Consider the following 64,464-nt stretch of genomic DNA (forward strand, 5'->3'; position numbering starts at 1 on the left):
TTAACCAAGAGCTAGAAAGTCTAAAGAACAAACAGAAAGAGATAAACAATACAATAACTGGAATGAAAAATACACTAGAAGAAATCAATAGCAGAATAAATCAGGCAGAAGAACAGATGAGTGAGCTGGAAGACAGAATGGTGGAAATCACTGCTACAGAACAGACTAAAGAAAAAAGAAAGGAAAGAAATGAGGACAGTCTAAGAGGCTTCTGTGATAACATTAAATAAAACAACATCCACATTAATAGGGGTTCCAGAAGGAGAAGAGAAAGAAAGGGATTGAGAAAACACTTGAAGAGATAATAAGCAAAAACTTCCCTAACATGGGAAAGGAAACAGTCACACGAGTCCAGGAAGTGCAGAGAGCCCCATACCGGATAAAGTCAAGGAGGAACTTGCCAAGACATTTATTAATCAAAAATTAAAGACAAAGAGAAAATATTAAAAGCAGCAAGGGAAAAGCAACAAATAACATACAGGGGAACTCCCATAAGATTATCAGCTGATTTTTCAGTAGAAACTGTGCAGTACAGAAGGGAGTGGCATGATACATTTAAAGTGATGAAAGGGAAAAAACTACAACCAGGAAGATTCTACCCAGCAAGGCTCTCATTCAGATTTGATGGAGAAATCAAAAACATTGCACGCAAGCAAGGCTAAGAGAATTCAGCATACCTAAACAGCTTTGCAACAAATGCTAAAGGAACTTCTCTAGGCAGAAAAAGTAAAGCCCACAACTAGAAACAAGAAAATTACAAATGGGAAAGCTCACTGAAAAAGGCAAAAATACACTAAATGTAGGAAATCATCCACACACAAATATGATATTGAAACCAGAAATCATGAGAAAAGGAGAGTACAAATGCAGGATGTTAGAAATGTATCTGAAATTAAAAGACCATCAACTTAAAAAAATATTGTTTATATATAGACTGCTATATCAAAACCTCATGGTTACTTGTAAACCAAAAATTTACAATAAATACACACACAAAAAAAGAAAAGGGAATCCAAACACAACCCTAAAGTTAGTCATCAAATCACAAGAGAAGAGAACAAAAGAGGAAGGGAAGAAAAAGGACTTACAAAAACAAATCCAAATCAATTAACAAAATTGCAATAAGGACATACATATCAATAATTACCTTAAAATTAAATAGATTACATATTCTAACCAAAAGACATAGACTGGTTGAATGAATACAATAACAAGACACATATAAATGCTGTCTACAAGAGACCCACTTCAGACCTAGGCACACATACAGACTGAAAGTGAAGGGAAAAGGATATTCCATGCAAATGGAAATCAAAAGAAAGCTGGAGTAGCAATTTTCATATCAGACAAAATAGACTTTAAAATAAAGACTATTATAAGAGACAAAGAAGGACCCTACATAATGATCAAGAGATCAGTCCAACAACCCTCAGAATGGGAGAAAATATTTGCAAATGAAGCAACTGACAAAGGATTAATCTCCAAAATTTACAAGCAGCTCATGCAGCTCAATATCAAAAAACCAAACAACCCAATACAAAAATGGGCAGAAGACCTAAATAGACATTTCTCCAAAGAAGATACACAGATTGCCAACAAACACATGAAAGAATGCTCAACATCATTAATCATTAGAGAAATGCAAATCAAAACTACAATGAGATATCCTCTCACACCAGTCAGAATGGCCATCATCAAAAAATCTACAAACAGGGCTTCCCTCGTGGTGCAGTGGTTGAGAGTCCGCCTGCCGATGCAGGGGACACAGGTTCATGCCCCAGTCCAGGAAGATCCCACATGCCGCGGAGCGGCTGGGCCCGTGAGTCGTGGCTGCTGAGCCTGCACGTCCAGAGCCTGTGCTCCGCAGTGGGAGAGGCCACAACAGTGAGAGGTCCGTGTACCGCAAAAAAGAGAAAAAAAAAATCTACAAACAATAAATGCTGGAGAGGGTGTGGAGAAAAGGGAACTCTCTTGCACTGTTGGTGGGAATGTAAATTGATACCGCCACTATGGAGAACAGTATGGAGGTTCCTTAAAAAACTACAAATAGGACTACCATACAATCCAGCAATCCCACTACTGGGCATATACCCTGAGAAGACCATAATTCAAAAAGAGTCATGTTCCAAAATGTTCTTTGCAGCTCTATTTACAACAGCCAGGACATGGAACCAACCTAAGTGTCCATCAACAGATGAATGGATAAAGAAGATGTGGCACATATATACAATGAAATATTACTCAGCCATAAAAAGAAATGAAATTGAGTTATTTGTAGTGAGGTGGATGGACCTAGAGACTGTCATACAGAGTGAAGTAAGTCAGAAAGAGAAAAACAAATACCATATGCTAACACATATATATGGAATCTAAAAATAAAAAGGTCATGAAGAACCTAGGGGTAAGATGGAAATAAAGACGCAGACCTACTAGAGAATAGACTTGAGGACACGGGGAGGGGGAAGGGTAAGCTGGGACAAAGTGAGAGAGTGGCATGGACATATATACACTACCAAATGTAAAATAGATAGCTAGTGGGAAGCAGCCGCATAGCACAGGGAGATCAGCTCTGTGCTTTGTGACCACCTAGAGGGGTGGGATAGGGAGGGTGGGAGGGAGGGAGACACAAGAGGGAAGAGATATGGGGACATATGTATATGTATAACTGATTCACTTTGTTATAAAGCAGAAACTAACACATCATTGTAAAGCAATTATACTCTAATAAAGATGTTAAAAAAATAAATAAAAATTTTAAAAAAATTTAGAAAGAGAGATCCAAGAAGAAGATATAACAATTGTAAATATCTTTGCAGTCAACATAAGAGCACCTCAATATATAAGGCAAATGCTAACAGCTATAAAAGGAGAAATTGACAGTAACACAATAATAGTGGGGGAATTTAACACCTCACTTTCATCAGTAGAGCATCCAGATACAAAATCAATATGGAAACAAATGCCTTAAATGACATATTAGACTACAGATGCACTTAACTGGTATTTAAAGAGCATTACATCTGAAAGCAGCAGAACACACATTCTTTTCAAGTCCACTCAGAACATTCTCCAGGAGAGATCACACGCTGGGACACAAAGCAAGTCTTGGTAAATTTTAAAAAATCAAAATCATATCAAACAACTTTCTGACCAAAATGCTATGAGATTAGAAGTCTAGTACAAGAAAAAAAAAACTGTAAAACACAAGAAGACATGGAGGCTAAGCAATATTCTACTCAAAACCCAATGGATCACTGAAGAAATCAAAGAGGAAATTAAAAAAAATACCTGGAGAGATGAAAACAAAAGCATGACGATCCAAAACCTACAGGACACAGCAAAAGAAGTTCTAAGAGGGAAGTTCATATCAATACAATATTACCTCAAGAAACAAGAAAAATGACAAATAAACAATGTAAGCTTACAATAAAGCAACTAGAGAAAGAAGAACATACAAAACCCAAAGTTAGTGGAAGGAAAGAAATCATAAAGATCAAAGCAGAAATAAAAATGGCATAGAATCCAAGAAATCAATAGAAAAGATCAATGAAACTAAAAGGTGGTTCTTTGAGAAGATAAATAAAATTGATAAACCTTTAGCCAGACTCATCAAGAAAAAATGGGAGAAGGCTCAAATCAATAAAATTAGAAATAAAAAAGGAGACCTTACAACAGATATCACAGAAATACAAAGGATCATAAGAGATTATTACAAGCAACTATATGCCAATAAAATGGACAACCTGGAAGAAATGGGCTAATTCGTAGAAAGGTACAATCTCCCAACACTAAACCAGGAAGATATAGAAAATATGAACAGACCAATCACAAGTACTGAAATTGAAATTGTGATTTAAAAACTCGCAAAAAGTCCAGAACCAGATAGCTTCACAGGTGAATTCTATAACATTTAGTGAAGAGTTAACACCTGTCTTTCTGAAATTCTTCCCAAAAACTGCAGAGGAAGGAATACTCCCAAACTCATTCTATGATGCTAGCATCACCCTGATGCCAAAACCAAAGACACCACAAAAAAAGATTACTGACCAATATTACTGATGAACATAGATGCACAATTCCTCAACAAAATACTGGCAAACCGAATCTAACAATACATTAAAAGGATCATACACCATGATCAAGTGGGGTTTATCCCAGTGATGCAAGGATTCTTCAATATCCACAAATCAATCAGTGTGATACACCACATAAACAAACTGAAGAATAAAAACCATATGATCATCTCAACAGATGCAGAAAAAACTTTTGACAAAATTCAACACCCATTTATAATAAAAACTCTCCAGAAAGTGGGCATAGAGGGAACAAACCTCAACATAATAAAGACCATATATGACAAACCTACAGCTAACATCATACTCAATGGTGAAAAGCTGAAAGCATTTCCTCTAAGATCAGAAATAAGACAAGGATGTTGACTCTCCCCACTTTTACTGAACATAGTTTTGGAAGTTGTAGCCACAGCAATCAGAGGAGAAAAAGAAATAAGAGGAATCCAAATTGAAAAAGAAGTAAAACTGTCAGTGTTTGCAGATGATATACTATACTTAGAAGATTCTAAAGATGCTACCAGAAAACTACTAGAGCTCATCAATGAATCTGGTAAAATTACAGGATACAAAATTTATACAGAGAAATCAGTTGCATTTTTATACACTGATAACAAAAGATCAGAGAGAGAAATTCAAGGAACAATCCCATTTACCATCACAATAAAAAGAAAAAAAATACCTAGGAATAAACCTACCTAAGGAGGCAAAACTCCTGTACTCTGAAAACTATAAGATGCTGATGAAAGAAATCAATGGTGACACAAACAGATGGAAAGATATACCATGTTCTTGGATCGGGAGAATCAATATGGTCAAAATGACCATACTCCCCAGGGAATCTACAGCTTCAGTGCAATTGCTATCAAATTACCAAGGCCATTTTTCTCAGAACTAGAACAAAAAAATCTTAAAATTTATACAGAGACCCAAAAGACCCCAAATAGCAAAAGCAATCTTGAGAAAGAAAAATGGAGTTGGAAGAATCAGGCTCCCTGACTTCAGACTATACTACAAAGCTGCACTAATCAAAACAGTATGGTACTGGCACAAAAACAGACATATATCAATGGAACAGGATAGAAAGCCCAGAAATAAATCCACACACCTATGGTCTATTAATATACGGCAAAGGAGGCAAGAATAATACAATGGAGAAGAGACAGTCTCTTCAAAAAATGGTAGTGGGAAAACTGGACAGCTACATATAAAAGAATGAAATTAGAACATTCTCTAACACCATACACGAAAATAAACTCAAAATTGATTAAAGACCTAAAAGTAAGACAAGACACTATAAAACTCTTAGAGGAAAATATAGGCAGAACACTCTCTGACATAAATCGCAGCAGTACCTTTTTTATCTGTCTCCAAGAATAATGGAAATAAAAACAAAAATAAATGGGACCTAATTAAATTCAAAAGCTTTTGCACAGCAAAGGAAAACACAAACAAAATGAAAAGACAACCCACAGAATGGGAGAAAATATTCACAAACAATGTGACTGACAAGGGATTATTCTCCAAAATTTACAAACAGCACATGCAGCTCAATATCTAAAAAACAAAAGAACCCAATCAAAAAATAGACAGAAGACCTAAATAGACATTTCTCTAAAGAAGACATATAGATGGCCAAGGGACACACACAAAGATGCTCAACATCGCATATTATTAGAGAAATGCAAATCAAAACTACAATGAGATATCACTTCACACTAGTCACAATGTCCATCATCAAAAAGTCTAAAAACAGTAATTGCTGGAGAGGCTGTTGAGAAACATGAACCCTCCTACACTGTTGGTGAAAATATAAATTGGTACAGCCTCTATGCAGAACAGTATGGAGGTTTCTTAAAAAACTAAACATAGAGTTACCATATGATCCAGTAATCCCACTCCTGGCCATATATATGGAGAAAACCATGGTTTAAAAAGATACTTGCACCCCAATGTTTACTGCAGCACTGTTTACAATAGCCAAGACATGGAAGCAACCTAAATGTCCATTAACAGATTAATGGATAAAGATGATGTGGTACATATATAGAAAGGAATATTACTCAGCCATTAAAAAGAATGAAATAATGCCATTTGCAGCAACATGAATGGATGTGTACATTATCATACTAAGTGAAGTAAGGTGGACAGAGAAAGACAAATATCACATGATATCACATATGTGGAATCTAAAAAAATGATACAAATGAACTTATTTACAAAATATAAACAGACTCACAGACTTAGAAAACAAAGTTATGGTTACCAAAGGGGAAAAGAGGGGGGAGGAATAAATTGGGAGTTTGGGATTAACATATACACACTACTATATATAAAATAGATAATCAACACAGACCTACTGTATAGCACAGGGAACTCTACTCAGTATTATGTAATAACCAAAATGGGAAGAGAATTTGTGGAAGAATAGATATATGGATATGTATAACTGTATTACTTTGCTGTATACCTGAAACTAACACAACATTGTAAATCAACTGTATTCCAATATAAAATAAAACATTTAAAAATGCTATACAAATATAAATATATCAAACATTAAATAAAATAAAGTTCTTAGAATGCCTAGCAGATAGCAAGAACGATATAATTGTTATAAATAGGGACAACAACATGTGTGTAATCATAAATAAGGAATAATTCACCATGTGGACAGGGGCCATGATAAAATTGGGTCTTTTGACATTGGAGTTGGTTAAATGAAGAGGAGGGTATTTCTTGAAAATTCTTAACTACAGCTGGTGCTCAGAAAAGTTTGAGGTCTGAATTCATGCCGTGGTTTGTTTGTTTTTTGTCTGAAACCCCTCAAGCAGTATGATATGTGGAATCTAAAAAATCATACAAACGAATGTAAATGTAAAACAGAAACAGGTCACAGATATAGAAGACAAACTAGTGGCTAGCAAAGGGGAGAGGGAAGGTGGGAGTGGCAAATTAGGGATTTGGGATTAAGAGATAAAAAACTACTATGCATAAAATAGATAAGCAACAAGGATATATGGTATAGCACAGGGAATTATAAGCATTATCTTCTAATCACTTTTAATGGAGTATAGTCTGTGAAAATAGTGAATCACTATGCTGCACCCCTAAACTAATATAATATTGTGAATCAGCTATACTCCAATTTTAAAAAGTGGGGCTGACACCCAGGTAACAATTAAAATGAAATAAATATCCTTTCTGTGAAAATAGAAACTTCAACTCAGACCACACGTTGAATTTTATGGCCAGAAAAATTATCTTTTGGGAAATAAAGTCATTTTCAGGCAAACAAAAACATTTCTTTACTGAGAGACGGATACTTAAAGAGAATTCTAAAGGATCCAATTTAGACATGAGAAAATGATCCCTAATGGAAGATTTGAGATGCAAAAAGACATAGTGAGTTCAAGGAGCTTGCCTATATTTTATAAGGTCTCATGTGGAGGTGGGCTGGTATTGCATTTGCCACTTGTACCCAAAATGATATTCAATATTTATGAAGTGTTTTGAGTGCCTTCTATAAAAGATACATATAGATCCCAAGTGTTATGGTTTAATAAAACAATACCAAAATTACTGATAAATATTATCAGAAAAGTCAATATTTGTAGTATATAATTCTATTGTTAGCATTTCATTTCATTGGCATGCATAGGCAATATTGATATAAATAACTTTTAATTGTATACTCTAATAAATAATTGTTTTTTAATTTAATAAGTTATGTGATCTATAGCATGTATAGGGAAAATCACATCATATAAAGTCTCCTGTGTTTTTTCTATATGTTGTAAAACATCATTATGGTCTTATAATAATTTGTATTTTGTTTGTAATTGTACCTTCATAAGTGTAATTGTCCTAAATCAAGTTTCTTCAGCATTCTGTAAGCATCACATAAATAACAGCCATATTACAGTATTTTTAAAAAGAAAGGGCAAGCAATGATATGGTAAATATCTGGGCACACCTAAATAAAAACTGACTGAATAAATAAAATAGTAATAATATCTAATTTAAGGGGGGAAAGGAAAAACTAAATTACTGGATTGAAAGGGCATATAAATTGGGGGTGATGTTGTTTTGAGTTAAAGTGTTTTATGGCCTTCATATTATCTTGAAAGAAGATAAACATACTAATTTTAGAGAGGAGATCAAGATGGCAGAGTAGAAGGACAAGGAGCTCACCTCCTCCCACAAATACATCAAAAATACATCTACACGTGGAACGGTTTTCACAGAATACCTACTGAACGCTGGCGGAAGATATCATACTATCAAAGCTTCAAGAAAGGTCACCGCATAACTGGGTAGGAAGAAAGGAGAAGTGTTAGGATGGGACCTGTGCCCCTGGGAGGGAGCTGTGAAGGAGAAAGTTTCTCTCACCCTGGGAACCCCCTTCCTCTGCTGGGAGATCAGCTGGGACAGACAGGGAGCTTCAGAGACTCGAGAGTGCAGCAGCCAGATTGTGGCAGGCAGAATGGAGAGTGCAGCAGCCAGATTGTGGCAGGCAGAATGGAGAGAGAGCAGCACAGACAATCTGGCCACCTCGCTGCACTGCCCAGCTTGAGACACGCATCTGATGGTGCATGCAGGGGCTGGGTGCTGAAACTCATGCTTCAGCAGACAGATCCAGGAATAGGACTGGGGTCCGTTGCATAGAGACAGCCTGAAGAGACTGTAGTTCAATCTGGGCCACAACCAAGAGTGTATACAGGACGGAGCTCAGGTCTGCCACAGAAGCACCATTGTTAATGGGTGTGTGAGGTGAGGGGCAGGGCTCCACCACTGCAGCCTCATTCTCACCTTGCTCACAGTGGGCACGGCTCCACCTCTATGAGCTCTGGGAGTGTGCAAGGGCTGGTGGGTTGCCCACATGCAGAGGTGGGACTGAAATTTGGGCTGTGTCCCAGAGGCTGTTTGAAGTCAGTGGATTTACACCACTGGCTTTGTAAGCTCAGGGCCTGTGGGACATCCGAGAGGATTACTGGTGCTCCAGTGGCTGGGGTGGGTCCAGTGTTAGCAGCTGTGGGCTTTGCAGGCACATGCACATGGAGGTGGGGCTGGAGTCTGGGCTGATTCCATAGCTCCCACAGATGGGCCCAATGCCTGAGTTCCTCAGATCTGTACTGGTAGATTTGCACTGGTGGTTTGTGTATACAGCACCTGAGGGACATCTGGGCCTATTGCCTGCATTCCCCTGGTTGAGATGGGGCTGAGGTCAGTGCCAACAGTGTATTTTGTGAGCCTGCACATCAGATGACAGGTGACACCACAAAGCATACACACTTCCCTGTGGACAGCTCCTGCAGAGGAATACTCAGTGACTCCTCTCTCAGTGGGAGTACTCCAGTTGGGCCTATCTCACACCACAGCTCAGAAAAGGATCTGGGGGCTTCTACTCCAACTGGGGAGCAGACCCTGCCCCCAGCAGGGCTGTGAAAACCACCTAGCAAAGAGTAGGTGCTGCTTAACATACGGTGCAGGCTCTGGTCACCACAACACCAATCACACCTCCTATCAAGGGGATAACAGCCAGCACACACTGAGGAAACACGTGGCAGGCATCCATATTAAAAACAGCCCTCACGCCAAAAATATTAGACTCGTGCAGGCTACGCAGGGATGCTCCCATATAAAAACAGCCCTTCAAGACCACAGTAGATAACTGTTTCTCCAAAATTCATAGAGCCAGACAAATATAAATAAAACAAAGAAGCAGAAGAACCATTCCCAATTAAGAGAACAAGAGAATCCTCCTGAAAGAACAAACAATGAAACAGACCTATCCAGTCTACTAGATCTCGAGTTGAAAAAGGAGGTAATAAAAATACTGAAGGAATTAAGAGAGGCTATCGATAGAAATACAGATCACTGTAAAAAGGAGCTAGAAACTATAAAGAGGAGCCAATTAAAATTTAAAAACTCATTTGCTGAGACAAAAGCTGACCTAATAGCAAACTAAATAATGCAAAAGAACAAATAAGTGATCTGGGAGACAGAAAAATGAAAATCACCCAATCAAAATAGCAGACAGAAAGACAAAAAAAAAAAAATGAATGCAAGATATGAAACCTATGGGATAATATAAAGCATGCTAATCTATGCGTAATAGGGATCCCAGAAGGAGAAGAAAGAGAAAAGGGATAGAAAATGTATTTGAAGAAATTATAGCTGAAAACTTCCCAAACCTAAAGAAGAAAACAAATGTCTAGGTACAGGAAGAACAGAGGGTCCCAAACAAGGTGAATCCAAACAGACCTACACAAAGACATATTGTAATTGAAATGGTAAAAGTTAAAGAGAGGATTCTAAAGGCAGCAAGAGAAAAACAAAGAGTTAATTATAAGGGAAGCCCTGAAAGGCTATCAGCTGATTCTATACAGAAACGTTGCATTCAAAGACCTGAAAGGGAAAAACCTGCAACCTAGGATACTTTACCCAGCAAGTTTATCATTTAGAATAGAAAGGAAGAGAAAGAATTTCTCAGACAAGCGAAAATTAAAAGAATACAGCAATACTAAACCTATCTTAAAAGAAATATTGAAAGGTCATCTTTAGAAAAGAAACAATCTATAGAAAAGAGAAAATCACAACTGGAAAGTAAATAACTTAAATAAGCCAGTACACAGATTTAAAAACAAACAAACAAAAAACTTGTGAAAGCAATGATAACTACAATGAACAGCAAAAGGATAAACATGAAGATGTAAAAGAGGACATCAAATCATAAAATGTGGGGGAGGTAAGTAAAAATGTAGTTTTCTTTTTCTTTTTTTTTTTTAGAATGTATTTGAGCCTATATGACTACTAGTCTAAAGCAAGTAGATATAGTGATGGGTTGACATACTTGAAAAACAGGGTAACTACAAATCAAAAACATACAATAGATTCACAAAAACCAAAAAGAAGAGAACACAAGCATAATACAAAAGAAAACCATCAAACCACAAAAGGAAAAACAAATAGAAAAAGAAAGAAACCATCTAGAAGAAATACAAATCAACTGGAAAACAAGGTTTAAGATGGCAATAAATACATATCTATCAATAATTACCTTAAATGCCAATGGACTAAATGCTCTAATCCAAAGACATAGAGTGGCAGACTGGATTTAAAAAAATAAGAGCCTATGATATATTGCCTACAAGATACCACTTTGGGCAAAGGACACACATAGATTGAAAGTGAGGGAATGGAAAAAGGTATTTCATGCAAATGGAAATGACAAGAAAGTGGAGGTCACAATACTTGTATCAGACAAAAAAAAAGACTTTACAACCAAGGCCAAAAAGAAAGATAAAGAAAGACACTATATAATGATAGAAAGATCAATACAAGAAGAGGATACTACACTTGTTAACATATATGCACCCAATATAGGAGCACCTAAATATATAAAGCAAATATCAATACGCAAACAGACATAAAGAGAGAAATTGACAGGAACACAATATAGTAGGATTTTAATACCCCACTGACATCAATGGACAAATCTTCCAGGCAGAAAATCAGTAAGGAGACAGAGATCCTAAATGACACAATAGAACAGTTAGAACGGTTATTTTCACGACATTACATCAGAAAAAAACAGAATGCACATTCTTTTCAAGTGCATATGGAACATTCTCTAGGATAGACACAAAACAAACCTCAACAAATTTAAGACGATAGAAATTATTTCAAGCATCTTTTCTGAACACAATAGCATGAAACTAGAAGTAAACCACAGAAAAAGAAATGAGACAAAAATGATTATTTGGAGACTAAATAACATGCTACTAAAAAACCAACGGGTCAACAATGAAATCAAAGAGGATATTAAATAATACCTTGAGACAAATGACAATGAGTACACAACCATACAAATTCTGTGGGATGATCATAGTCTATGGGATGCAGCAAAAGCAGTCCTAAGAGGGAAGTTCACAGCTATACAGGCCTTCCTCAAAAAACAAGAAAAAAATACCAAATAAACAATCTACCACCTAAAAGAATCAGAAAAGGAAGAAAAAACAAAACCTAAATTCAGCACAAGGAAGGAATAATAAAGATCAGAGAGGAAATAAATAAAATAGAGATTAAAATACTAGAAAAATAATCAATAAAACCAAGAGCTGGTTCTTTGAAAGGGTAAACAAAATTGACAAACCTCTGGCAGGGCTCACCAAGAAGAAAAGAGAGAGGACCAAAATAAACAAAATAAGAAATGAAAGAGGAAAAATGAGAACTGATACTCAAAATACAAAAAACCATAAGAGAATACTCTGAGCAATTACATGCCAACAAATTGGGCAACCCGGAAGAAATGGACAAGTTTCTAGAAACATACAGTCCACCAAAACTGAATCAAGAAGAAATAGATAATTTGAACAGCTTATCACTAGAAGTGAAGTAGAATCTGTAATTTAAAAAATTCCCTGCAAACAAAGTCCAGGACCAGATGGCTTCGCTGGGGAATTCTACCAACCATAAAAAGAAGAACTTACATTGATACTTCTCAAAACAAAAACCCCCAAAACCAACCAAACATACAAAAAACCAAAAGAATTTCATCATCAATTTGATGATAGGTTAAAAGGAAGTGAATAAAAAATGATTCTCAGGTTTCTGTCCTTGATGACTGAGGGGTCCCATTGATTAAAAAGGTGACTCGGGAAAAGAAGTATGTTTGAGGGAAAGATGATAAACTCAGTTTTGAATATGTTGTGTTTGATGAGCCTATGAGACAGTGATGAGACATCCAGGAGGCACTTGAAGCTAGAGTGCTGAAGTTCAGGAAAATTATTTGGGCTGAATATATGAGTTAAAGAACCATCAACAAGCTTACACAGAGACAGCCCACTCATAAGAGAAGATGCTCTAGGACAGAGTTTCATATACCAGAAAAATTTAATGAAAAGTGAGAAAGAAAAACTCACAAAGGGTCCCTGCACTCATTCAGCATGGTCAATCATGCACCTATGCCTCTCTGATCTGAAGGGTCCACTAGAGGTCATGAGGCCCAATGCCCTCTGTTTATAGGTGAGGAGACTGGGTCCCAAAGAGGGGGAAGTGACCTATAACTCCTTCCTCTAGCTCCATCACTCACTAACCCACCCATCATCCCTATTTCTCTTTTTCTTCCTAACCTGCTAAGAACCATCATGTCTCAGTTCAAGGGTCATTTCCTCAGGGAAGCCCTCGCTCTCCATCCCGACACAGTAATTTTCTTTTGGTATACTTGTTTCTCTTTTATTATGCTAGTTATAATTGTAAAAGAAAAAACAAAAAAACCTTTTTAGAGTATGTAAGAAAGTTTTTCCCATCCTCCCTCAACCTGTCCCCACTCCCTGCAGACTACCTCTGTCTTATTACCCTTCTTTGTCTTCACAGCACTTACCAGCACCTGCTATTTTAAAATACATTTATTGTCAATTTTCTCTTCTACTGAAATGTAAACTCAAAGATTTTGTCTGTTTTGGTCATTACTCTATCTCTAGCACATAAAAGAGTGCCTAACATGTGAAAAGGGCTCAGTATATATTTACTAAGTGACTGAATGCATTTGTTTCACATCTGTCTGATTTTTGAGTAAGTTCTGTGAAGACAGAGACTATGTCAGTATTTTTCATCATCTCCTCAGAGCTTAGCACAGTGCCTGGCGCTTAGTAAAGGTTTATAGAATAAACGTATGAAAACACCACAAAGCTAGATTTTGCATAAGCTTGTTCTATTTTTAATGCACCACACATAGGAGATCATAAAAATATTTTTGGTTATTGAATAAGTAAAAGAATTAATGAAATAAATAATCATATGATCCATAGGCAACCCCACTGGTAAGACCATAAGTTGCACTGGCAGTGAGATGTTACATACACTCTATGGCCTGTGTCCTCTTTGAAGGAAGGGGCTAGTTTGAGGTCTCTGTGGCTTTCCTGAATGGATGGTAATGGGGCTGTACAGAGTCAGAGGACCTTGACGTGAGCCTCAGCTACTGTGCAGGCAGTCAGACTTTGGGCAAGGAGGAAAATCTGAATCTCTGTTTTCTCATTTGAGTTATCTCCCAAGGTCTACATGACAAACTATATAGAAATAGGCCTTAAAGTCGAGTTTCTGGTCCTAATTCCAACACCAGGTGGTTTAGTTTGGGAACCTTGGATTTGTCAGTTCACTTCAGAGAGGATTGGTTACACTGTTGGAAAAAATAGGGATAACAACATATCCATAATGGAGTAAAACTGATTGGAAAACAAAAGTAATTTGCTAATGTATGAACTCTATTTCTGATGAGAAAAAACTTACGTAGTTCATGATCTTTAACAAGGCAATTGATTCTTCTTGGTTTAGTCTAAACATGCTGCTGGGTACAGGGTAGTCTCCCCAGTTTCTACCTAACATATTTTGTTATTTTAATTGTCTTCTCAATATTTAAAAATTTCCCTCTTTCCATATCCTTCTACAGTATTTAGCCTTTGGGATTCATCATCTGGCACTGAATGACTCTAGAAGCTTTCTGTATCCTGTCTGTATGCAGGTTCTCTCTGCCATGCTTTGGAGCTGCTGCAATTCCTCGGACAAAATTAAAGTGGTGAATGCATGCGTAGCCTAAAATCCTATGCATATACTAGAAATGTATATGGGAGTCCTCCACTCTATTTGCAGATTAAAGCCAGATGATGATACTGTTCTACATCTATTTATATGGAAATTAACTATTTTAAATTGTAATACCCAGTGCTGGCAAGATTTGGTGAGTCTTATATGACCTTATACATTATTGGTATCATTATATTTGGTACAATAATTTTGGCAACATGAAATCTAAGTTCTCTCTTTTTGGAAATTTATCTTAAACAAATGATTCAAAGAAGAGAAAAAACTGTGTATGAAAATATATATTCCAGGGTTATTTTCAAGACAGTGACACAAGGATCAACCTAAAAGATCTAATAACTGGAGAATAGCTACTCTATTTTTGTAGAAACAAATGACAGAATATTATCTAATGATTAAAATGATAATTATAGAGGAGAGACAGAAAGAATATATTCATGATATCTAATAAAAAATCAGAATACATGATTAGTATAAATTCATTAAATTATGTAAAAATATGCACACAATAGGGGCTTATGTGGAATTAACAATGGAAAAATAAACAGCTGAGTTGTTTGGGTAGTAACAGAATGGTCAGTTGTCTTGATTTTACATTTTTTTTAATATGTTTTTTATATTTTCAATGAAAAATATCTTTATGGGAGGTAATATGCAATCCAAGTTCTACCCTTTTGCTTCAAATTCAGCAATTAATTAAGCTCAATTCCAACACAATATATGCACCTCTTCCTCTTCCCATTCTATTTCTACCCTGTATGTTCTCTAACAAGATTGAACTTGGTCTGAGAAGCCATTTCTTCAAGAAGGAGTCTTAAATGCTCAGCTGGAGAATGGAACTGGCTCAAGTAGTTTGATTTTTCTCTTAGTTATTCTGCTTTATTCTTATTTCTGTCCCCTGTCTACTAGCTCTTTAATCCTAAATTTGTGGTCTAGGAAATGTGGCTGGAGGATACGCTCTTGAGGCCACTGGGAAGGTTGAAGGCTATTGAAAGGTTCCTGGTAGAAAAGGAAAGAAAGAAGCTTTTTTTTTTTTTTTTGCGGTACGCGGGCCTCTCACTGTTGTGGCCTCTCCCGTTGCGGAGCACAGGCTCCAGAGGCGCAGGCTCAGGGGCCATGGCTACGGGCCCAGCCACTCCGCGGCATGTGGGATCTTCCTGGACCGGGGTACAAACCCGTGTCCCCTGCATCGGCAGGCGGACTCTCAACCACTACGCCACCAGGGAAGCCCAAGAAAGAACCTTTATAAGGGAAGAGAATGTCTTGAAGTGAAGACAAGAGGAGCTGTGCTCTTGTGTAGTAGGAAGAAAGGGGTATCAAAAATGTCCTTTTGGGCTCTTTGTACTTTTTCACTTGCCATTCTCTCCTCATCTTATTTGAGCTAGCTGAAACTTCTCTTGTCAATACTGTCAACCCCTTTAAAACCAACGTTGCAAAACCCAATGGTAATTTTTCTGCTTTCTTCTTATTTGAATTTTCAGTGGCATCCAACACAGCTGACCTCTCTATCCTCCTTGTAGCATTCTCTTTCCTTGGATTTTGTGACACAAAAATTTCCTGATTTTCTTTCTTATTTAATGGCTGCTGCTCCTGTTTCTTTTGCTGGGTCATTCTCAACTTGAACTAGAAATGCTGGACTGCTCCAGATCTCATTCCCAGGACCTCCTCTTCACTTCATTTTCCTTAGATGTTCTATGTTAATCTTATATCTCTAAATACCACATATACGCCAAATATTAGCCCTGACCTCTCCCCAGAACGTCAAAATAATACGTACAACTTGACATTCCACTTTAATGTCTAACAGTTTAGCCAAAATGCAACTAGCCAAACTAACAAAAAATCAAATCCTTAATTTTCACCTTCTATTGTGCATTTCCCCCAATCATGCTGATTTTAGTAAGTGATGCCATCATTTTTACCCAGTTGCTCAAGTGAAAATCTAAGACGTAGACAAGATACTACAGTGAGGTAGGAGGAACAGGTGGAGAAATCCTTGTGTTTGCTTGTGGTGGAGCTGATGCTCAGAATGGTGGACACAACGCGAGCACAGGAGAAGAAAACGAGGAGGACGCTTCCAAGGCTGTGTGTGTGACATAAGACCAGGCCAGGACAGTGAGATTGGTGGAGCAGGCTAGAGGGAAGAGGGAGGGCAGCTCACAACTGAAATAGGAAACAGTGTGGGTCTCACAGAACTCTAAAGAGCCAGCTCCAAAGATATTGATGTGATCATCCAGAAAGCCCAGGCCCCGCTGGGCCAACAGCAGTCCCACACACAGGTGGTTTCTCATCACCTGACTGAATACCAGAGAATGACAAATGTCAACATAGTGGTCATGGGCCATTGCTAGGAACAGGAAGGATTCAGTGCCCTCAGAGGCAGAAACGAAGGAGATGTGGGCCATGCAACCCGCTACTAAGATTGCTTTCTTTTTAGACAAGAGATTTTCCAGAAACTTGGGCACTGAGACTGAGAAGTAGCAGATATCAAGGAAGGAGAGTTGTCCTAGGAAGAAGTACATAGGTACATGGAAACGGGAATCAGCACTGATCACCAGCAGCATCACCAGATTCTTCATCAGGGTTAGGAAGTAAACCCCAAGGAATAGCACAAAATGCAGAGCCTGGATGTGGGGGTCAGCAGATAGCCTGAGGATGGTGAACTTGGTGATGGTGCTGTGTTTCTCAAAAAGAAGAAACTTTCCCTTGGAATAAAATTAGCATTTCGAACCTCATTTTTTGCCTATTTCCTCTGGGCCTTAAATCCTTTCTCTATACACATTATTTCTTGACTCTGGGATCCAAGTTCAAGTTTTGAACCACCTTCACTAACTCTCTAGACTCAATAGTATCTTTGATTTTCTTATATTCTACACCCTCAACTCTAGATCAAGCTGATGCTGCTCAGTCTTTAATAAAATATTTAGATAGATGATAGATTACGGCATTTGCAGATGCAGAGAGAAGTTGCTAATGTAGGTGGAAGGGCTGAATTTATTGAAAGGGGAATGTCAACAGGAGCCAGAGAATAAGTGGAGGAGTTTACCTTGGGAATAGGGATGCTTGATCCATTGTTAGAGGAAGGAAAGCAAAGAGTGTGGAGAAAGATACAGGCAAGTTTTTGTATCTGGAAGGGAAGGGAGTTTCCTATTTATAGCCTCTATACTGTCAATTAGGTGAAAGGTAAAGTCATCAGTGGGGGTATGCAGGGGGAGACTGGTGTTTGAAATAACTATGTTGGATTAGTTGCAGTGGTGAAGTATAGTCCAGGTTTTTGGTTATAAATTTGAGTCCAGTCGTCACTCTTATGTGATTTTTCTCGTGTTTGGTATATGTGGAGAGTAAGTCAGTCATTGCATTTATGTCAGACATGTGATGTAATAAAAGGAGAGATGGGTTATGGAGTTAAGAAATTTCCTTGGTGATAAAATGAATGAATCTTCCCTGTGTAATGAGAGAAGTAAGGATATGAGTGGTATGAAATGAAAATGTGGTCGACATAAAGGATTAGTGTTCTCAATGCATATGAAAAATGGTTGGTGTAGGAACACTAAATTAAATGAAGCAGACAGAGAGGTGACTGTGGTAGGAGAGTGTTTGAAATTGAGATTTTTGAAGGTGCTGGCTGAATGTGTGAAGGAAAACATCCTTGGATGGAGGGACACAAGGAAACCAGAGACTTGGTACTATTTTAATTAAGATGAGAATTTTTTTGGTTATTTTTTCTTCTTCTCCTAGAAAAGTCACATGATGTTAAAACATTTAAAAATATGTTAAAGTTTTAAAATTTAGAAATTAGAGCACAAGGAAGTTAGTCCAGAGATACCCCAGATGTTCTACTGTGGAAAGGCACCTGTCTCAATTGGTCATGATTACTTATTCCCCTCTACAGATCCATAATTAAGTTCTATTTAAGAGTGTTATATTCAGACCTTGCTACATTCTGTGTTCTCATACCAGATTTAGCTAACATGCTAACCTAGAACTTGCCCAGGTTCACTTGCTCTGACCTGACACTGAGACACAAACTCAGCCTCAAGATCACTATTCAAACTTGTTGGCTCAGTCAGCTGGTTCATTCTGGCCTTCCTGTCTTATGGTTGATGCAATTAATTACTTAAGGGAGACTGAGACTTTTCTCCAATTGTTTCTTCACCCAGCAATTAAGCCCTTGTTAGCTACCAAGTCCCAATTAACCTGTGAACATAATCCAATGAGCCAATCAGTAGACAAGTTGGCAGAATTCATTCAGATTCAGTGACAAAGATGTTTAATTGGCTTGTAAAATATGCTTTGAGAACTGCCAGTAAGGAGCTGGCTCAGTGTATTGTTTATATTTTTAATTTTTTGTATAATGTGATATTTTGACATCTTAAACTTTCTGGCTGTGGAGAGTCTGCCTCTCACCAGGGATAGCTAATTCTTAGAGAGATAGCAAAGGAATTACCATGGAGAATGCCTTTAATATACACACTAACCAATTCACAGCCATATCTCCTCTATGTAGCCCTTACAAGCCAGGAAACAATATTCGTCTGCCTTAACCATCCCAGGGCCAGGTACCAGGCAACTAGGGACCACCCCTATAGCACGGAGCCTCCCAAAATTATTCAACCTAGCCGGTTCCAAACTGTTCCTGCCCTGCCTTGCCTTCTAGTGAAAACCCCAGTAAAGGCTCTAGGCCATGCTCTCTCTCTCTCTCCCCTTCTGCCTCCTCACCAGTGCTGGTGCTTCCCCACATGGCCCTGTGTGGTGTGCCATGCCTACTGTTTCTAGTACCTGTGAGTACAATAGATTTTGTTTTTCTGAACCTCTCCTGTGTCTCTTCCTATGGCCTAAGACATACGTGGGGTCAAGTCATCAAGTCCTAGTTCTGTTTCTTACTAGTTGTATGATCTTTGGAAAGTCTTTAAGCCTTCCTTATCTCAATTTTCTGATCCATAAAATGGCATATAGTAATACCTCTCTTATATGGTTTTAAGAAGTTATTTATATAACTTATGTGCAGTGCTCAGCATACATTGGTTATGACAGACTTATTTGTTATTCGTTGCCTTAGTTTTAATCCCTCAATATTCTCAAGGAGAGGACAAGAGTTAATTTTGAGGGCAGATCAGAGCATGTTAGTAAATAGAGAAATAAAAACCAGATCAAAGAGGGAGAGACGGAGATGGATGGGGGAAGGATGATCTCACTGTAAGAGCAGAGTTGCAGGAAAGCTCAAAGTACAGAGCAAAGGAGACACAGAGAGGAAGAGATAAAGAGCAGAGATAAGTGGCTCAGGAGATATCAAGGCAGACCTAGCTCTCCTCTTCCCCAGTGGAGAGAACCCTCTAGGTGCTATGACCTGTTAACAGAATGTCTCAATAAACCATGCAGGTGGAAAAGAGCAACAACTCTTTTCTCTGAAGAAAAGCTCTTGTCTATCTACATGACAGTATTAGGGGGAAAAAAAAAAGTATATTAGTGTATGTGCCAGGAGTCCCCCTGGCTAAGATTTCAAAATCCTTTTTTAGATTCTTATAAACTTGGGCTGCTCTGAATCCTAAGAAAAGTACATAGAAATACAATTTGGGTGGGTACCTGATCATGCAAGCCCAGGATACAGCTGAGTTGATTCCTTGAATTCCTTGGAGTTCAGCCAGAAGCAAATTTTTGACCTCATTATATTAGAAGTTTCCTTATATGCAAGTATGTGTGTGTTGACAAATATAATCTTAATGACTAAACCTTAAATAGGTTTTTGACTAAACCTTAGTCAGCTTGACTAAACCTTAAATAGGTTTTTCCTGAATATAGGTCCCTGACCTCCCTTTTCTTAGAGCATTTGCTGGCCCTGATCTCCCTTTTCTGAGAACATTTGCTTTAAAAACTTGAAATTGTAAATTCTTTCTCTGCCTCTTTAAAATGAATGTAAATCTTCTCTCAGCTTCTTGCCTGTCTTTCTCGAGGTCCTGAGAACTATCTCTTTGAAATGTAAACATTGAAGAAGATAGTACTCCTAGCTCTCAGTCTATGTAGAAGGACAGGAGACTAATTTACATAAACAACTAGTAAATATGGATGGCCTAATCACAGAGAAAAACATTTGCAAACTCAGGAATAACTCAGTGAGCTTGACATCCCATTGATTGACCATAAGGAACACACACACATACATGCTCTACTGAGTTGTAAGTAGCTACCACTCCCCCTGAATTAGGCTTATTTATGCATCCCACCATAGACAGCACAGGTTAACATACATGTCTCAACAGGGTGAACTTGCTCCACTAATTTTATCACATGGCCAAAGGAATAAACTAGCGTGTACCTTCTCTATGGACAAATGGGAAAGAGGAGAAAGGTGGGGTTGAGCAGTGCTTCTTCTCCCTAACTCACCAATTGGGTAACAACTTGCCCTCTGGTGGGGTTGGAAAGATTGACTGAGGGTTAGATAGTGTCTTAGGTTGGGATCCTGAGAACCAGAAACTGAGAGGGGTGTTCATATGTATATAATTTAAAGGAGAAAACTCTTAGGAGAAATCAGTAAGGAAGTGAGGGGAATCCATTATATCCAGAATAGGGTAGGATTTGTACAAGACTGTGGTTTCAGGTAAAGTCTAGCAGCTGTATCCTAAGATGAAATCCAGTGGAATTTCTGAACTTTAGAAGCTGATTTAATCTCTCATAGGCTCCACTGTTGAATACTGTAAAGAATTAATAAAACCCATAAGATTATCAGAGCATCAGCCAAACACCTAAAATATTATTAGAAGAAACAATTGTGCTAGCACCAGATAAGTTATTTCAAGCAAACTGAATAAACTCAATTCATTGTTCGATTAGAACTACATTACCATTGTCAAGGACCATAACAGAGACGTACAGGGGCCTGGGGGAAGGTAAGCAGATGGAGCAAATTTTGCTTTTATGGTAACCAGGATACCAGTCACTCTTTGCTTGTTGCCTGAAAGACATGACTTGTTTACTAAGACACAAATGAGAAAAATAATCTGTCAAGAAGTAATTTTGGCCCTATGTTTTGCCATATTTGTTGGGCCAAAGCCATATATACACATGGATGCATCTCTCAGAAAGTGTTATTTAAAATATTGCTGTCTTAGAAAGAGTAAACATTTGCAATAGTGGTAGTCCCAGTCCCTGGGATAGTTACTGAAGTAAGGTACTTTCTTTGCCTCTCAGTATTCAAAATATTTTAATTTCTATTTTGTTCTAGCATTTGTTTCTGACACCACATGTTAGATCAAATGTGGGCTCTGTCAGGACAACCTGTACCTCAATGTTAAGAAGGTAAAATCTGAGGAGTTGTGAGTGAAGCACCAAAAACCCCTGCTTTATCTCTTACTCCTGATTAATTATATCATCTTCCTTTATCTTTTAAATTATATTTCCCTCGTGTTTTGATGATAAGACATGAGCATATTTTTTTTAAATAAATTGAATTTTTCTCTTTGATTTTAGGGGAAAATATTTCAAAAGACAGCGTGTTCCAAGCACGTTGTTGTTGTTATTGTTTTTTAATTACAATTTTAAGGTTGTAACTATTTTATATCAAAATTGAGAAGATAGCGTAATTATTTCACAGTAAAGTATCCTTGTTTTCTTCTTTTGTTTATTAATAAAACATTCTTAGGGTGAAGATTCAGTTTATTACTTTGGGGACTATTAATATCTTCACAATATTGAGACTTCCAACACTTGAACATAGAGTATTTTTTAACTTATTTATTCTTTATTTCAATAATTTTTGTGATTTTATATTTTAGCGTATTTTCAGGTTCACAGCAAAATTGAGAGGAAGATACAGAGATTTTCCATTTATCCCCACCCCCACTCATGCATAGCCTCCTCCACTATCAATATCACCCACCAAAGTTATACAAATGTTACAACTGATGAACCTACAATGACACATCATAAACAACCAAAGTACACAGTTTACCTTAAGGTTTACTCTTGGTGTTGTACATTCTATGGATTTGGACAAATGTATAATGACATGTATCCATCTGTATTATACAAAGTAGTTTCACTGCCCTAAAAATCCTCTGTATTCTACCTATTCATCCCTCCCCTACCCTAGCCCCTGGCAATCACTGACCTTTATACTGTCTCCACAGTTTTGCCTTTTCCAGAATGTCATACATTTGGAATCAAAGTATGTAGCTTTTCCAGTTTGGTTTTGTTCACTTAGTAATATGCATTTAAGGTTTCTTCATGTCTTCCCATGACTTGCTAGCTATTTTTTTTAGCACTGAGTAATATTCCATTGTTTGGATGTACCACAATTTATTCATTTCCCTACTGAAGGACATCTTGATTACTTCCATATTTGGGGAATTGTTAATAAAGCTGCTATAAACATCCATGAGCAGGTTTTTGTATGGACATAAGTATTTAACTCCTTTGAGTAAATACCAAGGAGCATGATTGCTAGATTATGGTAAGAGTATTTTTAGTTTTGTAAGAAATATCAAACTGTCTTCCAAAGTGACAATCCCATTTTACATTCCTACCAGTAGTGAATGAGAATTCCTGTTGCCCCACATCCCTACCAGTATTTGGTATTGTCAGTATTTTAGATTTTGCCAACTCTAAAGGGTGTCCAATGGTTTCTTATTTTTGTTTTAATTTGCATTTCCCTGATGACATACGATGAAGAACACCTCATCATATGCTTATTTTCTATCTGTATATCTTCTTTGCAAGGTGTCAAAGTATTTGGCCCATTTTTTAATTATTTTTTTATTGTTGAGTTATAGGGATTTCTTTGTATATTTTGGATAACAGTACTCTTTCTGATGTGCATTTTGCAAATATTTTCTCCCAATCTGTGACCTATCTTCTCATTCTCTTGACATTGTTCACAGAGAAGAAGTTTTTAATTTCAATGAAGTCTGGTTTATCAGTTATTTCTCTCATTAATCCTGTCTTTGATGTTGTATCTAAAAAGTCATAGCAATATCTAAGGTCTTCTAGATTTTCTCCTATGTTAACTTCCAGGATTTATATATTTTGCGCTTTACATTTTGTTCTGTGATCTATTTTGAGTTAATTTTTGTGAAGGGTGTAAGTTCTGTGTTCAGATTCTTTTTTTTTTTTTTGCACGTGGATGTCCAGTTGTTTCGGTGCCATTTGTTGAAAAGGCTATCTTTGCTCCATTCTATTACCTTTGCTCCTTTGCAAACATCAGCTACTATATATATGTAGGTCTATTTCTGGGCTCTTTATTCTATTCCATTGATTGATTTGTCTGTTCTTTCACCAATGTCTTGATTGCTGTAGCTTTATAATAAGTCTTGAAGTCAGGTAGTGTCAGTTTTGGTTCTCTAACTTTGTTTTTCTCCTTCAGTATTGTTTCTGTTATTCTGGGTCTTTTGCCTTTCCATGTCAACTTTAGAATCAGTTTGTCAATATCTACAAAGTAACTTTCTGGAATTTTGATTGGCATTGCACTGAATCTATTTATCAAGTTGGAAAGTACTGACATTTTGGCAATATTGAGTCTTCCTATCCTTGAACATGGAATATCACTACATTTATTTACTTCTTCTTTGAGTGTGTTCATCAGAGATTTGTCATTTTTATCATAAAGATCTTGTACACATTTTGTTAGATTTATACTGAAACATTTCATTTTTTGGTGTCAATGTAAATGGTATTGTATTTTTACAACTGTTGATATGAACAATCAAATTCCAACTGTTCATAGCTGGTTTTTAGAAAAGCAATTTTTTGCATATTAACCTTGTATCCTGCAAATTTGATGTAAATTCCCATTAGTTCCAGGAGTATTATGGTCAACTTTTTGGATTTTCCACACAGATAATCATGTCATCTGTGAGTAAAGACAGTTTTATTTCTTCCTCCCTAATCTGTATATCTTTTATTTCTTTTTCTTGTCTTATTGTATTAGCTATAACTTCCAGTATGATGTGGAAAAGCAGTGGTGAGAGGGGACATTCTTGCCTTGTACCTCATCTTCGTGGGAAAACTGTGTTTTTCAGCATTATGATACTATCTGTGTCTTTAACTCATCAGAGGCTATCTATAAATAATATTATACAACTTCATATATAGTACATTACACTTCCATTTCCCCCTTTCTGTCTCATGTGCTACTTTTGTCATACATTTTAATTCTACACATATTATATGCCCCCAAATGCACTATTACTATATTTGCTTTAAGCAGCCAACTATGTTTGAAGAAGATTAATAAATGAGATAAATGCCTTTTATACTTACTTACATGTTTTCCATTTTGGGAACTTTTGTGTATATCTAAATTTCCATCTGGTATCATTGGTCTCCTGCTTGAAGAACTTACTTTAACATCCTTGTAGTAAATTCTACTGACAATGAAGTTTTTCAGCTTTCCTTTGTTTGAAAAACCCTTTATTTCATCTTAAGACATTATCAAGTGTCCCCTTAGGGAAGAATTATCCCCTTTTGAGAAACTCCTTGCTAGAACTAAGGTAGAACTAAGAAAATAGTTCAAAAAACATGTCAGAAAAATCAACAAAAGAAACAAAGTAGAGCACTAGAAAATTATCTACCTAATACAAAAGAAGGTAGAAAAGGATGAAAAGAGGAACAAAAAAGACATGTGATATAGCAACAAATGACAAAATGGCAGATTTAAGTCTAACCATATTGATAATTATATTAAGAGTAAATTGATTAAACAGTGCAAGCCAAAGTCTGATATGGCCAGACTGGATTTTAAAAATTAGGTCTAGGGCTTCCCTGGTGGTGCAGTGGTTGAGAGTCCACCTGCTGATGCAGGGGACACGGGTTCGTGCCCCGGCCCAGGAAGATCCCACATGCCGTGGAGCGGCTGGGCCCGTGAGCCATGGCCGCTGAGCCTGCGCGTCTGGAGCCTGTGCTCCACAACAGGAGAGGCCACAGCAGTGAGAGTCCCACGTACCACAAAAAAAAATTTAAAAAATTAAAATTAGGTCTAGCTATATGCTGTCTAAAAGAGAAACATGTTAGATTAAAAGACACAAACAGATTGAAAATTAAAAGGTGAGTTAAGGTATACCTACAAACAGTAACGATATGAGGACTAGAAGTACTGATACATGCTATTGCATAGATGAAACTCAAAACATATGCTAATGGAAATTACCCAATCAGAATAGCAAAAAAAAAAAAAAAGAAGAAGAAGAGAATAGTTGAAGGGACCTCCAGGACAATATCAAGTACGCTAAACGTCTGCATTATAGGGGTCCCAGAAGGAGAAGAGAGAAAGTGGTAGAAAATATATTTGATCAACATATGGATGAAAACTTTTTGAACCTGAAGAAGGAAACAGATATCCAGGTACAGGAAACACACGGAATCCCAAATAAGATGAACCCGAAGAACCTATGCCAAATAATATCATGATTAAAATGGCAAAAGTTACAGATAAAGAGAATTTTAAAGGCAGCAGGAGAGAAAAAAGTCACATATAAAGGAACCCCCATAATGCTATCAGTTGATTTTTCAGGAGAAACTTTGCAGGCCAGAAGCAAGTGGCATGATTGATTGATTGATTGATGGCTGCGTTGGGTCTTCATTGCTGCACACAGGCTTTCTCTAGTTGAGGCAAGTGGGGGCTACTCTTCATTGTGGTGCACGGGCTTCTCATTGCGGTGGCTTCTCTTGTTGTGGAGCAAGACCCTAGGTGTGCGGGCCTCAGTAGTTGTGGCACACAGTCTCAGTAGTTGTGGCACACAGGCTTAGTTGCTCCACGGCATGTGGGATCTTCCCAGACCAGGGCTCAAACCTGCATCCCCTGCATTGGCAGGCAGATTCTTAACCACTGCGCCACCAGGGAAGTCCTGGCATGGTATATTTAAAGTGCTGAAAGGAAAACACCTACAACCTAGGATACTCTACCCACAAGGTTAACATTCAAAATTGAAGGAGAGAGAAAGAGCTTCTTAGACATGAAAAAACTAAAAGAGTTCATCAGTATGAAACTGACCTTACAAGAAGTGTTAAATAGTCTTAAGTGAAAAAGAAAAGCCTACGATAAGAAATAAGAAATTATAGGCAGAGGAAAATCCCACTGGTAAGGGCAAATATATAGTAAGGCTGTGGATCAACCACTTAAATAAGCTAGTATGGAGGTTCAAATACAAAAAATATAAAATGGACTATAGCTAAAATAAACATGTAGATATAGACATGAAGATTTAAAATAGGACATAAAAAACACAAAACATGGTGAGGGGAGTAAAAAATCTAGAGCTTTTTGAATGTATTTGAACTTAAATGACTGTCAGCTTAAATCAAGTAGATATAATTATAGGTCAACATGTATGAACTCCATGGTAACCACAAATCAAAAACCTACAACAGATATACAAAAACTAGAGAGAAAAAAACACAAACACAACACTAACAAAAATAATCATTCTCAAGTGTATGGAACATTCTCCAGGATAGATCATATCTTGGGCCACAAATCAAGCCTTGGAAAATTTAAGAAAATTGAAATAATACCAAGCATATTTTCCAACCACAACACTATGATAATAGAAATCAATTACAAGAAAAAAAACTGTAAAAAACACAAATTCATAGAGGGTAAACAATATGCTACTAAACAACCAGTGGATCACTGAAGAAATCAAAGAGGAAATCAAAAAATATCTAGAGGCAAATGAAGATGAAAACACACCAATCCAAAATCTAAGGGATCCATCAAAAGCAGTTCTAAGAGGGAAGTTTATAGCAATACAATCTTACCTCAGGAAACAAGAAAAATCACAAATAAACAACCTAACCTTACACCTAACGCAACTAGAGAAAGAGAAACAAAAAAACCCAAAGTAAGTAGAAGGAAAGAAATCATAAAGATCAGAGCAGAGATAAATGAAATAGAGATGAAGAAAACAATAGCAAAGATCAATGAAACTAAAAGCTGGTTCTCTGAAAAGATAAACAAAATTGATAAACCTTGAGCCAGAAACATCAAGAAAAAAAGGGAGAGGATTCAAATCAATAAAATTATAAAGGAAGAAGAAGAAATTACAATGGACACCACAGAAGTAAAAGGATCATAACAGACTACTAAATGCAACTATATGCCAATAAAATGGACAACCTGGAAGAAATGGACAAATTCTTCGAAAGGTACAACCTTCCAAAACTGAACAAGGAAGAAATAGAAAATATGAACAGACAAATCACAAGTACTGAAATTGAGACAGTGATTAAAAAACTTCCAACAAACAAAAGTCCAGGACCAGATGGCTTCACAGGTGAATTCTGTCAAACATTTAGAGAAGAGTTAAGACCTACCCTTCTGAAACTCTTCCAAAACACTGCAGAGGAAGGAACACTTCTGAACTCGTTTTATGATGCCAGCATCACCCTGATGCCAAAACCAGACAAAGATACCACAAAAGAAGATTACTGACCAATATTACTGATGAACATAGACGCACAATTCTTCCACAAAATACTAGCAAACAGAATCTAACAATACATTAAAAGGATCATACATCATGATCAAGTGGGATTTATCCCAGGGATGCAAGGATTCTTCAATATCCACAAATAAATCAGTGTGATACACCACATTAACAAACTGAGGAATAAAAACCATATGATCATCTCAACAGATGCAGAAAAAGCTTTTGACAAAAATCAACACCCATTTATGATAAAAACTCTCCAGAAAGTGAGCATAGAGGGAATCTACCTCAACATAATAAAAGCCATATATGACAAATCCACAGCTATCATCATTCTCAACAGTGAAAAGCTGAAAGCATTCCCTCTAAGATCAGGAACAAGGCAAGGATATCCATTGTTGCCACTCTTATTCAACATATTTTTGGAAGCCCTAGCCACAGAAATCAGAGAAGAAAAAGAAATAAAAGGAATCCAAAGTGGAAAAGAAGTAAAACTGTCACTGTTTGCAAATGACATGATACTATACATAGAAAATCCTAAAGACGCTACCGGATAACTACTAGAGCTCATCAATGAATTCAGCAAAGTTGCAGGATACAAAATTAATACACAGAAATCTCTTGCATTCCTATACACTAACAACAAAAGATTAGAAAGAGAAATTAAGGAAACAATCTTATTTACCATCACGTCAAAAAGAATAAAATACCTAGGAATAAACCACCCAAGGAGACAAAAGACCTGTACTCTGAAAATGATAAGACGCTGTCGAAAGAAAGCAAAGATGACACAAACGGATAAAGATATACCATGTTTTTGGATTAGAAGAATCAATATTGTCAAAATGACTATACTACCCAAGGCAATCTACGGATTCACTGTAATTCCTTCCAAATTACCAAAGACATTTTTCACATAACTAGAACAAAAAATTTTTTAACTTATATGGAAACACAAATACCACAAATAGCCAAAGCAATCTTGAGAAAGAAAAACGGAGCTGGAGGAATCAGACTCCCTGACTTCAGACTATACGACAAAGCTACAGTAATTAAAACAGTATTGTACTGGCACAAAAACAGACGTACAGACCAATGGAACAGGATAGAAAGCCCAGAAATAAACCCACAAACCTATGGTCAATTAATCTATGACAAAGGAGGCAAGAAAAAACAATGGAGAAGAGACAATCTCTTCAATAAGTGGTGATGGGAAAACTGGACAGCTACATGTAAAAGAATGAAATTGGATCATTCTCTAACACCATAAACAAAAATAAACTCAAAATATATCAAAGACCTAAATGTAAGGCCAGACACTATAAACCTCTTAGAGGAAAACATAGGCAGAACACTCTTTGACATAAATTGCTGTGATATAAATCGCTGCAATGTCTTTTTTGACTCACCTCCTAGTGTAATGAAAATAAAAACAAAAATAAACAAATGGGACCTAATTAAACTTAAAAGTTTCTGCACAGCAAAGGAAACCATTGGCAAAACAGAAAGACAACACATGGTATGGGAGAAAATATTCGCAAACAAAGAGACTGACAAGAGGTTAATCTCCAAAATATAAAAACAGCACATGCACCTCTATGTCAAAAACACAGAGAACCCAATCAAAAAATGGGCAGAAGATATAAATAGACATTTCTCCAAAGAAGACATAAAGATGGCCAAAAAGCACATGGAAAGATGCTCAACACCACTACTTATCAGAGAAGTGCAAATCGAAACTACAATGAGGTATCACCTCACGTTGGTCAGAACGGCCATCAGCAAAATGTCTACAAACAACACATGCTGGAGAGGGTGTGGAGAAAAGGGAATCCTCCTACAGTGTTGGTGAGAATGTAAATTGGTACAACCACTATGGAGAACAGTATGGAACTTCCTTAAAAAAACCAAAAATAGAACTACCATATGATTCAGCAATCCCACTCCTGCACATATCTAGAGAAAACCATAATCTGAAAAGACACACATACCCCAGTGTTCATTGCAGCACTATTTACAATGACCAAGACATGGAAGTAACCTAAATATCCATCGACAGAGGAATGGATAAAGAAGATGTGATACATATATACAATAGAATATTACTCAACCATAAAAAAGAATGAAGTAATGCCATTTGCAGCAACATGGATGGACCTAAAGATTATCATACTAAGTGAAGTAAATCAGACAAAGACAAATATCATATGATATCACTCATATGTGAACTCTACATTAAAAATGACACAAATGGGGCTTCCCTGGTGGCACAGTGGTTGAGAGTCCACCTGCCGATGCAGGGGACGGGGGTTCGTGCCCCGGTCTGGGAAGATCCCACATGCCGCAGAGCGGCTGGGCCCGTGAGCCATGGTCACTGAGCCTGCGCATCCAGAGCCTGTGCTCCTCAACGGGAGAGGCCACAGCAGTGAGAGGCCCGCATACCACAAAAAAAAAAAAAAATGATACAAATGAACTTATTTACAAAAGAGGAACAGATTTACAGATATGAAAAACAAACTTATGGTTACCAAAGGGTAAGTGTATGGGGGGAGGGATAAATTAGGAGCCTGGGATGAACACACAAACACTAACATATATAAGAAGATAAACAACAAGGACCTACTGTATAGCACAGGGAACTCCACTCAATATTCTGTGATAACCTATATGAGAAAAGAAACTAAAAAGCAATGAATATATGTATATGTATAACTGAATCACTTTGCTGTACACCTGAAACTAACAAAACATTGTAAATCAACTATACTCCAATAAAATTAAAATAAAAAAAGAAAACCATCAAGCCACAAAGAGACTAAAAGTTGAAGAGAAGAACTACAAAAACCACCAGAAAAAAAGTAACAAATTGGCAATAACTATATACCTATCAATAATCACTTTAAATGTCAAAGGTCTAATGCTTCAATCATAAAAAAAAAACAAAACGAGACCCATCTACATGCTGCCTACAGAGACTCAGTTCAGAGCTAAACACACACATGGACTGGGAGTGAGGGGATAGAAAAAGATATTCAGTGTAAATGGAAATGAAAAGAAAGCTGGGGTAGCAATACTCACATCAGAAAAAAATTAGACTTAAAGTCTATAATAAGATACAAATAAGGGAATTATATAATGATATAGGGATCAATACAGGAAGATTCTGTAACGTTTGTAAACATATATGTACCTAATATAGGAGCACCTAAAATATAAAGCAAATATTAACAGACGGGGATAAATTGACAACAATACATTAACAGTAGGGGACTTTAAAACCCCACTTACATCAATGGACATATCACCCAGACAGAAAATCAATATGGAAACAATGATCTTAAATGACACATTAGTCCAGTTGGACTTAATAGGTATCTACAGGACATTCCATCCAAAACACCAGAATACACATTCTTTCCAAGTGCACATGGAACACCCTGAAGCATAGATCACATGATAGGCAAAAAAACAAGTCTCAACAAGTTAAGAGAGTAGAAAGTATGCAAGCATCTTTTCCAACCAAAAGGGTATGAAACTAGAAATCAATTACAGGAAGAAAAATGTAAAAAACACAAGTGGAGATTAAAAAAAAAAAATGGGTCAAAGAAAAAATCAAAGAGGAAATCAGAAAATATCTTGAGACAAATGAAATTAAAACACAACTTACAGGAGAGTAAATCCAAGTGGTTAACAAACACAGGAAAAATCAGTAACACTCACTGGTAGTAAGGAAAATGTAGAATAAGCTAAACAAAGACACCACTTTGTACCCACCAGAAGGCAGAAAGTGTTTTTTTTAATGTTTTTTCATTTTTTTTAATTGAAGTATAGTTGATTTAAAACATTGTGTTAATTACTACTGTACAGCAAAGTGACTCAGTTATATATATATATATATATATATATATATATATATATATAAACGTTCTATTTCATACGTTTTAAATGATCTGTAACAACTATATCTGGAGAGTATGTAGGGGAAAACTACGCCTATTCACTACTTAGGATGTGTGAACATTCCAGAAGGCAATCTAGCAACATATATTCAAATTAAAATACATATCCACATTGATTTTAGAATCTCATTCCTGAGAATCACCCCCATATAAATAAAAGCATCCAAAGTTTAAGGATTTACATACAAATATGTTTATTGAACTATTACTCATTATGACAAAAATCTGGAAGCAAAGGTAATGCCCAACTAAAAGATAGTTGTATCGATTATCCTTACCATGGAATATTAGGCTATGATTTGAAAAAGTAAATTAGAATTAAACCATTTGATCTAGATTAATATGCCCCTGGTATTGCTGAATGAGAAAAACAAGATAAAACCTACATATTTAAAGGGAGTTTAAAAAACAGAGCAGCCATGTATATGTAAAAATGAATGTGTATGTAAAAATGAATATATATGTATATATGAGCACTCATATATGATTATATGAGCATGAAGAAAATTATGAAAGAAAATACTTTTAGTTAACATGGGTTTATGGAAAAGGAGGTGATGTAGTTGGAGGGAGAATAGAAATTAGGGAAAAGGGAGGTAAGTAAAAAAAAAAAATGAGACTGGACCACCATGAAGCACTATACATGAAATGATCTCATAAAATTATGTATGTGTCTTTATGTATATAAAGATATGAAAAATAATTTTAAAATGTCAAGTCCACACTCCTTGGCTGAACATACTTAAAATAATTTTTCACAAATTATCTCCATATTTTTGAAATAGAAATTAGTGGGTTATTATTGTTATTTTAAATTCAAATCTCCTAATTATCTTTTCTGATTCTCCATTTCAGCCCAAGTCATGTTAATTTTGAGTGCTGGAAACTAACAGAGTAATAGGAAGGGATGAGCATGAGAAGAATCATGTGTTTTTTCCATCAGGAAAGGAAGAGCTTGGGTGAGGAGAGCACTGTGGAGGTAGTTCTGAGTGGTTTGGAGGTTTGGTATGCTGTCCTCAAATCCTCCCAGGTATGTGCTCAACTCTTGATCGGTTCTATATGCAGCCCAATATGATAGTTCATTCTCACAGGGTTGTAATTCAGCAAGCCAGAGAATCAACCTCTGACTCTGGCTTTAGGTCATCTCTACGCCGCAAGCAGTAAGGTCAAAATTTCCAGATTTGAACTTGTCTTGCTTGAAATTATCCTTCGTTCTTAATATTTTTATCCCCACCCTATCGAATGACAGCAGCAGCTTCTTAATCACTATAGTTTCATTCTCGGTGGGTGCATGATTTTAGGTAATCACAGGTGGTAAGTATACACCTGCCATTGAATAGCGTGGTGTATATGTTCCCATCAGAGAATATAAATAGAAGATTTGCTATCTTTTGTACCTCCTTGTATATTAATTAATCAAAAATAATCCCACTGGGGGTCAAGTGAAGGACATAATTCAATTTTTAGTGCCAATTTGAGTACCAGTTTGACTTTTGTTTCCAACCAACATAACTTGAATTTGGTTCTCACTAATAAAGAAAAGGATGTTCTGCAAAGTACCAGACACAAGAAAGGGTTTGTGAAAATGGACTCTGGATTCAGACCTACTGGTTTGAAATTCCAGTTCCCTTCACCTGTAGTCAACTTTTCTGGTTCTCAGTTATTTATTTGTAAAACAGGAGTAATAGTACTTAGTTCATACAAGGTTGTTGAGATAAAGAGGATTATATGTGTAAAACACTTAAGATAAGGGTCTTTATTAAAAGTTTGCTATTGTTATTTTGCTTATTGAAAAACTTCCTGGGAGGAAGCCCACTGGGCATGGAATCACTGGAGATCTCAGTAGCAGGAGAGCCTGGGCAGTCTCTTCTTAGGAGGCAGGTATAGAATGATTGGCGTTTCGTGGGTCACATGATCTCCTTGTGGTGAGTGTGGGGACATGAGGCACCATGGGGAATCCCACTGGTCTACACAGAAGGGGAAGTGTTAATTTCCCTAAGCAAGAGTGGTATGCAGTTAAAGTAGGCAGGATAAAATCATGCTGGGCAGGCAAAGGTAACAGGTGTTCTCTACAACACAAATATATAAACAATATGTTGTAAAATTACCTGACCTACTTCTCATCCTCTGAAGAGGGCTAACCACTAATCATCCTATGAATAGAGCCTGCTGCCTTCTTAAGCATGTATGAAGATTCTGACACATACATATCTTTTAACATCTGGCATGATGGTCAATCAAGAAATAATCCCTTGTTTCTAAGAACACTACTTGCAAGCTGTGATCAGACCAGTATTATATCAGTGAATGGAAGTCATCCTTCAATACAATCCTCATGTATTGAAGGATTTAAGAACACTTCTAATAAAGATGTTTCTAAGAATGCTAAAAAACCTTAATTTCCAGTTATGTATTTTGTTACAGAGTAGTTTAGCTTCTCCATGGTCCTGTTCCTCTGGTCCTCTATGTGAAACAGTTAACACATCTTCTTAACATTCTTCCCATAGCTGCCTTCACCTCCTTGTTCTGAAGGCTATAGATGAGGGGATTCAGCATGGGAGTGATCACACTGTATTGTAAAGGGAAGATCATCTTCAGGGGGAACCAGAGGTTGGCAAGGAGATAACTGAGGAAACCTGAGCCATAGAACAGGATCACTGCAGTGAGGTGGGAAGAGCAGGTAGAGAAGGCCTTGCTTCTGCCTGAGGTGGAGCTGATGCTCAGGATGGTGGAGACAATGCAGATATAAGAGAAGAAGATTAAAATGAAGGTTCCAAAGAAACGGAAAACAGAAGAGCAGAGCAAGAGTGTGAAATTGGTGGAGGTATCAGAGCAAGAAAGATGGAAGAGAGAAGACAGCTCACAGCTGAAGTGGGGAAGAGTTTGGTCCTCACAGTAGTCTAAATTGACAGCCAGAAGGATGTTGATGAGAGCATCAACAAAGGCCAGGCCCCAGGAGCCCCACACCAGCCCAATACAGAGCTGGTTGTCCATCACCTGGCCACAGAGCAGAGGGGAGCTGATGGCTACACAGCGATCATAGGCCATCACAGCCAGCAGACATGCCTCAGTGCCCCTGGTGGCAAACACAAAGAAGGTCTGAGCCAGGCAGCTCTCTACAAAGATGGTTTTACTTTCAGAAAGTAGATTCTCCAGCATCTTGGGGACTGTGACAGATGAATGGCAGAGGTCCAGAAAGGAGAGCTGTCCCAAAAAGAAGGACATGGGCGTGTGGAGGTGGGGATCAACTCTGATAACCAGCAACATTACCAGGTTCCTCAACAGGGTCAGGAGTAAATCATCAGAAACAACATGAAGAGCAGAATCTGGTTGAGGGTCAACAGAAAACCCAAGGAGGATAAACTCACTCAACACGCTCTGGTTTCCCATAGTGATAAAAAGATTTACCCTAGGAATCCAAGAGAGAAAGACATTAAAACTCCTTCTGCACCTCCCAATTACCCCACTGACTCAGCCCTCTTGTTCATATACATCATTTCACAACATACTGAAAACCATGTTCACATATTCTTAAGCTAACTTCCTAATCATCATGATAACTTTGATATTGCTGGATGGCATTCTACCACCCCTCTATCAACTCCCTATGTAAATCTGTAGACCCTCGTCTTATGTCTCTAGAGGTTTCTTTCTTTCATTTTTAAGATGGGTACTAATACAGAGAACATTTTGTATAGTCAGTGGAAATAGAGAATTTATTGATGCAGCAGAGTAAGAGGTAAACAGCAGAAGTGTAGTCCTTGAGAAAGGGAAAAGGAATGAGATCCAGAGAGCACAGGTGGAGTTTTGTCCATAGATAGGAGGAGAGGCTCTTTATCTTTTGTAAATAGGAGGGAAGTTACAGAGAGTGGGTACTGAGGCAGCTAGCTTGGAGGATTTTATGGCTGAAATAGGCAGACTTTCTGATTGCTGCAAAGTTTTTGAAGAACCGTGAGATGAGACCATGAACAGAGTTTGCCTATCTATCTATCTACCTACCTATCTATCTATCTATGTATCTGTGTGTGTACGTATGTTGTGTGGTTTTAGTGAAGTGGCGGTAAGGGATTTTGATGAACCAAGAATACAAAACTCAGGTATACCAAGCAGAAAACTATTTACTAAGGAAATACAGTAGGATTAACTGGTGATATATTTGCCTATTTGAGATTCTGGAACCAATCTGGACAAGTGTGTGGTAGTCACAGTAGTATTTAGATGCTTAGGCACATGTGTGGAGCAGACAGATATTTGGCTTTAAATGGGGTTTGTTTTTTTCCAGGCACATGCAGTGATAAAGAAAAAAAAAGGGGGTAGGGAAGAAAAGCATGCTTACAAAGTGAATGAATCACAGAAACAAGGCTGTGCAAGGAATTAAATGGGGGGCCAAGCAGAGGAGTATGGCTAGGGCAAAAGTCATACAGTCATTGGTTTGGGTTTGAAGAATTGCTTATGTAGGAACACTAGGTTAAGCAAATTTTAAGATTTGGAGATAGTCGTTAGATAGAGGGATGCTTGAAATTCAGACTTTGTAGGTATAAGGCCTCCTGATGACAAAGTGATGGGCATGATTGTGGGAGTAGGTGGCTAAGATGAGGTAGAAGATTCAGTCTCTGGCCCCATAGAGGACAAAGTCTAGGTTGTTGAGTTAGTGTGGTGAGGACTTTTTTCCTGTTTTGTTTTTGTTTTTTAATTTTACTCCATTTTCTTTAATGATTAATTATTTGAATTGCAGATTTAAGACTGTGGTTGATGAGGAGAGAGTTTAAGGCATGAAGAGTGGGAAATGTGTTCCTAATGTCCTACCATATCCCTATCTGGGCTGCTCTCAGCTGCTCCAAGATAAAACACAGGCTTTATGCCTGAGGTTCAGTAAGTGCGGTGGCATGTTGCCAACATCTTGCAATTTAGAAACAGACATGTGTTGTATAACCCAATTGTGTCATTTACTATCTGTTTAACTTTTGTGATATTGTTTGTTCTTTTAAATCATAATTTTTCCACATGTAAATTGAGTAAACTTGGGGAAAGTAATATATATCTTACATTTGGAAGGACTGAATTAGCTTACACATAAAGAGCTGGAAACAAGATTTCTGACATATTATAATTATTAATGCATACCAGAAAGAGGAAGAAGAAGAAGGGTATTTCAGAGGAGTAGATCAAAGCATGTTAGGGAAGAGATAATATGAAGCCGTATTGCAGAAGAGCTGTCCCTAGACCTGGAAGCAGTGTTTAGCTGGAGAACAGTGAGGAGATGAGAGTCTTCAAAGGGAAGCTAAGTCTCTTAGGAAGCAAGAAGAGAGGAAGCGAGTATAGGGAAGAAAGAAGTACCTCAAGGAGTAGGTTAGGAGGGGACAAAGCATCAGAGGATTCAGTAGAACAGTTTCATACTCTTGGCTTCTCTTGGTGGAAACAGTATCCTGGAGCTTTGAGTCAATAGGTGAAGAGATCAGAGATCAAGTGATATTCATTAGAAAAAGATGTAGCATAACTTCCCAACTCTGGGAATAGACATAGTTTTCTTTCTAGGCAGCTGAGAGGGGAGAAGAAAAGAAATATATTAGCTCAGGCTCCAAAAAGCATGTCATTTGTAGAGAAAGTGTTCAGAATCTTATTTGAACTCTTACCCCATCGTGGCTTTGAAGAAAAGACAGGAGAAATATCTTGAAATTTTCAAGTTCTTGACAGGTTGTACTAATTTCTTTTACAGTGTCTCAAGCTTATGTGAGTCAGTGAGTACAAGATCATGAGTTCACACATTTTCCTCAGTGACTCTAAATATGTTGCTGATGGTGTTATCTGAACAAAGGATTCTGATGTCTAGACAATTAAAAGAGCAGTTGATTTAGGCTGAACTAAGGAACCCAGAGGACTGGTTCAATAATCTATATCCCTAGAAGTTACAGCTTGAAGCTAAAATCTAGACTCATTTGCTAAGAAGCTTGAACTTTTAAAAAGACATAAGGGATTTTCTCATTTGTGAGCTTTGCAACTTGTGAACTGAAACAATCAACTTGAACTCCTAGATAAGCCTTCCTGCTAGTCTGCTGGGAACCGAAAAGAGGAAGGGTAGGAGAAGGGAATCTGGAACCTGCGAAGAAAGCCAGAATTTTCCCTTAGGGACATACAGGCCATGTGGACCCTCAGAGGATTCACTTGGGATCTGAAACTAGACTCACAGCTAACCTCCAGGTTAGCTTCTCATGTGTATGAGAAATTCAACTGGATTTAATGTTAATCAGTATTAATATTAATCAAGTGAGGTAACTTTTAAAAATTAGTATTGTATTATGCAAGGAATAGATGATGATGGTAAAGTGTACAAGCTGAACATAAGCTTCAATAGCTTTCCTGTGATTTCCCCTATTCTTATTTCTCATAGATCAGGGAGCCAGTAGGGGAGAAGTATCCAGTTGTTAAAGATATCTGGTCTAACTACACCCAGAAAATATCCATAGGAATCAGAATGGTGCTGGCTCTATGAAGTACAGGAACAGCAATGACATTTTTTGATGCCAAGGAATTACTGTTATCTCAAGGGCTAATATTAAGTAGATGTCAAGAGGTTTTCATAATTTACTGTATGCAGTTACCTGGGTAAATGGCCCCATGTCACTTTAGTAAGGCTGGAAGAAAGGTTCTTGTGTACATCTGTGTAAAAGTATTCATTGGGACACCATTTATAATAGCAAAAAATTGGAAACACCACAGATACCCATAAGTAGAGACTGGACACTCACACGATGGAGTACTTTTAAGCTGTAGAAAGGAATAGGAAAGATCTCTATGTATTGCTATGGAGCGATATCCAGGATATATTGTTAAGTAAAGAAAGCAAAATGCAGGGTGGTCTAAATAGTATGCTAACTTCTGAGTAGCAAGCACACAGCCATGTGCATACAATACAGACAGTTTAATTTTCAGAAATGAAACACTGGAAGTATAAAATAAAAACAAAAATGATTACATGTAGGAGGATGGAGAAAACAAACAGGGTGGGGGAAACAAGCATGAAAGTGACACCGCTTTGAATGTACTTTGTTTTATAGTATTGACTTCTGAGTAAAACTTCCGAATTTTATAAAATAAAAAAGATTAAATTTAAAAACCCTAAAATTAAAAACTAAACAAATGAGCTTAGCTGTATATCAAAGTAGTGACATAACCACAATGGAAAAGAATTATTTCAGCTGACCTTAGATTGTAGAATTTTGACTGGGCTAACTCAGTGACAGATTATTTCATTCAGTAGTATTATTAGTAGTAATAATATTGGTATTGTTTTTGAAACTATTAGATGTACATTTGAAAGATAAAACAAATATTATGCTAATATTGTTAGGAATATATATTTCAGCACAAGAACAACGTGAGACAATATAAAATCAAATAGAGTCTTTGTAATCTTAAATTTGAGTTTGAAATATTTATGAACTTGTTACATTGTTTTCTGCTTTAAAAGGCTCTGTCCATTGAAAAAGCCTAGAAGTTATGATACAGTAGTAGTGATCACCTATGGTACCCTGAGTTTGGTTTCCAAATACTATTAAAGGAACTAGGATTCTTTAGAAAAATGGCTGATTACAGGTTTAGGACAAGAAGTGCACATAATAAATCTGGGATTTTTTTTTTTTGTGCCAGAAAGTAAGAAAGGCATCAAAGCCTATTATCGTCATCAGAAGGTCACAGCAACCAGCCCACAGGCCAAAAATGGAGTATTCTAATGAAAATTAATGACTGAAATTGATTAAAACACATGAATATGTAAAAAGACATGATTTAATGACAATGTAAAAATCAATCATTCAATTAATCAATTGATAAAAGAACAGAAAGAGAAAACTCATTGGACATCAATGGAGGCTGCACTGAAAGTTACAATTAAAAAAAATGAAATAAGTGTCACTTAGGACAACCTAAGTGTCCATCATCAGATGAATGGATAAAGAAGATGTGGCACATATATACAATGGAATATTACTCAGCCATAAAAAGAAACGAAATTGAGATATTTGTAGTGAGGTGGATGGACCTAGAGTCTGTCATACAGAGTGAAGTAAGTCAGAAAGAGAAAAATAAATACCGTATGCTAACACATATATATGGAATCTAAGAAAAAAAAAAAAGGTCATGAAGAACCTAGGTGTAAGACGGAAATAAGGACACAGACCTACTAGAGAATGGACTTGAGGATATGGGGAGGGGGAAGGGTAAGCTGTGACAAAGTGAGAGAGTGGCATGGACATATATACACTACCAAACGTAAAATAGATAGCTAGTGGGAAGCAGCCGCATAGCACAGGGAGATCAGCTTGGTGTTTTGTGAACACCTAGAGGGGTGGGACAGGGAGGGTGGGAGGGAGGGAGACGCAAGGGGGAAGAGATATGGGAACATATGTATACGTATAACTGATTCACTTTGTTATAAAGCAGAAACTAACACACCATTGTAAAGCAATTATACTCCAATAAAGATGTTAAAAAAAATGAAATAAAGTAGCTGTCATGACTTCTGGTATGAATCATATTTCAGAGTAATCAAAGAAACCCTAATGGATATGAAAACTTACTTTTATTCAGATGAATTCCAGCCAATAAATGCAGAAGAAATAATAAAATTAGAAAATTACCATTTTGAAACTTCTAATGAAATAACTGCTACAGGCAATGGTCATAAATGGTTTATAAATATATAAGTAAATATCTAATTGGGGAACTTTACAATTAAGAGATGTGATTATCATCACCTGAACCCACGGATCAATTCTGTCATCAAAATAAGTAGAATAACCAATAGCATATTTCTCTTGACATAATGCAACATGAAGTACACAACTCCACTTATGAAGATTCTTAAGAAAGGGCTCAAGTCTTAAGACAAAGTGTGGGACAGGACAAGGTAAATAACACAACAATAAATCAAATCGGCTAAATCCAGAATGTACATATTCCACAGGAAAACTGTATGGATTTCTGCAACAAACAGCAGCAGTCACAGTTTTCAAATCTGCTCAGAAACTGAAGACTCCTGCCTTGGCAGTGAAGTAAGCTTGTAGCATGCATTACAGCCCTGGCTCTCCTCTTTAGCAGGATCTCCTGAATCCATCACCCTCTCTAGTATCTGGCTCTGCTCTCAGGAATATTCCTTGTCCATTATCCTGCACAGCCACATCTGAGATGAGCACTGGAGAGAATGTCCTGCTTAGCAGCTGCAGAGCTTTCACTGCTTGCTTTTTATTGACACCTGCTGCTTCAACACCTAGAATTTTCTTTAGGGATTGATCTAACACTGGTTTTTGTAAGGCAAGCTTCTAGTCCCTGTGTAGGTAATCATAGCTCTAAATCTTGAATAGACTTGATTTTTAAGTCTGAGGACCCTATTATCTTAATTTTACTTAGCAAGCATGATCTGCATCACCTCCCCTCACTCTTATGAGTTGGGCTACCTTGAGCCTATCTGTTTCAACAGGCTTAAGTGAGAAAGTAACACTCAAACCTTGTTTTGCCAGTAGGTTTTTGTCTTTTTTTTCCCATTGGCGTATAGTTGCCTTATCATGTGTTAGTTTCTGCTGTATAATGAAGTGAATCAGCTATAGCTCATGCAGCTCAATATCAAAAAAACAAACAACCCAATGAAAAAATGGGCAGAAGACCTAAATAGACGTTTTTTCAAAGAAGACATACAGATGGCCAAGAAGCACATGAAAAGCTGCTCAACATCACTAATCATTAGAGAAATGCAAATCAAAACTACGATGAGGTATCACCTCACACTGGTCAGAATGGCCATTATCAAAAAATCTACAAACAATAAATGCTGGAGAGGGTGTGGAGAAAAGGGAACCCTCTTGCACTGTTGGTGGGAATGTAAATTGATACATGTTTTCGTCCTTTTGTGTGGAAGGAATTTAGTCTTATCTCCTGTTATGGCCATTGCACCAAAACCAATGCTTACCACTGTATCAGTTTCAGATAGAGAAGTAACCAATATTTCACTCCTGCAAGACACTAAATTACAGAACTCTCAGTTAATATAGATTAACTATAGGCAGAAATTAACTTGGTAAACTGTATTTCCTTCCATTTCTGTTTGCAGGCAGGAGTCCTAGCCAGAGTTTATTTCTCAGAGTACTTTGCCAAAATTGGCAGAAGGCGGTCAACACCCACCAATATCTTATATTTTTACTATCATTTCCTCTAATGTTATGTCATTGGTCAGCACGTGGGCTCTGTCTTTCAAGCTGCCACAGATAAAACTTTGGTCACATAATTTACTCTAGCTTAACAAGTGTGTTGCACTTTCTAGTCAACAGTCTCTAAATCTTTGCTGCCTGTTGCTTGACTGCTTGTGCCAAACCTATGACACATATTATAGGTTTGGTTACATGGAGCACTCCACTTCCTGAAGTCAAATTCTATATGCCTTAGGATAAAATTTATTTACAAGTATCTGAGACCAAAATGATAATAGCTTAAACAATACAGAATTTTATTTTTGTTATGTAAAAGTCTGAAGGAAGCAATTCAGGGTGGGTATGATAGCTCTATTGCCCCAAATCTTCAGCATCTCAGCAATTTATATTTGTACATACATGAGTGACCTCCATTCCCAAAGTCATGTAGTGGACAACAGGGGTATGCTAGCTTCTGCATTATACATGCAGTCTAGCAACAACAAGGAGAAGGTATAAGAAAGAAGTGCAGAACGGCAAGAGACAGCACTCTTTCAAGAATGATTCCTTGAAACTTTCACTGTATACCTCATTGGTCTGATTTTAATCACATTGTCACATATACCTCTAAGAAAGACTGGCTAAAGAATTATTCTGTATATACATGTGCCTGGATAAAGAACTGTAATAATTCTGTGATGAGACAAAAAAGGATAACAGATGGTGACAGCAAGCAATTTCTACCACAAACAGGGAATACTATTAATATAAAATGCAAAAAGATAACCAGAAAAGAAAACTATAGAATAATATCTATTATGAATAATGATACAAAAATTCTGAGTAAACTATTAGCAAATGGAACATAGCAATGTATCAAACTAAAATTCAGTAAAACCAAACAATGGTTCATGTCAAAATGTAAGGATGGTTCAATATCAGGAAGCTTGCTACCAAAAACATGGCATTGACCAAGATGGCCTTAATGTTTCCTTCAGCTTGACTAATCTTTAGATGAGCTTTTTCCTGCCTCTAGGCCCCTGACCTCCTTTTTCTTAGAGTTTTTACTTTTGAAAACTTGTCATTATAAATCATTTCTCTGCCCTTTTGTGATGTGAATATTTTAAAAGGCCTCTTGCCAATTTTACAACCCAGGAATGTCTGGGAACCATCTCTTTGAAATGTAATCATCAAGAAAGATAAGCAGCTACCTCTCCATTTCTGTGGGAGGGCAGGAGCCTGACTACCAGGGCACCTTGGTCTAAGTCGTAAATCGACTGTCACACAAGAAAGTTTACTTTTCTTTTGGGTAAAGCCAATTAGCAAACACAGATGGCCTACGATCTCCCAGTCACCCCAATTCTTAAAACCCTACTGCCTTTTGTTTCAGTGGAGTTGAGTTCAGACTCAGTTCTGGCCTCTCTTCCGCTATTGCAATAGCTTTCAATATACCTTTCTTTGCTTTTATGCAATTTTTCTTTGACAACATCAATACATCAAAGGAGTAAAACTGTATGCCAATAGTAATAGGTGCTGAAAAGTAATTTGTAAAATTCAGCATCTATTGATAATAAACAGGAATAGAAAGAAACTAAAATAAAATAAAGAGATCAACAATTACAGGAAATATTATTTTAAATATGAAACACTAAAACAATATCAGTTAAGTTCAAGAATAGGCCAGGGATTCCCATTGATACCATTATTAAATATTATTTTAGAAGTTTTCACAAAATAAAAACAGAAATGAAATTACTATATGAATATTGAAAAAGAAGACCATAAGGTATTTCTTTTTTTTTTTCTCCTGGTTGTATAGTTGCATGTCTAGGAAACTTAAGCAATTATAGTAAAAGAAAAACCAAAGAGTTAATAAGATTTTGGTACTCTGGCTTATTGCATCCATTGGGTTCAGCTGCAATCACAGAAAGAAATTTGATACAGGAATCAGCACTTAAAAAAATCATCAAGAAGGGCTGGCTGGAGGAGGCAGCACCAGGATGATCTCCTAGTTAATAAAGTACCCAGCACCTAGAATCGCTCCTTTGCCGTAACAGAAAAAGCTGCTGCCGCTGATGCAGACAGCCAAGGAATCAGGAAAGTTCTGCTGCTGCAGTCGAGTGTAGAGTCATACTACTTTCAACCTAGCCAAAAGTTGTCTCTACTATTGTAGAAGCTGCTAAATCAATGAGACTTCACAGTTATCAGCTGTAGAGCCATGCCACCTCTGCCATGATCTAGGTCAGCAAAATGAATGCCCCACATCTTGCTTCACTCCTCCCAGGATTCAGGTTCAAATTATCATCTCAATGAATGTGTCTGACTGAAACCTCAAAAAAAACTTCTTGACACCTGATCCAGTGGAGTTTGCAAATACAATTTTTATCTTCTAGTTTCTACACACTAGAATAGGATTGAAAGGGTGCAAACAAATGCATTCCACAGTATCTACCGCATTGGATACAGTAGTAAATATATAAAATGTGCCGGCTTATCACTGTACTAACGGTAAGAACAGTAAAAAACAAAAAAGGGAAAACATCTCCTTTACAATAGTGACAGAAACTTTAAAGATGTATGGGTACATTTAATAAGCATGGCATGATAATCTATGAAATTTTATTTAGGGATATAAACGATGTCTAACAAATTGAAAGAAATATTCTTGTTGTGAAAGTATTCTTACTGGCATGACTCAACATCATTAAAATGTCTACTATCCCCAAACTAGTTTTTAAATTTAAGGCCATTTAAATCGTAATCCCAAAATAGGACTCTTTTGAAACTGAATAAGAATAATGGAGCTCATATAAAATAATGAGAAAGAATAATAGTGGTTGTGGGGCGATGTTGTTGAAGGAGACTAATCTTGCCAAATATCAACATAATATTTTAACTAAAAGATGAATAGAACATTGATTAGAAAGTTAAAAACTATAAATTTATCTCAGATTTTAATGTATGACTCAAGTGCTATTTTAGTTCAGTTAGAAAAGAATAGCTTATTTATTAAATGTTGCTGTCATCGTTGTTATCCATCATAACCTAATGTAGTTAGACATCTATCTCACACCAAGTGAGTACAAACATGAATTCCAAATGATTATAGATGTAAATGTAACAAATTTTTAAAACTAAGTCTAAGAAAGTATATCTAGGGAACTATTTTTAAATTCAAAGTGAAGTAGACCTTTATCTCAGAGGGTAAAGAGATTTATTGTTTGAAGAATATAAATTATGTATGAATATATAAAAACTAAGCTTCTGCATGGCAAAAGATACCATAAACCACAACAAGAACAAGTAGCAGAACAGAAAAAAACCACCTGCTGCATAGAATACAAATGTAAATATACATGAAATGTGAAATGCTCTAAAACTTTGATTAGAAACAGCAAACAGGGCTTCCCTGGTGGCGCAGTGGTTGAGAGTCCGTCTGCCGATGCAGGGGACATGGGTTCGTGCCCCGGTCCGGGAAGATCCCACATGCCGCGGAGCAGCTGAGCCCGTGAGCCATGGCCGCTGGGCCTGCGCATCCAGATCCTGTGCTCCGCAACGGGAGAGGCCACAGCAGTGACAGGCCCACATACGGCAAAAAATATAAATAAATAAAAATAAACAGCAAACAAGCTGAAAAAAAATGAGCTGTGGATATAATCTTCACAAAAGATCAAATGCAAAGGACCAACTAATATGTGAAAAGATGTTAATATTGCCTAGTGGCAGAGGAATGCAAATTGAAATAAAATAAATAAATTTCATGTTATGTACTCAAAAACGTTTACTGTAGCATTTTTGCAGTGGTTAAAAAATGGAAGCAGAGTGAGCCTAAACATAGGGGAATGCTTTAGAAACTATGGCACATTCACAAGTAGAATTTTGTGCTGACACACAGAAAAATGAATTAGAGCTATGGCATTTGAAGTGTAATATGTTTTATAAATTATTAAAGAATGAAAAGCAAACAGAATAAAGTGTGTATTTATACAGTTTTTAAACAGAGATGGAAAACTTCTATATGTATACATATATGTATATGTGTATGGAAGTTTGAATGTGACTATATAAACCCAGAGAAAGCTAAGAAAGATATATACTCTGTGATTAACATGGGTTACCTTGAGTGGAGAATAAGTAGGAGAAAATGTGGAAAGGATGGCAAGCCAATAAAACAAACAAAAAAAAAACAGGAAACAGATTGTATGATGTGATCCCACTCAGGTGTTTATGTAAAATGATGTCTGAATAAAAGAATATAAATAAATAAAAATGGTTCAAAAAACAACACTACATAGAAATTAAATTTACTCTTATTTGTTAAGAAAAAAATAAAATTTATCCCCAGAAATATTCTCTAGATTATTGGAGATAAAAATTCATCTATTAATATATTCTCTCCAACATGTAATTGTTTCCTTTTCTCATTCTGATCTCATCTTTCAGGCCATGTTCGTTTTGAATCCTGGACCTCAACAAAGCAACAGGGAAGAATTTAGGCTATGAGGAGTAACTAGCTTTATTCCATTAGGGAGTCACAGTATGCTGAGGCAAGGGAAACACGGTGGTTTTAGAGAGGTTGGAGGTTCTTGGTTCTCCAGGTCCTCCAAGTCCATGATGTCACTATTCTGATATTCCACGATGCTGAGAAGATGTAATTCCCTGGTCAACATCCATTTCTCTGATAAGTAACCTGCTGCTGTAGTGAAGTCACTATTCAGTCTCTGAGTTATTTTTGAATAGTCTCTGCTCTACATCTATAAAAGGACAGGCATTCTTTCAGCACAGGGAAAGAAAGTCCCTGAACTTCATTCTGAACCTTAAGGTCAAAAATCAAGAAATGTTTTTTAGATGTTGTGTTGTATAAGCTGTTTATATATGTTGAATATTAATCCCTTGTCAGTCATACCATTTTCAAACACTTTTTCCCCAGCAACCCGATTTAAAAATGTGCAGAAGAACTAAATAGACGTTTTTTCAAAGAAGACATGCAGATGGCCAACAGGCACATGAAAAGGTGCTTGACATCACTAATCATCACGGAAATGCAAATCAAAACCACAAGGAGATATCACCTCACACCTCACACCTGTCAGAATGGCTATCATCAAAAAGTCTACAGATAAACGCTGGCGAGGATGTGTAGAAAAGGGAACCCTTGTTTGTGGAAATGTAAATTGGCACAACCAATTACTGTGGAAACCAGTATGGGGGTTTCTCAAAAAAACTAAAAATAGAACTACCATATGACCCAGCAGTTCCACTCCTGAGTATACAGCCCAAAAAAACAAAAACACTAATTTGAAAAGATACATGCACCCTAATGTTCATAGCGGCATTATTTACAATTGCCAAGACATGAAAATAACTTGTGTCCATCAACAGATGAATGGATAAAGAAGATGTGTTTTACACACACACACACACACACACACACACCATATGGAATACTAAGCCATAAAAAAGAACAAAATTTTGCCATTTGTAGCAACATGGATGGACTTGGAGGGCATTATGCTAAGTGAAATAACTGAGACAGAGAAAGACAAATACTGTACGGTATTACTTATATGTGGAATCTAAAAAATATAACAACAAAAAAGCAGACTCACAGAGAACAAACTAGTGGTTACCAGTGGGGGGGAGGGGTAACATAAAGGTGGGGGAGTGGGAGATGCAACTATTAGGTGTATGATAGGCTCAAGGATATATTGTACAACACAGGGAATATAGCCAATATTTTGTAATAACTGTAAATGGTAAGTAACCTTTAAAAATTGTATAAAATTAAAAATTTAAAAATCAAGAAATGAAATAATTGTCTTGACAAAAGAAGACACTGTGGTGTTGGCATTCCTCTTTCTCTTGCACTTGCTTAATTTTAGCAACTTTCCCTTACTGAAAGGCTTATTAGCACAGTGTCCATGGTCTCAGGCAATGGATCTTAAGAGTGGCAATTACATATGATGAGCAGTAACGACGGACAGACGGCTCACTTCATTGTGCGTGTCTTAGCACAATCATGAATTCTACATATCCTCACTTCCCTGATATTTGTTGCCTACAAATCAATCTCCCAGCTCCAATTTCAAAACCAATCATTTTTCTTTGAAAAAAACAGAGACTGACTGCAAATAACCTGATTAAAGAGAGAAAACACATTTTCGGAAAAAAGGATAGTTCACAAAATAGAAGAGGAAGGGCAGCATAGTGATTACTGTCTTTTCCCAAATCGTAACTAAATATCTAAATCTAAATACTTGGCATTTCACCAAAGTCCTGTTGCTTGAACCTCACCTTTGGTATTAGTGGTATTAATTACCATTCTTTGTAAGCAACTGAATCCAATAGCAAATATAATTATAGAAAGTATTTGCGAGCCTCATAGACTTAATGGAAGCAGCACTACAGTGATTGAGAGTATGGACTTGATTCAAACGGCATGGGTTAAAATTCCAGCTCCACCATTTCCTTGCTATGAATCGCTGGACAGCATACAAACATCCTGAGTCTCATTTCCTCATCAGTAAAGGAAAGCTAACAATAAACCTATCCCATGTATCTGTTGAGATAACTATGTAGGATAATAAAATGTACTATATTAGTTTTCTATTGCTGCCATAACAAATTACCACAAACTTAGTGGCTTCAAATGACGCAAATACATTTTCTGATAGTTCTTTAGGTCAGAAATATGGGTGCACTCAACTGATTTTTTGCCCTGGGTCACACAAGGCCAAAGTCAAGTCAGTAGGTCTTACCTGGAGGATCTAGGAGAGACACCATTCAGGTTGTTGGCAGAATTCAGTTCCATGAATTCCATGGACTAAAGTTCCTATTTCTTTGCTGGGTCTTGGCTGGGGGTTGTTTTCAGCTTCTAGAGGCCACCCACAACCTCTGGCTCATGGACCCACACCAGCAATGGTGGGTTGAGTCTTTCTCGCGCTTATATTATCTCTGACCTTCCCTTTCTGCCTCATCATAACTGCCTACAGCTGGAGAAGTTTCCCTGCTTTTAAGGATTCATGTGATTAGATCGAGCCCACCTGGATAATCTATACTACTCGACCCCTTTTAAGGTCTATAACCTTATTCATCTGCCCAGCCCCTTTTGTCAACATAACATATTCACAAGTTCCAGGGATTAGGAGATCATCTTCAGGAGGCCATCCTGTCTATCCCAGGAACTTAGCGCACTTTGTGACATGAGTTAAGAAATGTAACAAATTAGCTATTATTACCATATCTATTAAAAATACGACCTCAGAAAGGACAATTGCCAGGGGAACAGGGTTTCGTGGTCTCTTTAGGCACTATGCTCAGATTGACTTTATTCTGAATGATGGTTTTTTTGTTGCCGTTGTTGTTGTTTCTTCCTGCTCAATATCTGAATTTCCTAGAGAAGGATTCTAAATAACCTCACTTGGGTCTTCGTTTCACACCTTGCCTCAATGCACTGTCGGGCGAAAGGGTAGAATGGTTAGTCTATCGTGGGTTATAGGATCACCTCACTTTATGGATGTGTAAATTTGAGAAAATCCGTCTTCCTGTGGACTTGAAGTGTAATTATATGAAGAAGCATGAAGAAGTAATAAGCAACAATAGCAACAGATGTCCACATAATGTGAATAATAAATCAACATTTTAACAAAATGATCCCTTGAAAAAGAGGGTTATCTGATTCATTTCTCCTTTTTCAAATAAGACTGAACCTGAATCATCCTAAGATAAGAGTTTCCTGTCCTTTTCAGAAGTATTTCCAAGGAAATAAATGCCACTATGTTCCCTGTGACATCTGGCAGCATGGACAACCAAGAAACTCTCCTTAAAGTCCATTGTTTGATCAGGTAGCGCAATAGTTCAGCTCCTCTTTCATTATCATTTTGTGTACACTACAAGAGAGAATGAAAATATTTTCTAAACATTCTTCCCATAGCTGCCTTCACCTCTTTGTTCTGTAGGCTATAGAAGAGGGGATTCAGCATGGGAGTAATCACACTGTACTGAAAGGAGAAGATCATCTCCAGAGTGGAGCCTGAGGTTGGCAAGAAATAGCTGAGGAAACCTGAGCCATAGAACAGGATCACTGCAGTGAGGTGAGAAGAGCAGGTAGAGAAGGCCTTGCTTCTGCCTGAGGTGGAGGTGGTGCTCAGGATGGTGGAGACAATGTGGTCATAGGAAGAAACAATCATAATGAAGGTTCCAAAGAGATGCAAGACAGAAGAGCAGAGCAGGAGTGTGAAACTGGTGGAGGTATCAAAGCAAGAAAGATGGAAGACAGCTCGCAGCTGAAGTGGGGAAGAGCTTGGTCCTCACAGTAGTCTAAGTTGACAGCCAGGAGGATGTTGATGAGAGCATCAACAAAGGCCAGGCCCCAGGAGCCCCACACCAGGCCAGTACAGAGCTGGTTGTTCATCACCTGGCCACAGAGCAGAGGGGAGCTGATGGCTACATAGTGGTCACAGGCCATCACAGCCAGCAGACATGCCTCAGTGCCCCTGGTGGCAAACACAAAGAAGGCCTGAGCCAGGCAGCTGTCTACAGAGATGGTTTTACTTTCAGAAAGTACATTTTCCAGCATCTTGGGGACTGTGACAGATGGGTGGCAAAGGTCCAGAAAGGAGAGTCATCTCAGAAAGAAGCACATGGGTATGTGGAGGTGGAAATCAGCCCTAATCAGCAGCAGCATTAAGAAATTTCCCATCAGAGTGAGGAGGTAAATCAGAAGGAAGAGCGCGAAGAGTACAGCCTGAGTATGGGGTTCAACAGATAGTCCAAGGGGAATGAACTCACTGACAGCACTGTAGTTTTTCATTGCCATATAGAGAAGTGTTCTCTCTGGAAAACAAATAAAGACGATCCATCAAAAGTCCTTTAATGCCTCTCAGTTACCCCAGCACCTAGATCTTATTCTGCATAAATGTTTTTTCATTACTGTCTCACAATCCACATTCAGATATTTAAAAGCTCACTTCCTGGGCATCATCGTACCATTGATGTTTTAAATCAACTATATTACTATTTTTTATTATAATCTGTTTTTGAGCTAGAGTATTTTTATGTGGTTCAGAGTGATACATTTGAAAAGGAAAGTTTGCTGATACTAGAGAAATATGGAGAAAAAAATTAGGAGTGAATTACTTGAGAAATACAGCATTAAATCTAGATGAAAAGGACTTAGGTAGGAGCAGAGGCACTTTGTCTATTCTGTGTCAAGGAGGGAAGGTCAAGAGTGCAAGGAGTTAAGGGAATTTACATTTGATTGCTTCCATTTGTTTTCAATAAAGTGTAAACGAATTCATTGGTTATGTATGTGTATGTCTGTGAGCATGCCCACATGCACACAAGAAATTATAAAAGCATGATAATGATAAAATTAAGTGTTCAGTCATGGGAATAGAGGCCAAGGTGAAGTGTAAGAAACCATTAGGGGGTAGGAGGACAATATGACATGAAGGAATTTAGAGACTGAATGTGGAATTAGATTGCTTTGGAGTTTTCTTGTTTTAAATTTCTCTCGTTTTATTTAGGAGCATCATGTTATCATTTAATTTTAAAATACATTAATACAATTATAATAAATTTTTTAAAAACTGGTAGCCTAGACTATCATGCCCAGTGATATTTTAGGTGGGTTTTTGTAGGCAATGCTATGATTACAATGAGTCATAAGAAGCTGTTCCCAGTAATAGAACAATGCTCTGGGTAGATACACCATGCTCACTCTAAAACCAATATATCCAATAATATATGTAGTCACCGCATGTGATGTCTTAGCCATTCTGGCAGGTTTTAAGGTCCCACATGGTCATCTAAACTCTATCCTCACACTTTAAGACTTGTGTATATATTCCCACACTATCTTGATATTCTAGACTTCACCTGAGTCTCAATATAACTATTCAATACTCTGGCCTCAATCTAGAGGCCCATCCTGGCCTTTGATGTTCTAATTCAACACTAGTTCATTTAATTCATCATTGAAGACTCAGAAACCTATCCTTTTGTCCAGTCATTGACTAAATAGCTGAGTTTCCAAGCCCAGGTGAGGAATAAAACCCAATTACCTGAATTCTCAGTGGTACACTGGTTTGTAGCACTTTCAGATCCAGTAAGTGATAAAACTGTTTAGCTTGTGAAGTCAACATTGAGAATACCACTGTAAGGAAGAAATAGAAAATCATATTGAAAGTTAACATTTATGATGGATTCAATACTAATAATGTAAAGTGATAAACTGTGGACAATATCTGGACATTTATTTACAGCAATTTGGCATCAGGATAAAGGAGATACTTTCTTAAATTCTTCCTCTTTCACTCTTGTGTATAGCAACATTGTTCATGGGGGCTCCCAGGGCTCATCCTGAGATCACCCCAGAACAAAGCAACTTGGAAGGGAACTCAAGTAAGGGCTCACTGTAGCCAGGGATGAGGCTTGTTTTTGTATGATTTCAGAGCCAACACACACTGGCAAATGCTACCAAATATTTAAAGAAGAATTAATACCAATCCTTCTTAAACACTTCCAAATAATAGAAGAGGGAACACTTTCAAGTTCATTTTATGAGTCCAGCGTTACCCTGATTCCAAAGCCAAACAGAGGCACCACAAGAAAAGAAAATTATAGGCCAAGATCCCTGATGAACATAGACGTAAATATCCTCAACAAAATATTAGCAAATTGAATTCAACAGTACACTAAAAGGATTATTCACCATGGTCAAGTGGATTTATTCCTGGGATGCATGGATGGCTCAACACACACAAATCAATTAATCTGATACACCACATTAACAGAAAGAAGGATGAAAACCACATGATAATTTCAATGGATGCAGAAAAAGCATTTGACAAAATTCAACATCATTTATGATAAAAATTCTCAGCAAAGTGTTGAGGGAACATACCTCAACATAATAAAGACCATATATGACAAACCCACAGCTAACATCACACTCAGTGGTGAAAAACTGAAAACTATCCCTCTAAGATCAGAACAAGACAAGGATGCCCACTCTTGCCAATCTTACTCAATATAGTATTAGAAGTCCTAGCCAGAGCAGTTAGGCAAGAAAAAGAAATAAAAAGGCATCCATCCAGACAGTATGGTACTGGCACAAAAACAGAAAGATAGATCAATGGAACAGGATAGAAAGCCCAGAGATAAACCCACACACATATGGACACCTTATCTTTGATAAAGGTGGCAGGAATGTACAGGGGAGAAAACACAGCCTCTTCAATAAGTGGTGCTGGGAAAACTGGACAGGTACATGTAAAAGTATGAGATTAGATCACTCCCTAACACCATACACAAAAATAAGCTCAAAATGGATTAAAGACCTAAATGTAAGGCCAGAAACTATCAAACTCTTAGAGGAAAACACAGGCAGAACACTCTATGACATAAATCACAGCAAGATCCTTTCTGACCCACCTCCTAGAGTAATGGAAATAAAAACAAAAATAAACAAATGGGACCTAACGAAATGTAAAAGCTTTTGCACAGCAAAGGAAACCATAAACAAGACCAAAAGACAACCCTCAGAATGGGAGAAAATATTTGCAAATGAAGCAACTGACAAAGGATTAATTTCCAAAATTTACAAGCAGCTCATGCAGCTCAGTAACAAAAAAACAAACAACCCAATCCAAAAATGGGCAGAAGACCTAAATAGACATTTCTCCAAAGAAGATATACAGACTGCCAACAAACACATGAAAGAATGCTCAACATCATTAATCATTAGAGAAATGCAAATCAAAACTACAATGAGATATCATCTCACACCAGTCAGAATGGCCATCATCAAAAAATCTAGAAACAATAAATGCTGGAGAGGATGTGGAGAAAAGGGAACACTCTTGCACTGCTGGTGGGAATGTAAATTGGTTCAGCCACTATGGAGAACAGTATGGAGGTTCCTTAAAAAACTACAAATAGAACTACCATATGACCCAGCAATCCCACTACTGGGCATATACCCTGAGAAAACCATAATTCAAAAAGAGTCATGTACCAAAATGTTCATTGCAGCTCTATTTACAATAGCCCGGAGATGGAAACGACCTAAGTGCTCATCATCGGATGAATGGATAAAGAAGATGCGGCACATATATACAATGGAATATTACTCAGCCATAAAAAGAAATGAAATTGAGTTATTTGTAATGAGGTGGAGAGACCTAGAGTCTGTCATACAGAGTGAAGTAAGTCAGAAAGAGAAAGACAAATACCGTATGCTAACACATATATATGGAATTTAAGAAAAAAAAATGTCATGAAGAACCTAGGGGTAAGACAGGAATAAAGACACAGACGTACTGGAGAACGGACTTGAGGATATGGGGAGGGGGAAGGGTGAGCTGTGACAGGGCGAGAGAGAGGCATGGACATATATACACTAACAAACGTAAGGTAGATAGCTAGTGGGAAGCAGCCGCATGGCACAGGGATATCCGCTCGGTGCTTTGTGACCGCCTGGAGGGGTGGGATAGGGAGGGTGGGAGGGAGGGAGACGCAAGAGGGAAGAGGTATGGGAACATATGTATATGTATAACTGATTCACTTTGTTATAAAGCAGAAACTAACACACCATTGTAGAGCAATTATACGCCGATAAAGATGTTAAAAAAAAAAAAAGCATCCAAATGGGAAAGGAAGGATTTAAATTGTCTCTATTGTTATATAATACAATGTTATATATAGAAAACCCTAAGTACAACAAAAAAACTGTTAGAATTAATAAATGAATTCAGTAAAGTTGTAGGATGTGAAATCAATATAGAAAAACATTATATTTCTATACACTAACAACTAACTAGCTGAAAAGGCAATTAAGAAAACAATCCCATTTACAATAGCACCAAAAAGAATAAAATACCTAGGAATAAATTTAACCAAGGAGATTAAAGATCTTTATAGTAAAAACTCTGACTTTGATGTAGGAAACTTAAGAAGACACACATAAATGGAAAGATATTCTGTCTTCACGGATTGGAAGAAATAATATTTTTAAAATGTCCATGCTAACCAAAGTGATCTACAGAGTCAACACAATCCCTTTCAAAATACCAATGGCATTTTTCAGAAACAGAACAAACAATTCTAAAATCCGTATGAAACCACAGAAATACCCTAAATAGCTGAAGCAATTTTGAGCAAGAAGAAAGCTGGATGCATCACACACCCGCATTTCAAAATTTATTACAAAGTTAGAATAATAAAAACAGTAAGGCACTGGCAGAAAAACAAACGTACACACAAATAGGACAGAACAGAGAGCCCAGAAATAAACTCATGCATGCAAAGTCAATCTCCAACAAGCGTGCCAAGAGTATGCAACGGAGAAAGGACAGTCTCTTCAATAAGTGGTATTGGTAAAACTATATATCCACATGAAAAACAATGAAATTGGATCCTTATCTTACACTGTACACAAAAATTAACTCAAAAATGCGTTAAAAGTTTAAATGTAAGACCTGAAACTATAATACTAGTAGAAGAAAACACTGGGGAAAGCTTCTTATTATTGGTCTTGTCAATGTTTTCTTGAATATGACATCAAAGGCACAGGAAATAACAACAAAAATAGACTAAGTGAGACTGTATCAAACTAAAAGGCTCCGCAAAGCAAAGGAAACAATCAACAAAATGAAAAGGCAACCTAAGGAATGGGAGAAAATATTTGCAAACCATAGATCTGTTAAAGGGTTGATATCGAACATATATAGGGGACTCTTACAACTCATTAGCAACATTATCACCATCGTCACCTGATTAAGAAATTAACAAAGGATCTGAATTGACATTTTTCTAAAGAAGACATACAAATGGCCAATAGGTACAAGAAAAGGTGTTCAACATCACCACTCATCCGTGAAATACAAATCTAAGTCACAAAGAGATATCACCTCATACCAGTTAGGATGGCTGTTATCAAAAAAAAATAAATAATTGTTGGTGAAGCTGTGGAGAAAAGGGGAAACCTGGCATGCTGTTGGTAGGAATGTAAATTGGTAGTCACTTAGGAAAATAGTATGGAAGTTCCTCAAAATATTAAAAAATACAGCTACCACATAATCCAGCAATCATTTGGGTATATTTCCAAAGGAACTGAAATCTAGATCTTGAAGAGATATCTGTACTTCCTCATTGCAACATTATTCACAGTAGCCAAGACATGGTAACAATCTAAGTGTCAATCAACAGATTAATGGATAAAGAAAATGCCATAAATACATAAAATATTATTCAGCCTTAAAAAAAGGAAATCCTGCCATTTGCAACAACATGGATGAACCTGGAGGACTATATACTTAGTGAAATAAGCCAGGCAAAGAAGGAAAAATACTACATGATACCACTTATATGAGGAATCTAAAATAGCCAAACTCATAAAAGCAGAGAGTAGAATGGGGTTGTCAGAGTCTGGGAGGAAGGGGTAAGACGGAGGTATTAGTCAAAGAGTATGAAGTTAATTATACAACGTTGGTAAGTTCTTGAGATCTCCTGTACAGCACAGGGACTACAGTTAATAATGCTGTATTGTATACTTAAAAGTGGTTAAGAGGTTAGCCCTTAAGTGTTATTATCACAAACAAACAATCGCAATAATAATAAAGAGGGTGGAGGAAAGTTTTGGTGGTGATGGATATGTTTATGCATTGATTGTTTTGATGGTTTCACAGATGTCCACTCATCTTCAAATTCATCAAGTCATATAAATTAAATATGTATAGCTTTTTCTTTGTCAATCACACCTCAATAAAGTGCTTTTAAAATTATTTTAAAATTTCCATTTTTACTGTGGCAGAAATATCACCATTATTGATTTATTTCTTCAAAACCTATTTCAAATTTTAAAATAAACAGCTTTGGGAACATAACATAATAGGTTTGTTTCTAGATATTAACAGCCATTACGTGGAGAAAATTAGTTGGCTCCTGCCTAAAGAAAAATTCCCTGAGAAGAGTTCATTTCAGAATTAGACAAAAGGTACCAAGCATAATATATAATCCATGTGTTGCTCAGAATGTAATAGTGAAAAACATGAATGAATGAATGACACTGCTTTTGGAAGACAAGCCAATCTGTGTAACCAAGACACAGGTTTTTAAATGGTCTGTATTAGCTTGAAGTCCCTTACTTTATGAGGGGCACTTGGCATTAGGGGGAAAGTATAAAGTGAGAGGTGCCAAAGATAACCATCACCTATTTTTTTTAAATGTGTCCTGATTTTGGCTTATGTGCTGCTCCTTGCTCAGTTAGATACCTCATATGCTCTGTGGTGGGATAAGGGAAGTGCTTTGTTAGGTTTTATTTTGCAAAGTTTTACTAAACAAACCTGGAAATCCATAGTATTATTACATAAGTTAGACTGCAGTAAAAATTACCTAGGATTGGGCTTCCCTGGTGGCGCAGTGGTTGAGAGTCTGCCTGCTAATGCAGGAGACACGGGTTCGAGCCCTGGTCTGGGAGGATCCCACATGCCACGGAGCAACTAGGCCCGTGTGCCACAACTACTGAGCCTGCGCGTCTGGAGCCTGTGCTCTGAAACAAGAGAGGCCGCGATAGTGAGAGGCCCGCGCACCGCGATGAAGAGTGGCCCCCGCTTGCCACAACTAGAGAAAGCCCTTGCACAGAAACGAAGACCCAACACAGCAAAAATAAATAAATTAATTAATAAACTCCTACCCCCAACATCTTAAAAAAAAATTACCTAGGATTTATATACAAATCATAATGATTTCCATTGTGCAATCAATTGACAAGATTTTGAACAGTTCTCCACGTGAGAATGAGCTGTATACGTCACACAGAAACTGAGATTACCTTATGGAGTTTCCAGTTCCAGCTCTCCAGGAAGAGCAATAAATGACACAAAATTGACAAACCTTGAGCTGCAATGAACAAGAAAATAAACTCAACAAAATCAGATATTAAAGTGGAGACATTTCTAACATATTACGGAAATTTACAAAATTGTAAGACAACACTATGAAAAACTGTATGCCAACGAACTAGATAGTTTGCATAAAATAGACAATTGCCTGAAAGCACACAAAATACCAAAACTTACTCAAAAAGAAAGAGAAGAACTGAACAGACCTGTAACAAGCAAAAAGATTATAGCAGTATTCAAAAGTCTCACCTAAAAAAATCCCAGGACCAGATGGCTCCACTGGTGGGTTTTACAAAATGTTTAAAAAAGAATTAATACTAATCATTCTCAAACTCTTCCAAAAAAAAGGGGTGGGGGGGAAGGAACACTTCCTACCTCATTCTATGAGAGCACCATCACCCTGATACTAAAGCCAGACAAAGACATCACAGGAAAGAAAACTTTCAACACCCTCATGCTTTAAAAAACGCCGAACACTCAACTATCTAAGAATAGAAGGAAACTACCTCAACATAATAAAGCCCATATATGAAAAGCCTACAGCTAACATCATACATAAGGTTAAAAGGCGGAAAATTTTCCTTCTAAGATCAAGAAAAATACAAGGATGCCAGCTTTCATCACATCTGTTCAACACAGTACTGGAATTAAATAAACATTTTCGACTTTTGAATAAATTTTCCTCTATTAGTGACTGAAGTCACTGACTCTAGTCTTTCATGTGTATTAATTAATCATTTAAAACGTTATGAGAACTTTCCCTGTCACAACAGAGGTGAATAGTGCTCTCTGCTTTAAAACAAAAGTCTCGCACTGCCTGAGTAGATGCTCATTTTGATTAAACACTTTCTCTCCAAAGATGAGGTCGCCTCCCCTAACCGGGTTCACTGACCTGAAGAAGGAAGCTGTGATCGCCCTTGTCATCCCAGTGTGTTTTGCAACACTGTTGTGTGAGATAAGGGTTTACAAGTGTGTGAGATGCAAATTGGATGGAGTCAATGACTTTTTTAACTAGTTTAATCATCATAATGTTCAGACCAAAGGTGTCCAGAGACAGTTCGTGTGAATACGGAAAATAAAGATGCCTGGTGAAACGTATCTCACTACACACCTTCCTAGATAATTTCCAAATGGAGAATCCCTCCTAAGTGGGCAATAAGAAAATACTACCCATCCTGCCTACTTTAAAGTCCACCAGACCCCAGGGTTTACACTTAAAGCTTCAACCCTAAAGTTACAAACGTTATACATGTGGGAATGCCCTAGGATGTGTACAAAGCTCAGTTCTTCGAAGTACTGAGTTTCAAGTTTGGCTTCAGGTTGTGACCTCAGGTATAGTGCTCTCCTGAGCTTCTGCTGCTCCGTCAGCCAAATTACTGGCTTCCCTTCTGCTACATTATATCTGAACCTCACTTGCTTCACTGATATTCTTTGTCTAGTACATAAAATCACAAAGGCAGCTAAACAAAGAGAAGCCTCTGTGATTGAGGTTAGGATGACATAAAAGAAATCTCTCCTGAGCTCCTTTCAGAATCTTAATGTTTCTCACTGCATTTAACGAGTGAGAGTGGCAGTACCTAGACAGATTTCCGATGATGTGTCCTTAAACCTCTCCATCTGAAATAGTCTACTTTCTTTCCATCATCTTGATTTGCAAAAGATTAATGTCTGTGCTTTCTGTAGTTAGGCTATAAAAAAGTTGGTTTCGTGTGCCTAGAGATCCCAGGACAAAAAATGACTTATGTTATGGTAAGACAAAAACCAAAAGATGACTTTTGTGGCAGAAAAAGTCAGACCTCCATGATTTCTCTAAAAGTTCCCCGCATTCCCATGTGGGGCTACTAAGTCCTGATTACATCTTCTCTTTAGCCTTCCATACCTGTCTCTTTCAGTCAACTCCTTTTATCTTTAGTTCCCACATTACTTGTGCTAGAAACTGAGTTCTGGATGCTTACGGCTTTATGGATTTTATCTATTGTGAGACTCTTTTCTTCAGCTGCTCTTATAATCTACTAATAAATCCTCTTTATGCTCTCTAAATCGTGTTGACTGTACACTAACTATAAACTCTGCATTGATCTGGGAAGCTGAGACCAAAACTTAAGAGGTTCCTAGTCTAGGGAGGAGTGGGTAGAATAACATCAGAGCAGAAAGGTAAGGAGATTCAGTGACCTAGAGTCATCCTCCTCTTCTAGACCCTAAATGCATGAGCTGAAAATAGTTTATTTTTCAGCTATTATTAACTATGCTGTCAACTCTGGTCAACAAAATTATTGGTAGTAAAAGAGAAGGGGGAAGAGCACATTCAGACAAATTTCTAAGGCAGGTGTTAAGGTATACAGAGTTTGTTTTCCACACACACAAGACCACAAGTATTGTGACCACTCTCTCCATTTCTGATGTTCCTGGGATATCCAGAGTTTTTAATATTCTTCTGACCTCTATTAGTTACTTAGACCATTTCTGCCTTGAAATATATGTGACCAAAATTCAAGTCTGAAGTTAAAAAAAAAAAAGACTTATCTTTAATTAATTTACCTATCCAGTCATTTATGCAATTAACTAATATTTTCTGTGTGATTAGAGATAGATAGAATAGATAAACTGTGAGATATTTCTTTGTGGATTGTCCTCAGTTATCTACCTCCATGGAAATTACATAAATCATTGTATCTAAAGGAGCTAATTTATAATATCATTAAATATGCTTTGTCCTCAGAACTGATTTAATTTAAACTTTGGGCAGATAGTAATTTAAGTGGAGTGGTTCCACAGTAGTATAAATTTACATATAAATCATAGGATGAAAGGTGATGATTATGTAGGATATTCTTACAATGATCCAGAAAATGCCATCTCTCACTCTACTTCTCTTTCAGATGATGTCTGACAGACATAAACAAGTTAGCAAAAAGTGACCTGTTTGACAAGTGCTGAAACACAGCTAACCAAGTTAACTGAAAAATTTCACACTTTAATAAGAGGATCTCACTGGGTTCCACTTTCTTTTCACTTGTTTTTCTCTATGTAAGCACCCAAGTCTCCCCCTCTTCTCCTTTTATTGAATTTAGAAATAGGCATTTGACTTCAACATGTATTGAAGCAACAGTACTTCCTCTTGCAAGGTAAGTGAGCAGAATTTGGAATTAGTGTTGCCTGTCATTGCAAGATAGAAGTGAAGCCTTCTCTTCACTTGGTCCCACAGTCAGAGGATCTGTGCTGCGGGCCAGGATTAGATGATTATAGAATCTCACAACTTGGGCTTCCACCTGCCTTGCTGATTGTGCAGGCACTTAGCATGGGAAAGAGGTTTTCCAGTGTTGAATCTCTAGCTCACAGCTTCTTCAACATCCTTTGGATATGCTAGAGTTTACTCAGGCTGAGTGCTCAGGAACAAAAATGGGATAATATCCAGGTCTACACTGAAGGTTAAACTGGAGCAAATATCTAGCCCAGAACAGACAGTAAATTCCAAATGCAGAGAAAATTCTTTGCTACTGAAGAATACAAATAAACTATTTTATTTCAACAGAATTTTACAAACTTACATGTAAGAGAAAATGACTTTTTAATAACTGAATTTGGGTTCTGTTTTTCCCCCTTCCCCCACCACTTCCCAGTCTCCCTCAAGCCTGCTTATTTCTGAAACTGAAATTCAAGCTGGGGACATTTCATCAGAAAAGTTACACATGATATGTCCTATTTGCTTCATCATTTCATTCTCTCTATATTCAACAAATAATGATATGACCCATTATGAGCCTCTCATTCTCCCATGAACTTAGGATTTTAAATAGAATAAATGGTTAACAACACTGTATTATACATTTGAATGTTGCTAGAAGAGTAGATCTTCAATGTTTTTACTACAAAATTTATAAAGGTAATTGTGTGCGGTGATGGAGGTTTTAACTAATCCTATTGTGGTAATCCTTTCATTATATATACATGTATCAAATAATCACATTGTACACCTTAAACTTATGCAATATTTTATGTTAATTATGTCTCAATAAATCTGAGGAAAATTTTAAAAATTAAAAATAAATAAATAGAATAAATGATTGGTTACCAACCTATACTCCAGGAACAGGGAACTTGATTGGACAAAAAAAGACTTACTATTCACCTCCTACTAAAAAACAGAGCCAGGTAGATATCCAAAGAAGGCACAGAAATGTTTAACAGAGTAGGAGGTGAAATAGACAGAGTGGAGAGTAGCAGCTGTGTGTGTAAAAAATGGATGTCGGTCAGTCAGGGTGTAAAAAGCCAGATTTTGTAGCTCCGTAGACCTGGGATGGATGTAAAATTTATGAACTAATTTACTATCTCAAAATCAGCATGTTACTATAACACTTTCACCTTCAATTTCCTTGTTATAAAATTTGGGATAATGCAGCCCTCATCAGTTTGTTAGAATCTTCAAATAGAGAAACGTTAAGTATTTTAATAATACCTACAACATAATTGACAACAAAGAAATTATGAGTATCATTATTTTCCATAATCTGGGCAGGCCTGGAAGGAAGTAATCAAGATAGGTGTAATGGAGGAGGTAAAAACTAAGGTGAAGTTTGAAGAATAAGTAGTTTTGGGTCAGAATTTGAGGGCTAAAAATTTCAGAAGAGTATCAGCTGAAGGCAAGGCAGAGAAAAGAAGACTAATGAAAGCATCAGTATAATTGTGGCCTGAAACAATCCGTGCCCTGATGCTGCATCCTAGGTGTACATTGGAACCACCCAGGGAATTTTTAAACTATCCAACACCATGACCCAAACAAGACCAAATGAGACAGGATATCTGCACATGTAGATGTTATTACTAAGACTGGTTGATCCTTTACACCAACCAGAGAACTTTATCTTTATTCTGGAGGAGCAGTAGAAACAGCACTATCGTTTAATAGAATAAGTTGTGGATATAGGGTCGTGCAGAGTGGATACAAATCCTGGCTGTTCAAATTGGAGATTTGAACACATTTTATAAGGGTCTATTATCCAGAATAAATAAAAATTCTTACAACTCAACAACAAAAAGACCAAAAAAAATCTAGTTTTTTAAATGGATAAAAGAACTTGAACAGATATTCCTCTAAAGAAGATATACAAATGACCTATAAGGACATGAAAAGACACTGAATATCATTAATCATTAGGATAATGCAAATGAAAACCCCGATAAGATTCCACTTCATACTTGGTAGGATGACTAATTTTTAAAAAGGACAAAATAACTACTGTTTGTGAGGATGTGGAGCAGACAGAACCATCATACATTGTTGGTGGGAAGGTAAAATGTCACAATAGCTGTAGAAAACATTTGGCAGTTCCTCTAAGAATTAAACACAAAATTACCATATGACCCAGCAGATCCATTCCTTTGTTATGCTCAAAAGAATTTAAAACAAGTACCTAAATAAATACTTGTACATGGATATTTATATCAACACTAGTCACAGGGACAAAAGGTAGAAACAACCCAAATGTCCATCAACAGCTGATAAATAAATTTGGTATTCCATAAAATGGAATAATACTCAGCCATGAAAAGAATATGAAGTACTGATACATACTACAGTGTAAATGAAACTCAAAAACATTATGCCAATGAAAGAAGACAGACACAAAAGGCAACATACTGTATGATTCCATTTATATGAAATATCCAGAATCAGTAAATCTAGAGAAAGAAAGCCTGTGACCGTGGGGGAGAGGAAAATGGAGAGTTACTACTTAATGTGTACAGGTGTTATTTTTTTATTTTTTTGCAGTGATGAGAATGTTATCAGATACATGATTTGCAAATAATTTTCACATTCTGCACATTGTCTTTTTATTTTAGTGACATTGTCATCTGATGTACAAAAGTTTCTTATTTTAGTGATACTGTCATTTGAGGTACAAAAGTCTCATTTATTTTTTCTTCTATTGTTGCTCTTGCATCATTTCTAGAATCCATTGCAAAGTCCAAGGTCATGAAGATTTACCCCTATTTTCTTATAGTGTTGGCTCATATTTAGGTGTTTAATGAATTTTGAGCTAATTTTTATATAAAATGTTTGAGGTAAGGGTCCAACTTCATTCTTTTTGAATGTGGACATATAGTTGTCTCAGCAACATCTGAAGAAAAAACTATTCTTTCCTCATTGAATAATTTTGGCATTCTTGTGGAAAAATCAATTGACCAAAGATGAATGGGTTTACTTATGGACTCTAAATGCTATTCCATTGATCTGTAAGTCGATCTTTAGGCCAGTGTGACACTGTTTTGATTACTGTAGCATTGGAGTAAGTTTGGAAATCAGGAAGTATGTCCTCCAGATTTGTTCA

The 64,464-nt window shown here is 37.0% G+C and overlaps 2 protein-coding genes and 1 pseudogene across 2 annotated transcripts; all 3 read right to left on the reverse strand.

Moving 5' to 3' along the window:
* Positions 1-14,219: 14,219 nt before the first annotated feature.
* LOC149747987 (olfactory receptor 8S1-like) lies at positions 14,220-18,754 on the reverse strand. The gene is given in 3 exon segments (XM_089921574.1): positions 14,220-16,766; positions 16,769-17,380; positions 18,686-18,754. Coding segments are annotated over 3 exon segments (876 nt in total). The 3' UTR covers positions 14,220-16,571.
* Positions 18,755-34,380: 15,626 nt separating this feature from the next.
* On the reverse strand, positions 34,381-35,785 carry LOC111173728 (olfactory receptor 8S1-like). Its single transcript, XM_022571498.2, has one exon. It carries the CDS (start codon positions 35,440-35,442, stop codon positions 34,516-34,518), a length of 927 nt encoding a protein of 308 aa, XP_022427206.1. The 5' UTR covers positions 35,443-35,785; the 3' UTR covers positions 34,381-34,515.
* A 14,010-nt stretch (positions 35,786-49,795) lies between these two features.
* On the reverse strand, positions 49,796-51,137 carry LOC111173727 (olfactory receptor 8S1-like; annotated as a pseudogene).
* Positions 51,138-64,464: the final 13,327 nt, after the last annotated feature.

Source organism: Delphinapterus leucas, chromosome 11 (assembly GCF_059928025.1).
Source record: "Delphinapterus leucas isolate spDelLeu-1000000601 "Yukka" chromosome 11, BTC_Dleu_Yukka2, whole genome shotgun sequence".
Taxonomy (NCBI): Eukaryota; Metazoa; Chordata; class Mammalia; order Artiodactyla; family Monodontidae; genus Delphinapterus; species Delphinapterus leucas.

What these genes read in the sequence shown, in the direction of transcription:
- LOC111173728 (XM_022571498.2), bottom strand. Translation starts at nt 35,442, where the DNA reads ATGGGAAACCAGAGCGTGTTGAGTGAGTTTATCCTCCTTGGGTTTTCT.